Here is a 70,665-nt window from a genome sequence, read left to right as displayed (position 1 = left end):
ATATATTTTTGGCAACATTTTTACAATAAATGAAGGTATTTTTTTAGAAGATTTCAATATCTAGTACTGGACATAATCAGCCATTTGACATTTGACCAGCATAGAGTACAGTAAGCATGGTTGCCTGCAATTTGTACTTTGTACTTTTACTAATGCAGCAAAAGGCTGGACTAACGTTTTTCTCAGACGCATTCCACGGTAGCCTCAAATTAAGCCTGCAGTCCATGGGACTATCCCAGATCCTGTTCTCATTGATTATTGTAGAGCTCGGTTTTTCCCCTTCTCTATTTGGGCAATTGATTCTATTGAGCCTAAATGCTGGAGCTAACGTTTATCCATGTTGAACTTTAACTTGTCAATTGAGACCCAATATTGCCACCTATAAAAATAATACTTTAAGTCTGTCACCTCACTTCGCCTCCCTGGCAACCCTATCTTGATGTCAAAATATCCAAGAAGGTAGATTTTTTTTTTTTAAAGATTTTATTTATTTATTTGACAGAGAGAGACACAGCGAGAGAGAAACACAAGCAGGGGGAGTGGGAGAGGGAGAAGCAGGCTCCCCGCAGAGCAGGGAGCCCGATGTGGGACTCGATCCCAGGACCCTGGGATCATGACCTGAGCTGAAGGCAGTCGCTTAACCAACTGAGCCACCCAGGCGCCCGGTAGATTTTTTTTTAACCATTATGGTTTTTGTTTTCTTGGAATCAAAATGAATTCAAACATTTACATAAGCAACATGGAACCTCAATGACAATACATGAGATTTGCTTAAAAAAAAAAAAAAAAACCAAGCACCTCAAAAATAAAACTAATGGAGGAGACCTACAAAACTCCGTATTTTTATTTTTCATAATCAACACAGGGACATAGCTCTAGTATGTGAAACGTTGTTAAAAGCAAGTACTGCTGTTCAACTCTGCTTCATAGTAACAGCTACTTTTAATGAATATATGTTTTAAAAATGAGATGGATGAGGGGCACCTGGGTGGCTCAGTCGGTTAAGCGTCTGCCTTCGGCTCAGGTCATGATCCCAGGGTCCTGGGATGGAGCCCCGCATCGGGTTCCCTGCTCAGTGGGGAGTCTGCTTCTTCTCCCACTCCCCCTTGCTTGTGTGCTCTCTCTGTCTCTGTCTTTCTCTCAAATAAATAAATAAAATCTTTTAAAAAATAAGATGGATGAGAAGGGGAAGTATATACAATGGGTCATGGAAACACAAACATTTCATATGTAGGGTATTCTATTACATTTTGAGTCTTTCTAATTATACTCGCAGTGGGAATATTTTCTGGAAATGCTGAAAGTGATGTACTGTCACTTTATGTGGTAATTACTGTACCCAGAACCCCTTCACATCCCACCTCTCCCTTGAAAAATCTTTCGGGTTTTCTCAAACCACGAGGATCTTTTCCCTCCTCTGAAGTTTCTCTGCAGAACGGAATTACTCATTCTTCTCAGTCCACGGCATGTCCTTCTTGGTTTGCGTGGGGCCCCTCTTTGCTCTCTTTTCTCCCTGTCACCCTCACGCTCACCACTCCTCCCCCCGCCGCTTCCATCCCTTCTCCAGTATCCACTCTGGTGTATCTAATGTACATCCTTCCAGTCTACCAGTCCATCCTGTACGTTCAGAGAAATGTGCATCCATTAAAAAGTGTTTATAGGTCTATGTTTTAGAATTACATAAACAATATTGTGCTATAAGTTTTATTTCTTTAATCCTCCACCTTTGTTTCTGAGAGATATCCATATGCTACATGTAAATCTAGTTTTCATACTTCTGCCCGCTGCGTACCATTCTATCAAATGCACATACCAACTGTACTTATCTGTATATTTCAGGACAAGGCCTCAAGTTGCCGCCAAAGCCCTTCCATGAACTTCCATGTAAATTTTCTGTACTTACACTGTTTTCTATGCTGGCCAGAGAAACTGTCCCTAGAAGGACATGTGCAGTTTCTCCCTACAGACAGTTTCTCTGAGGTATGTACCCAGGAGGGAGATCGCTGAGTCATAGGATCATGCGTACATAATTTCAATAGAAATCGCCAGATTGCCCCCTAGGAGAGCTGTAGTCACTTACCTTCCCATACCAGTTATGCAACATTTTGTTTCAGCTCATCTTCACCAGCACTTGGTATTGTCAGACTTCACGGTTTTTGCCAATCTGGTGTGAAATACAGTCTCAGTGGGGTTCTGTTGGGCTCTTCTCTGACTGCTGGTTGGGCTGAACTTCTGTCTCCTCACATGATTATCAGCTACTCGGGATTCCTCTTCTGTTGAAATGCCTGCACATATCCATTGTCCTTTTCTTTCTGTTGTTGTTTCCATCGTTTTATTGCTGACTTGCACAATTTGCCTATACGTTCCGGCTCTTAACACCCTGAAGTTTTAGGTATTGCAAATACTTTCTAGACTGTCACCAGGCACCTGTCACTATTAACCTCACGATGTCCTTCATCGGCCCTAAGCCTCCCGATGTTTATTATTGTCAATCATCAATTTATCTCGGCATTTTGAGCTGATGAGGTTTTTACTTAAAAATTTCTCTATCGCCCAACAGCAAACAAGTATTCCCCAATGTTTTCTTCGATTAGCTTTATAGTTTTACCTGCTCATTTTGAAATTACTGCATTTTGAGGTATTTTTAATGCATCAAGATAGGGATTCAAGTTTATTTTTCTCCATTTGAGTAAGACCATCCTCTCCCAAATTTTCTAAGTAATCTATCCTTTTACTATATATGCTCATTAATCTGTCCTTATCATAGCTGCATAGTTTTATTTGGGGACTCTTCATTCTTTCCATTGGCCATCGGCAATGGTCTTGAATGAATGGGTAATGCAACAAGTTACAAAGTTCTTACAGGAAAGTTTGAAGATAGCTCCTCCTTATTCTCTTGAGCTTTTCCAGCCTCTATTCATTGTGTCTAGTGGGTGGACTTGGGGGGTAAATTTATATAAATTCTGCACATCAGCCTCATACTTGTCGTTTCTATGTCTTTCTCAAATGACTCAATTTCAAGTAGAATGGTTCTATCCCTTGGTTCTTCTTTTTCAAAGTTGCTTGGTTACTCAAGAGCCTTTGTTCTCCCATATAAAATTTAAAATCAGTTCATCAGAAGCCCAGAAATCCTTGTTGTGATTTTGATTGGATTTGTAATGAACTATATAGCAATCTGGGGAGCAGAATCCCAAATAGTACCTAGACTTATCTGTATTCAAATGCGAATGTTGCACATATGTAAAAGTATAGTTGAAACAGATAGGACTCCCTGTTTTCGCTTTGTGATTGTTCACCTTTGCCACTGGGCTAGAAACTCCACAGAAGCAGGGGACATATCTGTCTTGTTTGTATGCTTAGGTTGGTGCCCGGCACAGAAGGAACCCTCAATAAGTGCTTTTTGAATGAATGAAGGGAAGCCACAGCAATCAGAAATGGAGTAATAGCTCCTCTGATTTCCTCACGACACACATGCGCATCCGCCAGCCCCTGTGGCAGGAAGTCAAGTCATTGGCTGGAACTTGCTCTCAAGTGCTTTGATGGTGCAAATAACTGACCGGTTAGGGGCCATCCCAAGGAGTGCTTTCAATTGGTCTGCCTGGAGTTCTAACAGTTAGAAGGATGAACCCACACTGCCCCTGACCTGACTTAACCCCTCAGTTCCAGTGAATCCACGCATTCCTGAGTTTATCTTTCTGATAAACTGAGTAACCTGAGATATAGAGCCTATGGCAATGGTCTTGAATGAATGGGTAATGCAACAAGTTACAAAGTTCTTACAAGAAGGTTTGAAGATCGCTCCTCCTTATTCTCTTGAGCTTTTCCAGCCTCTATTCATTGTGTCTAGTGGGTGGACTTGGGGGGTAAATTTATATAAAGTAATAATCCATTGTTCTGTTTTTCTTTTGCTCCTACTCCTCTCACTTTATTTATTTATTTAATTTTTTTTTAGGGTGAGAACGAAGAGGATAGGGCTGGAAAGGTGGCAGATTTCTAATGAAATCACAATTCTTTCTTTCTTTCTTTCTTTCTTTTTTTTTAAGGAAAATGGTAACACTAAAACCATAAGGCAAGCCAGTAGGGGGTGTTAAAGATAAAATTACCACTCAGAAGTCAATGGAAATGCAGTTACAGACAATTATTGCCATGTTCTCTGTGTCCCTTGTAAGTGAATTGACCTTTAAAAATAAAATTGCTCTTGATTGTTTTTTAAATCTCATTTTCTGTGCTCCTGAGATGGTTTCCAACTGTTATCTATTTTTAAAATCTCTAAATGTACAGTTATAAATTAATAGTGATCAAAATTTCTTGGATTATTAACTTTCCCTTATATTTAAAAAATACTCCTGTTGCGTATCTGACCATGAATAAGCAAATCATAATATTGCCATAAAATGGAATATTATGCAGCCATTAAGTAATATTTTAAAGAACCTTAAGATATCTGGTAATGTTTATTATACCATCTTATATAAAAAAACAAGGTACAAAAACCACATCTAGAGAATGTTCTTTATTTGTGTTTTTTAATGTTTAAAATAATGATTATGGGATTATAGGTTGGTTTTATTTTCTTCCTTATGTAACTATTCTCTGTAATTTCCAAATTCTCTTTAATAAATACCACTCTTAGAACCAGGACAAAAAATGGTAAAAGTACTCAAATGTCTTTTTGATAGAATTTAATTTGTCTTGAAGGTATCTTTTGATAGGAAATAGACACAATTTTTCTATTTTAATAGTGGATTACCAAGATACCATGAAGTGCCCTCCCATAAATCACATAATTCATGACTAAGAACTAGAATCTGAAAGAGAAACCAACCTCTTGGATTTGGTCCTGGCCCCACTCATATAAGCCTGGTGAGAAATGCAGAGGACTGGTCTCTTCTCCAAGCCTCTTGGTGGCTAGCTTTCAGGGACATCCTTCCTCCCCGTACTGACTGAACCTGGAGGAGACCCAGAGAGTGAGCTGAGGCTCCCCTCCCTGGTCAGCTCTCTTCAGCCTTCTGCCAAGGGAAGGGAAGAATCCTGGAACATATCTCTGGATTATCACAATTTCCAAATAACTGGCTCTATCTGATTGAGATCACTTCAGATACAAATGCTATTGTCAGCAAAGAACAACATTTCCATGTTCCTAAATTACCGGAAGCCTAACTTCAGATACATTGTGCTCTTCTCTCCTTGAACACTTAAGAACAGAGACTGTGTCTATTCTTTTCCAAAGGCTCCTAGCCAAATTCCCAATACAGAGACATGACACTTGTCATGTAATCTTTCTAAATACTCATTAACTCATTAACCATTGGCCTTAGAACATTGTACCTTGAGGGCACTAATTCAAATTCAGGCCTGGTGGACAGTGTATGCAATGTGCAACATCTTATTACCGTGTGGGATGACTCATTCATCAACGTGGGAGCTCTAAATTTCCATTTGGAGAGTCAGTAAATCTTGTGATTTACTTTCAAGTGGATCTTTTAATTTTTTGAAGTGCCAGATGACAACTATTTCTTTCTTTCGGCCATGGCTCTTGATAAACAAAAAAAATTGATTGCCTGGGCTCACCTAGAGAGATTTTGCTTCAACTGATCCCCAGTGGAGCCCAGGCACTGGTATTTCTTTTTTCTTTTCTTTTTTTTTTTTTTAATCTCCTTTGATAATTCTAATGCTCAGCCAGGGTTGAGAACTACTAATTTGAACTCTGAATTTTTGACTCTACAACATATTTAGTATCTCTGATTTATTGGATGGCAAGTCTTTGGTCAAGAATGCAACATCCAATTATAACACAGATCCCATGGGTAAGATCAGATTTAGGACTTTCCATGTGGTTCCCAGAACTGGACTGCAGCAACAATCAAGTATTGTTGGATACTTTATATTTGTCCGGTACCCTCAAAAGAAGCACCTAGGAGAAACCTGTTTCCTTACATCTATAGCTCAAACTAGGGAGAATGACTTATTTGCAATATTGCCTCTTCCAAACCATGAACATTCTTTATTCCTGAATTTATTTAGGTCTTTTATCAGTTAGGAGTTTCTGTGAGGAGTCAGAAACCAGACCAGTCATTTGAACAGGGAAATTTTAATAGAAAAATGCGTGACCCAGTACAACCAGGAAAAAGGTGGATATCTATTTAAAAGGGTCGAGGATGACTCTAAGGGGTACCGAAAGAGCAAAAGTAGCGACTCCCTCTGGATCGTGGAAGATAGTGGGATAGTGGATAAGTAAAGATACTTGGGAATGTCAAAGGGTCCCCTTCCCCACCACCAAGGCTGAGATTCAGCCCTCCCTGGAGGAGGTGAGGGGGTGTGGCTGCCATGGGAACCTGCAGGAGTGGCCACCTCTGTGTGGAGGAGGAAGTTACCGGAGGGCAGGGGCTGAGCTGCTGACCCAGCAGGATGGGACTTCTGTGATCCATCAGTCAGTCACTCATTCCCAAGCTCAGAGAGAACATTATCAATATTTCACCAGATCTGTTTTCAGGGGCTGTGGGCCACATGTAGGGAAAATCGTGATGCAGCTCTCTGACAAAAACCCAACCCTTTGTTATCGGTGGGATATGATTTATGGTCAGAGGAAAATGCAGTTACCAAAGGAATCTCTGATCCTGTGTTGAAAGGGAAGAATTTTGTTGCTGCCGCCAGCAGCCCTCGCCCCCAAGGCACTGGCGCTTCCAGGTCCCTCCAGCCTCCCCGCAACTGGGTCTAGAATCGGTGCTTCTCCACAACCACAGTGGGGGGTCTGCACATCATGCGTGGATCCAGATGCGGCAAGACGGAGTCTTTTCTGACTCGTTTTCAGAGGGGCAGGGGCAGAGGCTGTTCTGTGTCAAGGCAGAGATGTGGCAGCAGAGAGAGAAACGAGAGTGGGTGAAGGAACAAGGAGACTTGAGACATTGTCCATTTGGCAAGAAAGGGGAGAGTAAAAAGACAATAAGGCCTCAGGGGCTGTAAACTATTTATGATTCTAGATCGATATCAAAAAAGCCCTCTCAGAAACTAGTTTTGAAGAGGAAATTGGTGAACTTAACTGCTTCAGGACAGGATATGGTGGATAAAATAATCTTGTGGCACCTTTTCCAAATGGAGGCAAGTGCCACCGTATTGGATTAAGAAAAGAGATCTGAGGCCAAGGGCACATAAGTGAGCTTGCAGGGAGTTGGAATGGGCTACTTGAGGTTGCCTTGGCACCTCAAACCCCCTGCTCTGCCTCCAATATCTGCTGAACCTTACCCCAGCTCCACACTCAGGCCCTGGCCCCTAGCTACTGGCCTCCATGTTCTCTTCAGAATTGTCCTCCTCCAGCAGCTGGCTGAGGGAAAAGTCTGAGGATGTTGGAGCCAAGATGGCCATGAAGCGTTCCTGGGCAACATCACCTGGTAGCTTGAGGAGACCCCAAACAAGTGTGACACAGGGCCCAGGGGACTGTCACTGGAGAAAGAAGAGGCTTCCCATAAAGTAATAGAGGGGGCTCTTCCTGAGCTAAGAACCCTGCAAGAGATCTTAATTTAATGTTACCTGGACACCATTTTGCAAAGAGGAAGAAGCTTCCTTGAATTCTCTGAAATTCCAAACAGTAGTGCGAGTGTGTGTGTTTTGTCTCTGTGTATGCATGCGTGTATATCTCTGTGAGTGTTTGTGTGTGTGTGTGTGTTCAGATACAGATCCCTTGAGAAAAGGATGAAAAGAGGTCGAGTTGGATTTTTAAGATGAACCTGTATGAGTAGCCAGGGCATCATGGAAAGCTCTATTTTAAAAGAGCTGTTCCTTTAAATTACATGTTTTGGATAACCCTCTTTTTTTTTCTTTTTTTTTTTTTTTTGTTTGGAAGAAAAACTTTTCTGTTCTTGGAGTTGACATTTTTTCCTAGTGGTCCTTAGGCTAAGGAAACAGCACGGTGCAGTGGCAAGTCAAGGGGCTGGGGGCTTGTTTCTTCTCTATCTTGCCTTTGCCAGGGCTGCCCCTTGCCACCAGCTCTGTCTATACATATAAATGGAAGATGCATATAAATGGAAGTTGCACTGGGCCCTGGCTGGGAGGTGCGTGCAACGCTCCGGGTTCCTTTTCTCTTGGTATGTGGGTGTCTGAGGTTGGGGAACAGGACTGAAACTTGATGGAGTCCTGGGGAACAGGAGTTGGGGAACAGGAGTGGCTAGCAAATGAGAAAGCTGCAGAGAAGGGTAGGGTGTGGCGTCCGGCCCATAGATACACCTTGGGCAGGCGGCATGCTCCTCTCTCCACTGTTGGAAGAGCTGGAAACAGCCTCCTGAATCCTCTAGGAGACCAAGGTGATTTCAGTCGCACATATTTCTATGACACGGATGTCCAAACAGGAAACCAAAGGGAACTGGCTTTTCAGTTCTTGTTTTTTTAAGGCAGTAAGCAGGTGGCTGGGGATGGACAAGACCAACATTACTGCTGTCATTCCAAAGGTCTGCAGCCTAAGAAATCCACCAGGCACTAAGGGAACCCGATAGAAAACGACGTGCACTATTTAGAAAGCGATGTGTCCGCACTGCACATGGACTCTGGGCCTGGGTTTAGAAGTCGACACAGGACCTTAGCTGACACTTCTATACCTGTCAGGAGTTGCTGATGTGAACCAGGTGGCCTGCTGCAAGCAGGATTCGATTACCCAGATGGCAACTGTTTCTTAATTCAAAGCTTTAACGTGGCCTTTTTTTTTTCTATTATGAAAAATGAGAGGGGGAGAAAATACATGGAGTCTGAGCACTTCTGGCTGATGAGATTAGAGGCATGATAGGGCAGTGGATCCCGGGCCTCTGCCACCTCCCTGCAGCTCTGGCCTGCAGCACAGTGCCTGGCGGACCCAGCTGCTTTATTCCAGGAACAGGAGTGATGGTCCCTCAGCGCTGTCTCCTCCTGGGTCTGCTCTCAGGAGGCTGTAAGAACGCTCCCTCCCTCGTTCATGATTGCATTAGCAGATGGTATCTTTTTGGGTTTTGTTCTGTTCTGTTTTGTTTTAAGTAAAAAAGAAAACTCAGACAAGGAAATTGCATTTGGAGACAATGCCTTCTTTTTTCTAAGGAGGAGACTGTGCCGTATTGGTCCCCGCAGTTCAGAATGCGGTTATTCGGGCTTCTTATTCTGACCGTGAAAATGGCCTTGCTGGGCTGGTGCCACCATGCGTTAGTGGGCTCATTTGCCTGGTCCCCACCTGCGGTCCGGGGATAACCAGATCAGACAGGTGGAGAGCTGACTGGCCCCCACCCACCCCACCCCTGCGCTCGTCACTCCGCACTCTGCTTACGGCCACGGGCTGGCTGTGCGTCAGCAGACAGGCCTGCTGTTGGGTAAAGGAGGTTGGTGGGGGAAGAGCAAAGCCAGCACCAAGTAGATGCTATGCTCAGAATCTGGGCCCCTCCTCCTCTAGATGCATTTTTGTGGATGCCTTCCACCTTCTTTAGGTCTTGTTTCTCCCAGACTGAGGAGGAATATGAAATCAGGGCAATTCCTGAGCGTTTTGAACAGTTACTATGTGGCAAGCAATGTTTTAATTATTCAAGTGTATCATGTCACTTGATGGTGGTGGCAGCCTGGTGATATAGTTACTGATAAAAAGATTCCAAAGTTTCATGTGAATAAGGAAAATGCTGTTGCTTGAAAGAGGTATCTGATTGGGGTCCTGTTGTTTGATCAACCGTCTTGAGTTCACCCTCTCTATCATCATTGCCAAGTCCCCCCCTCCACCTCCTCCCTCTTCCCCCACCTCCTCCCCAACCTTCTGCTATGTCCACTACCAGACGCTAAATATCAAATGGACAGGGTTTCCCCCAAAATATAAAGAGCTGAGATTTGTTTATACAGGAGCATCTTTTACTTGAACTATGTGGACAATTGAAGCTAAAGTTTTCACTAATTTGGTCTTTTACACTGTTCTCTTTATCCTCTCTTGTCCCAGGCTTTACATGTGGAATTGGGCGCCAGGTGACTTAACTTTTCTTTAGTCTGGGGAATTGCCTCAAGGACCGATCTATGATGGAAATGGAAGCCAACCAAGTCCTCAGCCTATGTGGAGTTTAGGTTTACAAAAACTGTTAGGAAAACGGAGTGAGATGCCCGCACCTTCCCAGCGAACTGAGCTATCTTCCAGGATCAGGTCGTCGTGCGCTAACAGATTGTTAAAATTATGTCCAAATCCCAGTTTTTCATCATATCCAACAATTTTAAAGCCTCTGTTTGGGGGAAGCAGTGGATAATGGGAATGATAATGGGAATGAAGCATGCATGTGTATGCACAAAAAAGGAAGAAAATAAAATTAGTGTGCCATCTCAAAGATATATGGGGAGATATCGATGCCTTGGGAATCTGAATTCAATAATCTAATCAGAAGAGCTTTGATAAATGGCCTGATTGTGAAGGCTTATCCCAGCGCTTTGAGACTGCCAGAGAAATCTTTCCAAAGCACAAAACTGATCATGCCACTTCCCTGCTCCAAACCCGGCACTGTCTACCCATGGCCCACAGGATAAAGTCCGGGCCCTTAGACTGGCATCCAAGTGCTCCCCAATCTGGACCCTGCTCACCTCTTCAGGCTGCTCTCCCCCTGCTCTCTCCCTCACTACCCACGCTCTAGCCATTTTAAACGACTGGCCTCCAACACACAAAGTTGATGTCCCGAAGGGTTTGCCTACGCTGCTGCGTTTGCTTACAATCACCCTCCCACATTCAACCCCTGCACCCCAACACATACCACTCGGCTTCATCAACTCCTACCCATCTTCAAGAGCCAGCCAGAGAAGCCTTCCACCTCTGCAGACAGACCTGACCACTTCTTCCTTCATGCCCCCGTGAGAGCTACGTGATTCCCCTACACAGTTACTGTACCTCTCACCATGGTACTAATATCTCTGCGTGTCTTTCTTTTATGCCAGTTGGTGAACTATTTGAGGGCAGAGAATGTGTCTTGGTCATCTTTAGACGCAAGCACCAGGCACAGTGCTAGGCTCAAAGTAGATGCCCAATAAGGGCTATTCGGGTTGGGTTTTTTTTTTTTTTTTTTTTTTTTTTGGCATGAACTAGCTCTTTCCTCCATTAAACAGTGTAAACAATGTGGCATGCCAGAGGCAGGGGCTGGAGAGGAGTCTTGGTGAGATGGGAGCAAAGACAGGAAACCTTCCTTAGGGGCTTATCTGTAGGAGTCCACACGTGGAGGTCACCCATCAACCAAAATGGCAGCCTCTAGAGTAAAACCTAAGCTGTTAAAAATGAATTGAGCTGGTTACTATTTTTGTACCTGACCTACTTTTTGGTTACTTTCTACTGCTGTAGAAAAACTCTGGGAGTCTTTGTAAATGAACCAAACCACTTTTCGATGGTTTTGTCTTCTTTCCTTTTCACTCTACTGTGAGGAAAATCTGCACGGTCCCTGAAACCCAGCTCTTGTGCCAAAGCATCTATGGAAGAGGGTTGTTCTCCGTAGAACCATCTTCCACAAATGTTTTTCCATGGAAGATTTAAAGGCCAGGAATAGCAAATCGATCCACCCCAATGGTAGCGCTCATTTCCTTAGTGCTCATGACTGTATTCTCCTGAGAACAAGATGGGTCACATAGCAGTTCTCTCCTGCTGCCTCTTCTGGGGCGGGCTTGCCCACACTGGGCTGTGAGCCTGCCGGACTCCACGTCCCTGCTGTCGGACTGCAGATGAGTCTCAGGCAATAGAATATTTTCCGCTCTAGATCCTTTCGCTGTTGCCATTTTTGTTTGCAATGCCCCAGTGGCCTTTGATTTTGTCAGGATATTGTGACATTCGATAGGGTCTGAATTGGAATGAGGGGATAGATGGGTGTGGGGAGTGGATGGAGGAGAAGAGCACATCCCGGCTCCGAATTTCAGGATTCTGTGTCAAAGCCATGGCAAACAGCTAGCATCTGACTTACAAAGACTGCTTCAGAAGAACGACTGATGTAAGGGGCAGTCTTAGGAAAGGGAGGCTGAGGGGGAGACTGAGGAGTTGACGCTGTGCGGTTGATCATAACCCCCAGGACAAGCACCAAGGAAATGCTGACTTTTCTGAATTTCCAGAAGCAAAACTTGAGGGCTTCAAAAATCATTAACAGAAGAAAATCTGTTCAAGAGAGTACTAAAGAGGGGCGCCTGGGTGGCTCAGTTGGTTGAGCGACTGCCTTCGGCTCAGGTCATGATCCTGGAGTCCCGGGATCGAGTCCCGCATCGGGCTCCCTGCTCGGCAGGGAGTCTGCTTCTCCCTCTGATCCTCCCCCTCTCATGCTCTCTGTCTCTCATTCTCTCTCTCTCAAATAAATAAATAAAATCTTAAAAAAAAAAAAAAAAAAAAGAGAGTACTAAAGAGCCTTAAAAGGAAATGAAGAGATGAGCAGAAAACGGAGGCTGGGAGGAAAAGTTGCGGGGGTGGGGGTGGGGTCAGATTTCTTTAACTGACAGATTGCGGATGGTGGTGGTGTGTCCAGAACCGGGCTTTAAAAGCAGGAGGTAATCTGTCTGCTGCTGGACAGGGGAAAGTGGATTTGCAATGGTGGGATAGACACGGTCTAGGAGGAACTTTGGGACAGTGAGGAGGGTTGGCTTTAGTGCAGTGACCGACAGTGGTAGCTAGGTGGTTTTCTGGGGGACCTAGGACATAGTGAACGATAAAGACACACGCTTACGATTGTGTCCACAACGGCTCTGGCACAAGCTGGGCCAAAGAACCTTGTCCTTCCAGATCCCTGGCTCATTGATCTCCCCCAATTTTTGCTCCCTATGGAAAATGCTAACTTGGTGTAGGCTCCAACTCATGTTCTAAAGCCCTTAATTGCAATGGTGTGTTTATTCAATTCAGCAAGTGCTTGTTCAAAGCGCTAGCATTCTTGGCTCAAAATACTGACTTGCATCATATTTTTCATACATCTGCTGACGGTTCACAATGGCTGGGCCAAGCCTCCATGGTTCTGTCAAATCCTGCTCGAGGCCATGCACACTTGGCAGCCTTGGGTCTGTGAATGCTGAGTCTGGGCCAATCAGTTTAATGTGTCCTGAGCTAGGAGCTTAAAAAGACCCGATAGGACAAGAGGCAGATAGAATAGAGAGGCAGAACTTGCCCCGCCCTCTCTTGTGGAAGTATTCTTTATCCCCTGCATGGCTCTGGGAGTTTGAAAAGGTACATAAAACTCAGCCGATCTCCTGGGACTCTCCAGCGTCAATTGCTCCCTGGGCCTCGGGTTCTTCATTAAAAAATGAGGAGAGTGTTTGATCCCTAAGGTTCCATTCAGAACCCTCTCCCAAGAGGAAGAGGAAAAGGGCCTTTCCCCCTTTAGTCACCTATGTTTTAAGGTACCTCTCTCAAATCTGAGACATCTGTCCCACCATGCCATCCCTTTGTCTTGATTCCAAAGGCCCATCCAGAGCTCCGTATTACAACCAGGCAGGTATTCTTTCCATCACTCTTTCTCATTAGGCATTTGCCACTCTTGCTTCCTTTTTCCTTTCACCTCTTAAAATTAGCCATCAACTCCTGGCAATAACCTTTACTCCTAAAAACACCCCTGCAGACTGCCCAGAAGTGCCTAGACCATAGCACTTGGGGGATGTTGTTGAGAGAAAGCATCAACTTTAGAGGGGTAATAGTGAAGCCCTTCCTTATACTCTGAAATTTTTTCGTTGAATTATGTTTCTTTCAACAAGACTGCAATGGAAAATGACACACTATCAAATACCCTGAAAATGGATTGGGATTTGCCTCTGGCGGTGGGATGGGGTGGGTCAGAATGGGGTGGGGGGGGGTAGAGGGAGTGTGTGTTGATCTACGTAGGGCATTTCTACAAAATAATGGCTCTCTGCCTTAGACGCTGTGCAGCAGACCATAGAAGAGAAGCAATTGATCTTCCCCCACTAGAACTTCCTTGGTGCTATGCTCAGAGACCAAACTTTAGAAGTAGGAGAATGGCTCCCATTCTGCAATTTTGAGCCAGACTCCCCCAGACACTAACTGAATGGCTTTGTGAGAAGGAAGTCCCTGGGGCTCCAGTTTCCCACTCTGTAAAATGCAGCTAAAACCCTTTACCCTCCAGACTTGTGAGGATCCAAGGGGCTTTTATTGGGAAAAGTGCTTTGCAAAGGCAAGGCAACATACAGATTTTAGTTAACATTTCTCATGTTTTTATGCCCTTTTCCCCCATGCTGGAATACAGCTAGAACTTTGAGGTCCTCCTGGAAGGACCTTCAGCAATCTTCCAGCGGCCAAATAAACAGCTCTAGAGACAAAGGGAAATGCGTTGGTCTATCGAGGTTATATTCTTCAATGAAAAAAAAAAAGATAATTTTACTTAGGAAGGGAGAAAAAGGAGATCAGCTGGCAGGAAAAATCTACATTGTTCAGACTTTTCCCTTCTACATTTTGTTGCTGTTCTTGCTGCACTTTTTCCATTCAGACCAGGGCCCAAGGGATGATTAATCTTAAACAACTTAAGAGATGTTTAGCAAGCAAAGGCTTTCTAGGGGTTAGCAGTCATGGAGGCTATAAGGGCTCGTGAATGAACCATTTTCTAGACCCCTGAAGCAGAGCCCTGATAACACTCTGTAACTGTCTTTGGATTAGCAGTATAGGGAACTCTGTTCTGGACTTGAGGGCTCTTTCCCCAGCAGTCTTGAATTTGAATCCAGGTTACAAATTCCTCTGCTTTTCATGGTCTGGAATGATGTCACCAAGCCTGAAGATCGCTAGAAGAGGCGCCAGGCTTTAACAATGCATTCTTGGGCAAGAGGAAGAGACTCCTGTAAGAAACAGTATCTTTTAAGAAGTAATAAAAACTACCCTATTGTTGGAACTGATAATACAGTCGCTAGTTTTTCCTTTTTCCCTTCCTTCCTCCCCTATTTCTTTCAAGTTTCGTATCTTTATTTGTTCATGTTAAATTAATACCTAGGGTTCACAGGGTCAGCTTTAACTTGATTAGGAAGTTAGTATATTCCTTGTTTCTTCTAGGAATTCCCAGAGACGCCTACTTTCTCCTGCAAATCTTGTGCTTTCCCAGAGTATATCTGACTTCCTGAAAGTATTGTTAATAATAATACTTTGCTTTCTAAATGCTGGAGGCCTTCAACCACAGCAGCTGCTACTAAGAAGCTCTAATGGGAGGGAAGTCCCACAGCACAGCCAGGCCCGGGCTCTCTGGAGGTTCCTGGGCTTATCATCACACACCAGGCCCAGAGTCCCTCACGGCATCCAAGGCCGCACAAGCAGGGGCGCTGCCCCTGCCGGGTGGGAGGCACGAAGAGCCTCCAGACAGGTCCTCGGACATCTCCCCATCAAGTCAGCCCCTTTTGCTAAAGACAGGCATTCCTTTAGGCTTGTTTCTTCCCTAAAAAGCGACTCCCCAAACCCGGCAAGCGGGTTTCTTTCACACAGTAGCGTGAATAAATTCATTGGAAGCCCTTTGAGTGGTCACTGGGGTCCTGAAGAGAAGTAGGGGGAGGGCGCTTGGGACCTTTTGCAAGGCCAGCCCAGACCCATTCTTCCTGGGGCCGAGCGGGAAGTGGATCACGCGGGTCCCACAGCAGAGGAGGCATCTGGGAGGGCACCGAGAGACTGGGGAGGCCATCTGCAGGTGGGCGCGGGGCTGGGACGGCGCAGGGAGGCGGAGTCCCTCAGGCGGGCGCGGGCTGCAATCACACCCTACCCCCCACCCCCACCCCGGCGCGTCCCTGTCTCAGAGGAGCTCCCCGATAGATACACTGGAAAGGCCCCTCCGCGGTTTCTGCCCCCGGTCGGCGGAGATTCGGGGAGCCCAGTTCCGAATGCGTGCCAGCACCCGCTGCGGACCTCGCGTGTCCTACAAAGCAGGCCGGTCACGCAGGGCGGCGGAGGAGGGGCGCGGGAGCCGCACGGCCGCAGAGTCCCCGCGGCCCAGCCAGCCGGCGCGCCCCGTAGTGGCGCGGCCGCGGCCTCCCGGGACTTGGGCACGCGCGCCCCGAGCCGCGGCGCCCTCCTGCCTGGAGCTCCGACTGGCCGCCGCCGGCCAGCCCGGGCCCTGGGGCGGGGCTTGGGGCGGGGGCGGAGCCAGGCCCGCGGCCGGTGTCAGGTTGCTCCGGTAACGGTGACGTGCCGCGGCGTGGGCGGGGCAAGCACGCAGGTTGCATATTTTAGGAAGTGAGGAGGAGGCGCGGGCTTGAGCTGCGGCGGGGTCTGGGGCGCGGAGCAGCGGCGGGAGGAGGCGGACACGTGGCAGCAGCAGCAGCGGTAGCAGCCCCAGCGGCGGCATCGGCTCGAGCCGCCGGCCGGTCTCCCTCCCTCCCGCCCCGCGGCAGCCCTAGCTCCCTCCTCTCCGCTCCCCCGGCCGCGCTAGTTCGGCCGGGAGCTGCTCTCCTCTTTCCTGATTCTTGAGCGACAGGACCCGGCGCCGCGCACAGACCTCCGCCACCATGGGGAAAGGGGTGAGTGTGCGGCGAGCCGGCGCGGGGCGCGGGGCGCGGGGCGCCGGGCGGGAGGAGGAGGAGGAAGTCGGGAGGGCTTACCGCGGCCAGCGGGAGGCGGCGGAGGAGGAAGCGGCGCGGCGTGGAACGGGCAGGCTGGGCGGCCAGGCTTAAAAGACGACGCACTCTGGAAGTGCAGGGAGCGCAGCAGTGGGGCCCGGGGGGCGGGCGGCAGCGCGGGGCGGGCCGCGGACCTCCGGGCCCCAGCGCGCTGCGGGCCGGGGCTCCTGGAGGCGGCGCTCGGGAGCCGCGGGGCCGGGAGGAGGAGGAGGGCGGACGCCGCGGGGCGGCCCCGGGAAGGAGCGGGCCGCCGCGGCATCCCCGAAGCCGGCTCCCCTCCCCTCCCTCCGCCCGCCCTCACCTCCCATCTCTCGCCTTCCCTTTTCCTTCCGCCCTCCGTGCCCAGAGGAAAGGCGTGCTCCTCCCCTTCCCCTGGGGCGCGCCGCCGGGGCCCCTCCCGGGCTGCCTTCCCACCGCGGCCGGGGTCCCGGCGCCGGCGGGGGCTTCCGACGCGGGGGCGGCCCTGAGGGGGTGAGGCTCCCACTCGCAGGCGCTGGGGCTTAGCCAGTTCCCCGCAGAGGCGGCCGCCCTCCCCTAAAGAGAGAGAGAGAGAGAGAAAAAAAACAACGGGCTTCCCTTCACTGCGGAGCCGGTCGTGCTGGCTGGTGCCAGAAAGGGTGTGTCTTCACCGCCCTAAGATGGCCTTTAAGGTATACTTTCGAGAGCTTTAATGGGACGCTTTCCCTAAACACTGGATGCGCCCTGGGGCGGCTGGAGTGGTCATTTCCCTGGTGGGGAGGGGTGTTTTTGTTTTTTGTTTTTTTTGAGGGATGAGCCTGGAAGGAGGACCGGCTGGCTCACCAGGGCCTCTGGGTACAATAAACCCGAAAAAGGACTGCAGGCGGCGGGCAGGACGCGGTGGCAGGAGCGCCGAGCCGCGGGAGAGAGCAGTTTCCGAAGGAATGGGGGGCGGGGTGGTCTCCGGGGTAGGGGAGGAGAGTGCACGGAGCGCTGGGAATGCCCGTAGGCACAGCAGAAGACCGAGTCTCAGACCCCAACGGAGCCAAAGCCAAGTCGAGAAAAGTTTATACGGGATAACCTCCCCCCAAAGTATCAATTCATGGGAGAGAATGACCAGGTCGTGAGAACACGGGGTAGGAGAGCAGCCGCTGAGTTATCTCCGGGGCTTGCACGGTGCGGGCATCCAGTAGGTCTTTGGAGGTTTTCAGGGCTCCGCAGTGTGGCGTGAGTGCTGGGGGAAGAGGCAGGGAGCGTCCTTTGGGGATTCTTAACTTTGGATTTTGAGGGCGGTAATTAGAAAGCCTTGGACCTGGTAGGGAGAGTAGGGAGAAGTGGCATGCACGACTGGTATCTTTTAAAAGCACAGAATGTGGAGGGCTGACCCAGGTTCCAGAGCCGAAGGCAAAGAGCTGAGTATACTCCTCACGATATAAAAGTGGGTTAGTGGCCTGGGCTTGTACCACTATCAAACCCTGGGTCATTCCCATAAAGAAGCCCTTTAAGTGCACCCCTTTGGTTCTCCTCCCTCAAAAGAGAAGAAAGTTGATACCCTGAGCTGGACATTCCTGCTTTTGGGAGGGGGGGGGGGTGTAGTGATCGGGAATATGTACCCGAGGCCTAGGAAGGTGAAGTGACTTGTTCAAGGTCAAATGGTTGGTTAGTGACACACCAGCCATGCCTGATTCCTGAACAGCCTGTGGTCTCCCCAGCCTGAACACTCACTCACTTGACATTGCCTTACATGCAGAACTCCAGCATTATTCTTCAGATGAAAGTGGGGTATTTGTGATTTAAAAAAAATCACATTAAAAATTAATGGATCCCAGAGATGTTTGAGTAACTGAGTTCTATCCACGTATCTGTATGTGTCTTTCATAACTGAACCCATGCACAACAGTGGTGAAGATCACACACCTGGGTTGTGAAGGTTCAACCAGGATGTCTTAGGGTTCTTAATAAAAAGCCAGTGGCTGGCAAACACAAAATTGAATTGCAGCTGGTTCACAGGATGATAGGCTGCTTATCTGCTGGGTGGCAGTTAGCGTTTTGGGGGGGGGGGGGACACTGGTAAATTGAACATTAAGGGGGGAGATGTGTGTTGGTGGTGATTCTCCTGGAGTAAAGTTACCCCTTTTGTCCCCAGTGACTTACTGTGATAGTCCAACGTTCAGAAGGATATTTTATGCTGAAATGTTGGGATTTTTCCACATGGGGATTAAAATGTGGGTGGAGTGGTGACTAAAGCCCTGCTGATAATTGGTTAACCAGGAAGCCTGTGCTCGCAGCTAATTTTTAAGGTCATTGTTAATTTCTTCCCTGCTTCTTCCCACTGCTTGGGGGCCTAGGTTTTGATGATATTTCAGGTGATTTTCTTTCTCCTTAAAAATCTAGTTTCCTAAGCTTGTGGTAAGAAAACGAAAGAACAGCTCCTGCTGAATCATTCCTGGATGAAATAGGATTTTGTCCCTTTTTTTCATATTGGGTGTTGTTGCCAGTGACTTGGCTTACAGCCACAGCCAGGCCGGCCACCCACAACTAGCTCACCAAAGGTACACAAAAAAGCTTGCTCTTTTTCTCAAGTTTACAGGAGCTGGGGGGAGGGGGGAAATGTCACCAGGTCCTTCCGTGCGCTTCCCCATTGTTTGAATATTAACTTAAGTTACCTAGAAAATAAATCCTGGCTTACGGGTGGTGATTTCAAGAGGAGCAGGGGAAGAAGACTCAGGTGAAGGTTGCACAAGGGATACGCATGTCAGCAGAAATCCTGGTCGTTCGGTAACATTATCAGCTGCCCTTTTGGAGCTCAACTTGAAAGTGTGACTAAATCTCCTCTGGCTGCTATAAAACTAGTACTTTAGACTGAAAACATCGGAAGGCAGGGTTCTCAGAGTGGAAAGTTGCCAGGGCCTGGCCAGGAGCGAGTGAAGCTGTTACAGGAGGAACTGTTGACCTGCACTGGGGCCAGACCAGAGGCCCGGGATTGCATCACACCCTTTTTGTCTCTGAAGTGTTCAGTGTGTGAGTGTGACAGTTCCCTTGCTCAGGGTTCTTTCTGTACCCTCTTCTGAGGGTGTATCCTCTTTTGGTAACTTACTGTTTGTTAATTTGTAGTGTTCTCCGCCAGTAAGTTTGTAACACTCTAGTGACTCACCTTTGGGTGGGAGGGTAGGGAAGGCGGGGGAGGTCTGCATCATAAATCTGAGAGGGCTGAGAGGAGGCTAACCCTTGCAACCCTCCCTCCCCCACCCCCACCCCCCAGGGGGATTTTTTAAAAATTTGGTAAATGTTCATCCAGGTGAGCGCTAAAACCGAAAACATACAGCTCTCTGGAAGTGTTACCCCGAAGTTGCATTTAAAAAGAAAAGGTGAACTCAGAATTATAAAGCACAATAGACTTGGTACCCAAACATGCTCCATCCCATTCTTGTTTCCTGATTATTTTAGCAACAAGTTAACAGTTAAGTGACTTTCTGTTCAAATCAGGCTGTGTTGTCTTAAAGATATCCAAACTTAAGAATGAGAAAAAGGCTTTAACTATTTGAAGGATTTTGTATGCAACAGTAAATAAAATTAGTTTGTTCATTTAAAAACAAAAAGGTAAAAAAAAAAAAAAATTGTTTCAAGCCCTGAAGCTTCAGGTTTTCAGCTGGCCCTTAGGTAGACTACGGGCCCCGAGGACCAAATGAAGTCCTCTCTGTTCTGTCCAAAGTGAGTGCGGTGCAAGCAAACACCACAGCTGTGGTCAGGCTGACCAAGGATTTGGTGCTGAGGGAAGATCCGATCTTTATCAACTATAGGTTTCCTGTTCATCAGTTAGTCCTAAGCCCTTCAAAACCAGAGAAGAATTTTTCTTTCACCTGAGAAACATATTAAGGATTGAAAATAATAGGAACTACTATTAATTACCCTCCAAAGGAAAGCCAAGTGGAAGTATCCCCCTTGACATTGCTGACCTCCTAATTTAATGGCATCTTAGAGTTTTCGTCTGCTTTCACTTTTCAAGCAAGGGACTTGACTTTTAAGTCTTTGTACAAGTCTTACCGAAAAAAAAAAAAAAAGGAGTTGGGGGGGGTTGCTTTTCAGCGCTGTGTGATGGGAGGGAGTGTGAACATTCGTGCCGCCGTGTCTTCTAGCTGCCCAGGGCTCTCTGCCAGCCAGCAGGCCAGAAGAAGAAACGCGAGTGTCAGATCAGATGGGCTCACGGTAATCAGAGTGGCTGCGTTTGGACCGCATGACGCTGGGCAGAATGTCTCCCCATGCCTGCCAGAGCTGTCCAGTTCTGGGTTGCTCTGAAAATACATGGCCAGTGAGCAATAATGGGAAGTAAAGAGAATTCGAAAGCCCACTGGCTTTTTTCTTTTTCTTTTTTTTTTTTTTACCTTCTCCTTCGTATCTATATTTTTGGAAAAGGAAACGTAACCAAGTCAGGTTTGAACTTTCTCACATTGCTATGAATTGAGTGTATGAGAGGAAGTGTATTCTTTGGCTGGAATCTCAGAGAGACCGTTCTTTGCATATGACTCACCTCATTAGTTGTGCTGAAATCTGTTGTCAGGAATCCACAAGAAGTTCTTCACATTTATTTGACTGATGTTTGGTTAGCAAATTCTATTGGTGAGAATAGAGCCCCCATCCACCCACCTACCCACCCACCCACCCTGCAGTTTTTCTCTCGGGTTTCATTTGCATTCGGAGCCGTGGGAATTGGGATCAGTACACCTCATTCCTTAGTTCCTTTGTGACTCTACAATGAATCGTATCTGAACAGTAATTATCTCTGTATCTGGTTTTATCCAAACTCTACTTAGTAACAACTGTTAGGTATTTTCTGGTAGTGATCCAAAGAGGTGATTCTTGGTGGCTCGTGCTTTGTCTTTGGGGCTTGTACTGTTTGGGGGCCCGATAGTGAAGAGTGTCAGGTGTGGGGACCAGTGGGTCTTGGTGTCAGATTTATCTTTCCAGGCTGTCATCGTGGCCAGGGCCCCCGGGCACTTTGGGCGCTATCCTTTTGTGTTTTTCTTTTATCTTCCACATGATGTTTCCATGGGGCCATATTTGTTTTATTGTTTCAGTTCAAGTGACCTGTGTCTGGGGCCTTGGGCTGCCTTTGTCCTCTTCAGCCTGCCAGCTGGTTTACTTCGTACCCTACGCCTCGGGGTACCAACTGAGGAGCCATGAGAACTGGGAATTTATTCAGTCCCCTTGCAACACTGGTGCCAGTTAGGAATCCTTCGTCTCTCAGACTGAGGACATCTTTTGAGTAGCACTAGCCAGAGGGTGGTCTGGTAAAACCAGAAGAAAAGGGGTGAGGGGGGCAATGGATGGAAGGAGCAGGCAGAAAGTTTTAACTCTTCATAACCCGGGTGCCTAATGATAGAGGTAGCGTTAACCCCAGTGAAAAAACAGGCTTGGGTTTTGTTTTGAATCACTGGAAAAACAAAGAATGTTTTCAAAAGAGGTAGTAAATCTAAAGTATATTGATTGTGTAGACATTCTAGAATTTTTTGTGTACCCTGCAGGTAGGGTGGGCTGGCAGGCTCCTTAAGAATTTCCTTACCAGCAGATTGAGTGGAAGGTTAAGCCTAGTTTGTTTGGGGCTGAGGGAGCCTGCTGGCTAGAGCTGGAGCTGGTCTTTCTGCGCCGCCTCCCCCCGCCTGCTGGCTGGGTGGGCTACAGCCCAAGTATGGAGGTGGTGAGCCGGCCTCACAAAGGGGCCCATCGCTCTGGCTTTGCTACATGACCTTCTCCAGCCTGCTGCACGTTCAGGTGAGTGACAAGGAATATGCAGACATGGTGGTCCCGTGGGTCAGCTCCTCTGCAGAAGAAAGCGATTCGTTCCTTAACTGCCCTAAATGCTGCTCCAGGCCGCAGAGTGCTGCGGTATTAAGACAGCGCGTGTCCTCCCTCAACCTCAGCTGTCTCGGGGCCCTCAGATCCCTGGCTAGAAAATTCCTCGCACGTAAACTAAACCACTTAGTCATTTAGGCGCAACTGGAGGCTGTAATGAACTGGGCTTGGTCATTTCTGGTATTTTCTGTTAAGTTTTACCTGATGAGATGAATACTCCAGATGGGTTGTTTTTTTAAGGTTGAAAGGAGTTTTCATAGTAAGTGAGGAATGGCAGTAATTTATATGTTAATTAAAACCCAGTTATAGTAATAACCGTGGCGCAGTGCTTTGCAGAGTACCTTTACATACACAGTTGTGTTTGAGAATGATTTAATAATACATGATCCCAGGAAGATGGGAAAAGCCCCTCTCCCCCCTTTTTCCCCCCTTTTGAAGGAAGGTATAGCCTCCTTCTGGCCCCTCTTGCTAGTCCCAAACCTTTTGCTTGTGTGTGGGTTTTAAGAACGGCGTGGGGTTTTAGGTGTTTTGTTTTCAGACTTGACGGCAGCCCCTTGATGAATCAGACAATCAGAATGCCTTCTAGACTCTTCCGGTCGTCACACCAAATGCTTTTGCCATCGTAGGGACAGGCAGCCGCGGCTGACTGTTCAGGGTCCCGCAGCCAGCCAGGATGGCTGGGGGCTTACCTGAAGCACATCAGCATTCCCGTCCGAAGGGCATGGACATCGGAGCTTCCCAGTACCCCAGAGGCTTCTTCAGCAGTTCTAGAAGTCTGAACCATGCCGAGCTCCCCGCTGCCTCTAGGGCCATCTGTTACTGTGGTGGGAATGGGTCCCCCCTTTAGGTGGTTAATTACTGACAGAGAGGAAGGGGCACGGTCCGGGGGTTGGTCCATGTTTTTAAATGAGTGAACCTCATTACTTGTGTTAACCTTGGTTTCTCCTGTCAAGAGTTTTCTCTCCCCATCTCTCTGGGCACCTTTCCCTCTGCCCAGATCCAACGGTGGCAAAACTCCTTACTTAGGGTGTCTTTGAGAGGATGGAATCCCTGGGAAGCACAGGATGAAGTAATGACCCATTTTCAGCTGTGTCACACTGGGCAAGCCCCTGCCCTCCTTGTGACCTCCCACTTCCTAAATTAGCAATGGAAAAAAAAAAAAACACACAAACCAGAACCGAACTTACTTCATCATTTTCACCAGTCAGTGTCCCATTAGTGAAGGGCCTCACGGGAACCTTGAGCTCAGAGACCTCGGGGTGTCCAAGGGGCGCCACTGCAGGGAGCATGGTGAGTGTGGGAGAAGGGATCCAAGTTTTCTAACTGAAGAAGTAGGAATGTGTGCCCAGTGCTCAGAGGAATGGGAAGGTTCCTGTAGTCAATTGGGGAAACCATGTTTCTCTTGTTTTTCCAAATGTTTTTAAAAAAAATAATAAAGAAAATGCTGTCTCACCCATCTTAAAACGGATGATCTGTAGTGCTATTACTACATTATCTTGTATTGTAACTCTCCCTTACTCACTTCTAAGGGAAACCATGTTTCTCTTGTTTTTCCCAAATGTGTGCCCAGTGCCTATCCCTCCCTACACTCCCTCAACCCCGAACACACACACACACACACACACACAATTTTTTTCTGCTTCGAATTTTTGATGATCGAGACCTATAGGGACTTAAGGAATATTTAGTTCCTGTCACAGTAAGTGAATATTAAGTCACAGTTTTACTTGTAGGGAAGAACTGAATTGTAAAAGCCATCTGGTCTTCTGGACAAACATTGCCTATTGAAAAAATTAAAATCTTGAAGGAGAAAAAATTCCACATGTTAATACTTCCCATGTCTCTTTCACAAATGTCCTCATATAAAACTATGCCTTACGTAGCATGAATTGATGAGGAAAGGAGGGTGGGGGCTATAAGGAAATCAAACTCCCAGCCAACTTAACCACTGATAACTGTGAGGCTGGAGGCAAGATACTTTTCTGTAAATGGGGATACAACTTTGGAACCTGTCCAGGGCCTAGCTCTCTTATCATTCTCTCCCCCTTTTTTGGAGTGGAAAATACCGAAAGTCTGAGAATAAAGCATATAGGTGGTGAGGCAGAGAGATTTTTAAATCTGATTTTCATATCTTTAAATTAAACTTGCATTAATGATACCTTGCTTAAAAGAGAAATTGTGAACTGTATTTTAAAAAAATCAATACAAACTGACCACATAGTCTTCTAGAGATCCCCTAGTCAGTGCCTTTAAAATGATTTTTAAGTGATGTGCTTTCCCATTAAAGATGTGAAAGAAATCCCACTTCAGACTGTGGTTCTTGTCTGGTGGAAGCCCTGTCCTTCCTTTTTGTTTTATTTGTGTGTTTGCTTTCAGTGTGTGATTATTTTCCATTTTAACACTAGCACCAAGGGCTCTATGCAAAGAGGCACTTAGAAATGTGGTTGCTCCACAGTGGAGAGAATTTCAAGAATGTGGACTATCTTTAGACCTGCTTCATTCTTAACAGATAAGATAGAAACAAAAGAACTCCACTCTGTTGGGAGAAGTTAGTCAAGGAACACTGCAGAAGTAACCACAGGAGTTGAACAACATGAATAATATAAATGTCTCTGCTTGTGGGCAACGCCAGCTCATTTGGGGCAGGATTTCTCTTTAGAGTCTTAAGAGGGTGTTTTCAAATTCAACTGAATATTGTATTTATTTGCAACCATCTTAGCTGTGACTGAAATACACCCATCTCCTTTTTTTTTTAAATCTGATTTTTAGCACAGTAAAATTTTGATCTGGACACAGGTTCTCAACTGCTTTAATAACCTGGCAGTGTACTTCTGAAAGTTAGAAGTGAGTAAGGGAGAGCTACAATACAAGATAATGTAGTAATAGCACTACAGATCATCCGTTTTAAGAAAAATGCTACTCTCCTTCCCCTGACCCTCTCAGGTGGTAGTGGTTGTGGGAGGCAGTTTGTGGGGCGGTGGGGGTGTCTGGAGTAGAGGTTTCTTCGCCACCGACCAAGCTCTGGAGCACCAAGTTCAGGCTTTGTGTAGATAAGTGCAAGCATTTTCAACAGTGGAGGGGGGCGGGGCATGCGGAACAATCTAAATTTAAACTATAGAATCAACATTTTCTCTAAAAATTGTTCCAGTTTTCAAGAGGTGTAGGTGGATCCTGTGAATTGTGTGATAATGCACATGCTTTTCCTACACTCTGCTTATGTCAAAACATTTCCAGTGACTTTTCCTTTGAGGGGTTTATTTTCAGGCTGTAGACTGGGGAGAGGACTTTTTTTTTGTCTTTTATTTAAATGATTTTAAGTATTCTTAGGCTAGCTGTTTTTATATAAGAAAAGATGAAACAGGTCACTGTTCTTATGTAAGCCCTAAAAATACTTAAATTTGATCCTTAATGGCTTCTTTGCAAAGCTAAGAATTTAAACATAATAATAGAAGTAATTTGCACCTAAGGGTTTTGTGTAATTGGTTCTCCCAGAAAACGCTACATGGAGGTAGGCACAACTATTCTCTCCACGCCAGCGAAGAAGAAGTTGAAGCTTTAAGAGTCCGTGACTTACCCAAGGACACATAGCTGACAAGTGGTAGAGTGCAGGGGTCTAACTCAGACTTGTCTGGTTCAAAATGCAAAGGCATCCGCGCTCTGCTCTCAGTTACTGATGTAAAGATGATTTCATTCTCTCCGTGGGGAAGATGGAAGGTGGCGGTATAGAGATTTTGACAGCACAACCCTTTCCCTATTCACCCCAAATGGAAGTGACTAGTGGGACCCTTCTGTGGTTGCCGTGACTTCTCCCCTGGTCTCAATGCCTTCGGGTGCACATGGCGTGTCTTGGGCTCATGATAGTTGCAATAGTCGTTGCTTTTGTTTAGTTTGTGGTGTATGCACATGCATTCCCATGCATGTCCACGATTGCTGTCCTGTTGACTATTCGAAATGTTGCCTATCCTAAAAACTGCTAACATCCCCTGCTCCAGAATCTCCTGTGTGTTCATAATACACAACCTCACCTCTCCCACATTCTCCTGTAGGTTGGACGTGATAAATATGAACCTGCAGCCGTTTCAGAGCATGGCGACAAAAAGAAGGCCAAGAAAGAGCGGGATATGGATGAACTGAAGAAAGAAGTTTCTATGGTAGGTATTAGGAGGCAGGTTGCTTTCTGTTCTCCTTATAAGTTAATTGTATCCTATCTGTTGGGTGTTGGAGTCTCCCCTCCCCACCCCCAGTCCTTCAGTCAGAGACCTGCTTTATTTTAAAAGTAAAACAGTCATTGTGGTTGTTTTTACAGACCTTACCAAACCCTAGAGATCAGTCTGGAAAATTTTCATTTTCCAGGCTGTTGGCAGGTTGGGAAAGTTATCCCCTGCCCCACCGCCCGGCATAATAACCAAAGGTCCGTAGAAGGAACTGTGGTTGATATCAGGGGCCTTCACTTTTCTCTGCTTCTGGATTATACCAAATACAAGGGGAGCCTCAAGCCCCTCCAGCTGTGGAGGCTTCCACAGACACGGCCTACCTAGAACCTGCTGGTCATCAGAGAAGGCAAACAAGGTTTCGCTCGAGCTCTGAGCCTGCTGGGCTTTCCTGAAGTCCCGGCAGGCGGCAAGGGGGCCTCATCCCACAGCTTTCACCAACCTCCGGGGAGGGACTCTCAGCACAGGGCTGGGTGGTTGCCGAGCCAGCTACCGCCTTCTGCACGGAAGGAAAGCCTGTTTGCTGAGCCTAGTTAGTACTAGCGACGAGGGACATTATGCTTTCTCCTCATCTTGTTTCATGGTACAGTGTTTAATTCTTCTCTGTTTGTTTCCCTTAGGATGACCATAAACTTAGCCTTGACGAACTTCATCGCAAATATGGAACAGACTTGAGTCGAGTATGTTGTCATTTCACACCTGTACAGAATCCAAATCCTGTTTCCCTAGGGCATCTCCCCCGTGGCGCAGACCTCAGAGGAAGAGAACGATGACAGGCACCGTCTGAGTAGACGGTGTCGCATGTGAACCTTGGGCTTTTGGGTGCTTCTTTAGTATTTTGTTGGCCCCTGACACTTTGAAAGTAGACGTTATTTTCCCCATTTTATAATAGGTGAGATCCAATAAGGGAAGCACGAGGATTTAAAATGGAATGGCTCCATAGCCATGCTCATTCCCTTACTTTTCGATTATAAATCTTTGTCTTTTATTCTTCTACGTTCATGAAATGGAGTTGAATATTTCAGTGAGTTGAATCTTCAACATTTCAGTTTTTGCACTTTTGCCATCCAGCTCCATTGCTCCAGAACCTTGATTAGTCTAGCATTTATTTGACACTTGTTTTTTTACACCACTTGAAGAAATCTTTCCGTAAAGCATGTGTTGTGTATTCTTGTTACCTGGAGGATTTGGGTATTAAATTTGCCACACAAACAATATAAAAGTAAACCGTCGGGTGAGGGTGCAGTTTGTTACTTCTGTGCAAAAAGTGAAAACTCTGGGGACTGACGTGAGTGCCAGCCAACATGTAGCCATTATTTCAATAAATGCTCAAGAAGTGGTAAGCAGCGTTGCTGGTATGGATGCCCTGGGCTCCGAGGGGAGGCCTGAGTCAGATGGAGCTGACACTCCCCGTTGGGCGGCCTGAGCACATGCTCTCCCTTGTAGTAATACCTAGAAGAGGGTTGTCTTGAGAATGCACGTAGCTCCTGTAAAGCACCGGACTCTCCCTGGCGAGCAGAGAGTCCTCAGATGGTGGGTGTCAGGTACTCTGCCCTGGGGTTACATCAGGAACTTGAGGGGGGTCCAAACCGGGTCCTCATTTCCCCTTCACTGCCTGGCTTTCTTCTCCCTGTTCCTCATACTCCCTAGGTAACTCAAATATTTAAAATAACGTGAATACGAACTACATATTAACGGATACTTTGGGCAAAAATTGGTTTTGTCTCTCCCCCCCGCACCCCCTCGGGTATTTTGATAATATGAAAGTAATCACATTTTTCCCTTGTGATGGGAGCCTTGTATCTACTGTGTGCCATCCATGTATCTTGGTTTTAAGGCCCATTTAGAGAAGCACCAGGCTTTAGTACAGTGGATTTTTTTCCCTAATTCTTTGAAGTTGGCAGGTTCCTGGGGGTGGGCTGGAATGTGCACCTATGGGAACCCTCTCAGCCAGACTGTCCTTTGAGTTACCATCCACAGGATAGACTTGTATACTGAAAACTTGGCTATTAAACCATTCACAGGTTGGATTCCTGCAGAGAAGTTTTTCTTCCTTTTTTGATGTTTATAGAGGGTTTCTTTCTTCTCCTCCCTGACAGATTCAATATGCAAAAGAACTCAAAGCTCTTAATTTGCAAAACTGAATCGATGAGTTAACATTGCTATCTTTTTGGTAAAAATGCAATGTGGCCTGAGTCCCTTACCTAAACTTAGACTGGATTCAGATCTGTCCATGCATCGATTTAAAACGAATTTCAGTCTGGTGTGGGCTCCTCAGAAAGTTTGGGCAGCTATGTGCCCAGACCAGGAGAGGGTCCTCATCAGAACGTGCCAGGTTTTATAGGCTCGCTAGCTTGGGGCATTTTGTTTCCGCCTAAACCCGTTAATAGGGCCTTCCAGCTATCAGGTGGGTATATTCGCTTGTATGTTCTGGGGGCAGTATGTCTTACTTACATTCCTTTGCTTCTCAGGGCTTAACAACTGCTCGAGCTGCTGAGATCCTGGCTCGAGATGGCCCCAATGCTCTCACCCCGCCTCCCACCACTCCCGAATGGGTCAAGTTCTGTCGGCAACTGTTTGGGGGTTTCTCGATGTTACTGTGGATTGGAGCGATTCTTTGTTTCTTAGCTTACGGCATCCAGGCTGCCACGGAAGAGGAACCTCAAAATGATAACGTGAGTTCTGTAGCTCCTAATTTAGATTACTAAGTATGTGTAAGGTATCCCGCTGGTCTTTGCCACCCACTTGTTTTCCACTGGTTACCACTGGTTAGCTGATGGTTTTATTTTTTTTTTTTTTAAGATTTATTCATGAGAGAGAGAGAGGCAGAAGGAGAAGCAGTCTCCCCAAGGAGCAGGGAGCCCAATGTGGGGCTCAATCCCAGGACCCCAGGATCATGACCTGAACCAAAGCCAGACGCTTAACCAAATGAGCCACCCAGGAGCCCTAGTTGATGGTTTTAAACAGGAGGGAAAGGGGCACCTGGGTGGCTCAGTTGGTTGAGCGTCCAGCTCTTGATTTCCGCTCGGGTCATGATCTCAAGGTCTTGAGATCGAGCCCTGCCTTGGGCTCCATGCTCAACCAGGAGTCTGCTTGGGATTCTCTCTCTCCCTCTCTCAAATAAGTCTTTAAAAGTAAACACGAGGGAAAGCAGTGTTAGCAACTGTTGCCTTCAAGGCCCCATCCATCTTCCTTCTTCGTTTTGGGTTTCTCTCTCCATCTCCCACCTTCTAGATGCTCTTCCAAGCTGGATGTCCACCCAGCATGTCGCGGTGAACAGGCAGCTCTGCAGGTCCTGGCCCGGGGCCAGCCGCCACCCAGACGGCAGAGCACAGCTTCTCATGTTGGCCCATAAGGCACATCCAGAAATGTCTGGTAGCCACTCTTCAGAAGTCACAAGTTGTTTTGAAAATATCTTTGTTTTAATAAAGTGGGAGAAACTGATTGATGTGGAACACTTCCAAAAGTCTATCAAGGTGTAGTGACCAAGTGTCTCTGGGACCCCATTTGTGACCCTCCTGTACACAGTCTCTCGGAAGATAAATACGAAGACGCGAGTTCTGTATTTATTTCTGAAGCCTTGGCCTGTTAAAACTTTGGTTTTTGTTCAGTCAAAAATTAACTGAATGTTCCCAACTCCTTACTGTGAGCCTGCGGCTCTAACTTGTTTGTTCCTTCCAGCTGTATCTTGGGGTGGTACTGTCAGCTGTTGTCATCATAACTGGTTGTTTCTCCTACTATCAAGAAGCTAAAAGTTCCAAGATCATGGAATCCTTCAAAAACATGGTTCCCCAGGTACCTATTGCTTTGCCTTTCTCCATTGAGAGCTCCGGGGATGTGAGCTAGTGTGAAGCTAAGGTTTCCGAGTGGATGGGAACAAGAGGGCCACCTCACAGTAACTCCCAACAAGCTTTTGTTAACTTGTGTAAATAGATTAATAATCTCCTTGTCATGCCCTCGGGTAATTCACATTAGAGATCCCTTTGGAATTTGGTCTTCTCGTTTGAACACTACCCGGTCCTTGTTGGCAGCTGCTTTTCTCTGATTGAATGGTGTATAAACTGTTTTCTGCTCCTCAAGCAAGCCCTTGTGATTCGAAATGGTGAAAAACTGAGCATCAATGCAGAGGAAGTTGTGGTCGGGGATCTGGTGGAAGTGAAAGGAGGAGACCGAATCCCTGCTGACCTCAGGATCATCTCTGCCAATGGCTGCAAGGTGGGTTCAGTGGGTCCCCCCACCCCCACTGCCGGGGCTCAGGTGGAGAGCGCAGGGCGGCCCGGTGTGCGCTCACACAGCCCTTTTGCTTGTCTCATGGACAGGTGGACAACTCCTCACTCACTGGTGAATCAGAGCCCCAGACTAGGTCTCCAGACTTCACAAATGAAAACCCCCTGGAAACGAGGAACATTGCCTTCTTTTCAACCAACTGTGTGGAAGGTAGACCATTTTAACATGCTGTTTATCTTGGGCATTAACAACAACAAAACCAGAGACTTACCATTTCTGTCCTGGTTTTATTGGCTCCTTATCTATCTACTATAGTCCAGCACAGCAGCTGCCGTTCACTCGCTGGCAGGAAGGCTCTGGAAGCCTGGGGGCGGGCTGTCGGTCTGTCCTCTCCTCCCACCTCCAGCACACCTCTTCTGTTGGCCGTGCCCACCTGGCCATGGCCTCTGGAGCTGCTGTCCTGCTCCTGGATAGAAAGCCCTTCACCAGAGTCTCCGTGGTGTAAAACCGTGTTTACCCCACCAAAGAGCTGGCCCTTGAAAACGTGTAGTATGGTCTCGTTTTGAGCCATGCCAGGTAACTGCAAAATCTGTGACTTCTCTGATGAGACGTGGTGCGACCCCCCCCTTAAGGTACGGCTCGTGGCATTGTCGTGTACACCGGGGACCGGACGGTGATGGGGAGAATCGCCACGCTTGCTTCTGGGCTGGAAGGAGGCCAGACTCCCATCGCTGCCGAAATTGAGCATTTTATCCATATCATCACGGGTGTGGCCGTGTTCCTGGGGGTGTCCTTCTTCATCCTGTCTCTGATCCTGGAGTACACCTGGCTCGAGGCCGTCATCTTTCTTATCGGCATCATTGTCGCCAACGTGCCGGAAGGCCTGCTGGCCACTGTCACGGTTAGTGACTGGGGGACTGGGGGACGACAGTGCTCGCTCTTAGATCAGCCTGCACGTGTGACTCCGCCCCCCCGCCCACCCTCCCAGCCTCCCACCCCCCCACCCCCCAGCCCCCCAGCGGCCGCCCCGGACTCAGGGTTGATCGCACGCGCTTGTGTGCGGTTTCTGTTCCAAGCCGTGTGGTAGGGTTAGGGAGCGAGGAGGCTTGGCGTGTTTTTTTTTTTTTTACGTGGAAGATAGAAACCCCAAAGCCTAAAGAGGCCTAAATCTTGATCTGATCTTATCACATGCTCCACAGTAGTGTAACAAAGGAGAAGAATTGGAGGGGGGTGCTGAGCAGGAGAACTACAATATGGTAAATCCTGGCTGTTTTCACTTTTCTTAATCTTTTGCTTTATGGGAGGAGGGAAGGCCCTCTGTACATGTTCCCATCAGGGTTCAGACTTCAGAGGATGGCCAGAGAGGTTTAATTTTAGACCAGCATCTTCCACACTAGGATGGAGCTGGAGTCTGTATAGAACCCCATCCTGGCTGAGATTGAAATAATCTGGTTCCCAATGGTTTTTAGGTATGTCTGACCCTTACTGCCAAACGCATGGCAAGGAAAAACTGCTTAGTGAAGAACTTAGAAGCCGTGGAGACCTTGGGGTCCACGTCCACCATCTGCTCGGATAAAACTGGAACTCTGACTCAGAACCGGATGACAGTGGCCCACATGTGGTTCGACAATCAAATCCATGAAGCCGACACAACGGAGAATCAGAGTGGTGAGGCCCGGGCCCACCCCACACTGTAGCCTTACCTGCTCATGGGGCTTCCTTTTTTTTTTTTTTTTTTTTTTTTTAAAGCTGGTTTTGGTTTTTGTTTTTATCATCTGGTGAGGAGTTAAGGGAATGGGTTTTAGATTTCTCTCGATTTTGCCCTCAGACCTGATTAGTTTCATTAGTCAGGAAATGAGATGTATTGTTTCACTTTTCATGGGACATTAATATAAAGGAAATGCATTATTTTCCTATCTTTTTTTTTCTTGCCTCCGTCAGGTGTCTCATTTGACAAGAGTTCAGCCACCTGGCTCTCTCTGTCCAGAATTGCGGGTCTCTGTAATAGGGCGGTGTTTCAGGCGAACCAGGAAAACCTACCTATCCTTAAGGTATGCTCAGGAGTTCCTGTTAGCTGTTAGGCCGTCATGTGGGGTTCTAAGTACCCCACAAGAACCACCACCCGAGCGTTCTCTTTGAAGACCATGTGTCCTCTGCGTCCTGTTAGGGAACCACTCCCTGTAGGACACCCTCCGTGTGACGTGTTGCCTAGGGATCCCAAAGCACTTAGGGTTACCCTGTGGTCTGCATAGGTTCGAGAAGAGGGACTCTACGGTAAAAACTGACCAGAGGTGGGAAGCAATCTTCACCGTGAGAAACCGAATGCATAAAACCTGCTTTTGCCACTCTGAGTGTATGATAACCCGCTAACCTAGCAGACAGTGAGGGCTGCTTTTGTGACTCGATAATCGTATTTGCATATTAGGATACAGTAGATTCCAGTAAATCCCTTAAGCCATTTATTTTCTTAAAATAGCTCAGCTATTTCTCTTATCTTATTTGTCTCCGCTTGCTTACTAATGATGCAAAAATAAGCTCAGCCTCATGGAATTCATGTGAAATGTGAAATGACTGAGGTTTCACTGTGCTGCCCGGTGGAGACAGTCTCGGAAAGGTCATAGCCGCACGGGGTTGTTTAGGATGCAGAAGACGTGTGTGAGGAGGCCCTCTGGGCTCGCTTGTTCTCAGCAAGGCTGCCGGGGGTGGTTCTGAGTAGAAACTGGGCCATCAAAGAGAAAGAAGGCTTACTTAGATGGAACTGAGGGGGCTTCTCCTATGAAGATGGGACCCCTGTATCCTTTGAAGGAGGTGTTCTTGGCATTGAATTAATGTTGATTGGAGGAGGATGTTGTTTATCCTGGGATAAAACTTGAGATGCCTGCTTTCATGTATTTCCTTACCTCAAAGTGGAAATCTTCTAGGCTTTCAGCATAGGACTCAATAGGTATCAGATCTTTCCCCATTGAAAAGTACCAGAAAGGGAGCATGGGCTGTATTTCTGAGTATTTCAGGGGGTGGGGCCGTGTCAATGGCATTATTACTGCCCTTCCCCCCCCCCCCAAGGCATGCAGCTCTATTCTGCTTTAATAACTGGTCTTTGTTTAAAATGATCCCACTAATTTCACATTTCTTCCCAAACCTAGCCATCTTTCTTATTAAACAGGGCTACTGGATTTGCGAGCATTAATTTTCTATCTGTCTGTGCAGTCCTAAAGCAGTCAGAGTTCTCAGGTGCTCATATAAAAGTTGGCTACGGCTGAAAATGTTCTTAGTGTGTCCCAGTATATCACACCAAAGAGAAGTATGTGTTACCTCAAGTGTGGGCTTTAACTTAAAACGTTAGCTGATTATATGACTGTTGGAGCTAATAATAGCTTTCAGTTCACATCACTCAGGCCCAGATAATTTTGCACAATTATGTTTAAAGCCCTCTATTTTGCCCTTGACACAGTTTGCCCCCAGTCCTGGGAACCGAGAGATTTTCTTTTAAATTGTAGGTGCTGTAAATATTTGGATTCTTACTTGGTATTTTCAGATTCGTAACCAAAAATACATCCTTGGGAATAATGTTGGCTTTGAGACTTTGCAACAGGGGAAGATTTAAAAAAAAAAAAATTAGGCTAAAGTAGGTTAGAAGAGTGTGTTGTGCTCCTCCCAAGGGTGGGTGACCCCTTCAGGCGCCCCTCTTCTACCAAAAGCTGGAATTAGGGTGGGGAAGGAGGGCAGACAGGAGGAGGCGGCTGGGGTGTGTGTCTGAGCAGAGGGAGGCCAGTCGCTGCACGGTGCTGCTTCCCCTGGCCTGCCCTGTCCTCCACTTCTGACCAGGTCGGAGGACATCCGGGTGACTTTCCTGGTGCTCAGTGGTGCCCGGGGGAAGCGTTTCAGGCTGACCCACAGATGTTGTCCCTGCTTTGCAGCGGGCAGTTGCAGGCGACGCCTCGGAGTCCGCGCTCTTGAAATGTATCGAGGTGTGTTGTGGCTCAGTGAAGGAGATGAGAGAGCGATACGCCAAGATCGTGGAGATCCCCTTCAACTCCACCAACAAGTACCAGGTGGCCTAGTGGTGGCGAGGGGCAGGCGGGGAGGAATGGAAGCCAGAAGGAGAGCGGTTTTCCCATTTGAAATGTTACAAGCTTAAGTGCTTTCAAAAAATGCATTCTCCCAACTTTATGCAAGCTCTTAGATTTTGCCCTGGACTAGGTATAGAAAATCCTAAGTCGTTTGAGTGTTGGGGCCCTCTGGAATTCTTACTTCCGGTTTGGAGTGGGGGTGCGGCGACGGGGCGAGGTGTCCACGCATGTGCCCATCCCTTTGTTCCCAGTTTGCCTTCAGGAAAGGTTTACGTATGAACACGTGCCAGGGATTTAGAACGACATCACTGTGCTGGTTTTTTGGGTAGCATTCAAAGTATGCTGCAAGCCGTGGGACACGAGAGTTCAGAAATAGGAGACCTTGGTGGTTGTCTTGACACATACTAAGTAGTGAGCGAGCTGTGCTCCCCGCTCCGACCGCCACACGCAGCCACCGGCGTTCATGTCCACCGTCCTTTACAGCTGTCCATCCACAAGAACCTCAACACGTCTGAGCCCCGACACCTGTTGGTGATGAAGGGTGCCCCAGAAAGGATCTTGGACCGCTGCAGCTCCATCCTCCTGCACGGCAAGGAGCAGCCCCTGGATGAGGAGCTGAAGGATGCCTTTCAGAACGCCTACCTGGAGCTGGGCGGCCTTGGAGAGCGAGTGCTAGGTACGTGGACAGCCAGCAGCACGGCTGTCAGTCTGGTACACATCTGCACAGTGTTCTGACCTCCCTGAAGCCTTTCCAGAGGATTCCTCCTCCTCCTTGATCTGTTCCCCTATTTTGAAAATAGGAAGGGCTGGAGAGATGTTTGGTGTGTTGGGGCCTCTGAGCAACAAAATCCTATTGGTTTGCTTCTGATTCGTACTTAGACCTTTGGTCTCATGCTGGTCAGTTCTGTTTGCCTGAAAAAAAAAAAATAGGGAAGAGCTTTATTATCAAACCTTTGTTGCTAGGACTATGACCTATAAACTTAATGAAATTAAAATTAATTCCCAGAGTAAAACCATTTCCTGACTGGCACAACAGTTGTGAATTTACACCGGAGGTTATGCGTCAGCTCACAAATGACATTGGCAGTAAACTTGCCATCTAGGGAGCTACCTGTCCTTGGTATGTCAGCCAGGGCAGATGTGAAGTACGTGATGCTCACTGTATAACGTAATTGAGAAAGCAGCCTTGGCTCTATTTTGGAGGCAGACAGATAAAAAGCCATCATTGGTGTAATTCTTCCTGTTCCGCTTAGCTGAGTAACTCAGAACTGATTGCCCGGGCCCATGCTCTGGTTTATACCCGCTCCCTCATCTGATTTGAGGTGACTCTCTCATGTCTCTCTCGACTGAAAAATCAACGGTCAAGTGTCGTTTCCCCATGTCTCCGGGCCCAAAGTAGAAGCATTCTCTCTTCCATGAACCCACAAGCCACCTCCTGCCACTTTAAGGAACATTGTAACCTTCATACCACCTTGCAACAACCCCTGGAATGTCATGATCCTGTAGTAATGATACTATGTGATAAGCGCCTTGGGCAGAACGTGTCTGCTTTGTACTTACCCTCAAAATAGCTTGCAGGCTGGCCCTCACTGGTGGGCAGTCATGTATTTTGGTTAGATGAAGAGTGAGCAGAGATGGGGGCTCAATTTTTCTAAGGAAAGAAGCAGAGACAAATAATTATGTGATTTGCCAACTCTAAGCACCTGAGTGGGCAGGTCGCGAACCCTGAAGCCCCAGTGCTCAGAAGTCCTGTCCTCATTCTGTCTTCTCCATGCTGGACGGGGCGCTTCCTTTAAGGCTTGGTGATGGACTCTTGTCATCTGCATGGTTTTTCTGACCCCATAGCATCTGTACATGTTAAATAAAACCTCATGGTTTTAAAACTAGACCTTGAAACAATATTCCAAACTCAACCTGGAGCCAGAGGGAGGCCGTCTGAATGACCAGTGGCTTCTTTCCTGGGCCACCTCCATCGGTGAGGTCCTCACAGACCACCCCCCCACCACCACCCCCCCTCGCAGGTTTCTGCCACCTCTTTCTGCCCGACGAACAGTTTCCTGAAGGGTTCCAGTTTGACACGGATGAGGTGAATTTCCCTGTTGAAAACCTCTGCTTTGTGGGGCTTATCTCCATGATTGACCCTCCGCGGGCCGCCGTCCCTGATGCCGTGGGCAAGTGTCGCAGCGCTGGTATTAAGGTAGGTTTGCAGTGTGCCTCGGGGCACCCTGCTTAGTCACGTGGCCCCATGGGAGTCACGTGGGGGTGCTTAGTCACGTGGCCCCACGGCAGCCACATGGGGCCAGCTCAGTTTTCTCACCAGGAGGATGAGTTTCTTATCTCCAAAGCTTTGGTTACCACCAGAAAAGGCCAAATGGTATTAAGATGTTGGTGTACACAGCAGATGAGAGATTCAAAAGAAAAAACAGATTTGGGGGGAAAGAAATGGAAGCTTAAAAATCACTGAAAAGAGCAAAAAGACTTGGTGTAAGGTTTTACATTTGAAATACATTCTCAGTTGATCTACTTCATGCTGGGAATAGCTGGTCTTCTCTGTTTTCAGTTAACTGGGTTTTTAATGAATGTTTGGTGTCCTCTGTATCTGTCTTTTTAAGTCACGGAACATTTTTCAAGTGCACTGATAACGGGGCGGTTTGTTTAGCCTGCCTTGGTGCTGGCTGTCAGATTTGTTTCCACTCTCTCGTGCTCGTTGGTAATACCACCCCGAAAAGCTTTGTAAAAATGATTCCCCAGACACTTTGACTATATTCTTAAGTGTGGTCTTCTGAATATAATCATCGGGTCAGAAAAGCAGTAACAAGGTTTTGAATTCTTTTTACATATTTATGCTCTCTCCCAAATTGGGCCACTTTGGGGATGCTGACCAGCCATGTGTGGCACCTTTGCCCTGTAGTCCGATCAGCATCACATTTTTACCTTTTTTTTTTTTTTTTTGCCGGTTTTAGTAAATTTGAGTTTTCTTACATGACTATGTAAAAGGAAAAACAGATGTTACGTATCTTATATGATCATATGCCAAGATAAGATCTGGATGTTGCTTTGTGTTTTCCATAAACAGGTGTATGTTTGTATTTTTGGTTAATGTTTATGAGTTTTAGGTTTGCATTCCCGTCCTTTTGATAGTCCAAGATGAAGCATCCTTAATATTTATTCTTGCCTACTTAGGCAGCTGCATTCAGTATTGCCCTGTTTCTTATTGCAGGTCATCATGGTCACTGGAGACCATCCAATCACAGCCAAAGCCATTGCCAAAGGTGTGGGCATCATCTCAGAAGGCAACGAGACTGTGGAAGACATCGCTGCCCGCCTCAACATCCCAGTGAGCCAGGTGAACCCCAGGTAAGGCAGGAAGCTCAGCCTGGTCTACCTTAAATGTACAAATGGTGGTTGTTGGGAATCATCAGCTTGGTTGCATGATGGTTTGCTTCTAGGCTTGCTCTGAATAGGGAAGGCCCCTACAGTTCCAGAAGGCAATCTGGTCCTTCCAGGAGAGGCTTTCAGTGAGAGCAAGTCATTATAGCTAACACTTAGGTGGTGCTTACATATTCTCAGCACTTAAGCGGTAACCTACGAAGACAGGTGTTAGTCCCACTTTGCAGAGCAGGGAAGCTGAAGCTTCATCATACGGTATACTCTGCACTCGAGCCTCTGATTTCATGGTATTAATCACAGAGCATATGACCTAACACCTAGCACCAAGTCTGTTTCCAGGGCCACACTAACTTGTCCAGGTAGTTCAGGCCAGAAAGGAATTTGGGCAGTAAAGTACAGAAGGTAACAGAGACAAAGCAGTATCGTGCTGGTGTGTTGTTAAAGTATGGGGCCCCCTCACCCAGCTTGGGGCTATGAGAGGGTTTGATCTACTGTCTAGAACTTGGTTATACCATTTCAGTGTGTCCTCTGTAAAGATCGGGAAAGGAAGGTGAAGGCAGGCTGCCCCGCAGGTGGTTGTGCGTCTTGAACCAGATCTAATATGTATGAACATGCTTTGTAACCTGTGGACCCCTGCCCAGATAACAGCTCTTACGTGATGGGGAAGATCCCCTCTGGCCGTGGGCTGCTGTACAAAGCGTTCTGCATAGTTGAACATCCCCTCCCCCCTTGGTGAGGAGCATCATGCAGGGGAAGCAATGGGGGATCTTTCTTCCCACCCTGATCCTAGAGATGCCAAGGCCTGCGTGGTACATGGAAGTGACCTGAAGGACATGACCGCTGAGCAGCTGGATGACATTCTGAAGTACCACACGGAGATCGTGTTTGCCAGGACCTCTCCTCAGCAGAAGCTTATCATCGTGGAAGGCTGCCAGAGACAGGTTAGCGGGCAGCCAGGGCTGGCTCTTTCGGGCACTGCTGACCTCTGTGGTCGCAGCTCCAGGGCCGGAACCACAGCCCGACATCTCTTAGACTCACTGCCTGTGTGCTGGTAAAAAGCTCCAGGCATGGCTCCAGAGAAAAGGGGAACCGGATAACGGCTCAGCAGAGCTACACAGTGGACCACACGCATCTTCACCGTGGCCCAGAGTCTGAGGCTCCACACTTGGCTTGGAATAGCAGTCCAGGCTCCTCATGTCTACACGGGGGATGTGAGTAGCCAGGAGACTCTCATCCCATACCTCGAAAAGACCTTAAAGGAATCGGTTTTCCAGAGGTACACTCACCGAAGTCCTGGCTTTGAGGAGCTCTTGTTAGTAAGGGGAGGGGATACATTTGTCATCACTCCTCAATCTGTGGTCAGCTTGTGGCTGGGTGGCTTCTTGGCTGAGCCAGTTCTGCGCCCGCTGAGAGTCTAGGAAAGGGGCAGGGTCTGTAGCGAGGAGAGGCAAGTTGAGGCGTGTGCCCCGTGTGCCTCCTGCCCTGGACCGTGTGGCTCTTAACAGACCCACTCCCTTCTTCTGGCAGGGGGCTATCGTAGCTGTAACTGGCGATGGTGTGAACGACTCTCCAGCCTTGAAGAAGGCAGACATTGGGGTTGCTATGGGGATTGCTGGCTCCGACGTGTCTAAGCAAGCTGCAGACATGATTCTTCTGGATGACAACTTTGCGTCAATTGTAACTGGAGTAGAAGAAGGTGAGCGAGCACTATGTTTAAAGTGTTCACCAGAAACTCATCCCGGTACTGCCCATCTCTTTAAGCTCTATAGTAAAAAGCCAAAACAGAACCAACCTCTTGCTTTTCCCAGGTCGTCTGATCTTTGATAACTTGAAGAAATCCATTGCCTACACCCTGACCAGTAACATTCCAGAGATCACCCCCTTCCTGATATTTATTATTGCAAACATTCCACTACCCCTGGGGACTGTCACCATCCTCTGCATTGACCTGGGCACGGACATGGTAAGTAAGTGACTGGCACGGCAGCTTTGGGCCCCCCTCGCTCACCCGTCGCTGCGTCGCCCAGTCAGGCTGGGCGTAAGTGATACTCACCGTGCGTCACGGCCTCAGCTCCCAGGAAGCTGTGTTCCCGGTCCTCTGGGCAGCCGACACCACTTATCAGATAGCAACATTATTATTATTTTTTTTAAATAGGCCTGGTAACAGCATCTCATGGTATGAAAACCAGTTTTAAAGGGGAGGGGGCAAGGACTTTATAACATGCTGCCAGTTTCTTGGTATCTGACAACTTTTACGCTCTTCTCTCTTGCTTCTCTTCCCCAGGTTCCTGCCATCTCCCTGGCTTACGAGCAAGCTGAGAGCGACATCATGAAGAGACAGCCCAGAAACCCCAAAACGGACAAGCTTGTGAACGAGCGGCTGATAAGCATGGCCTACGGGCAGATTGGTGAGCCACCGAGGCCCCTGGCACTTAGCGGGAAGCATCTGTTTGGGGGGGGAGGGAGGCTCAGCCAGGCTTGGTTTCTCAGGCTTCAGATCTAGCAGGAGGCAGAGCATAGGGTGAGATGCAGGGGAATTTTGTACAAGATTCTCCTGAGCAGAGAAGAAATCTTTTGCTGTCTGCCCAGTTACTTCCTTGTGGAGACTGGAGTTCTTGAGACGGGGCTTGGCTGCCTAAGAATGGGGGCTGCCCCTTGGAACGCCAGGCACAGTTCCTTCAGAGGCAGTGTCCCCTGGGGATATAGAGTGTCGGGCACTAATTTGGATAGAGTTAGGCTTTGAAGAAACCACATGAGCTTGAAGGTTTGGCTGGCGGGTCACCACCCAGTGATAGCCCTGCACCCTCACTCTCCCCACCCCCAGGGCTTGATTCCCACTCTACCAGTGGAGCTTGACCAGCTAACAGATGGTCTCTAGGTAGTGGGCATTGAACATGCCCTGGGATCCTAAATGCTCTGCCTAGTGGCATTCAGGAGAACCCAGTGAGGCCACCAGGAGCAGCCCAGGCCTTTGGATTAATGGGTTGCATCACTGTGAACACTTGGGTAGAATGGAACAGATGAGTACATTGTGGAAATATGGCAGACTGGTTAACAGTTGCTGACAAGGAGCTGGCTAAGGGCCAGGAGGACCTGACTCTTAAGAAGGAGGCTTAGGGCCAGAGCATAGGATGAAATCCTGCCCTGAGGAACTCAGGGTGGTGTGGTGGGATCAGATGCGGGGGGGCGAGGGGAGGGGGTTGGAAGGTGCCACAGTCACTATTTGGAATGTGTGAAAACTGAGATGGGAAAGAAGTCACATTGTAGCAGAGATTTAAAAAAATAGGGAAGCATTTTTCCCCTAAAAAGGCTCTGCCCTGATAGAGACACGTGATCATATGATAGCAGTGGGCGTTTCAGAGCAAGGCCTACGTGTCTTCCCCTTTTAAAGAAAGCTCTAAAAAGTGACTCAAAAAAGAGAAGAGGGTGCCGTGTGAGGGCTCTGCCCCTGGGGTCCTCCCATTCTCCCAATCCTCTCTCAGCCAGTGCTGAAGACCGCCCCAGAGGACCCCCCGGGGCCTGCTGTGGCAGTCGGATGAAGGGTGTGCAGAGATGCCCTGGAACCAGGTGAGAACTGTTCATGCACACTTGCAGGTATGATCCAGGCCCTGGGAGGCTTCTTCACATACTTTGTGATTCTGGCTGAGAACGGCTTCCTCCCAACCCACCTGCTGGGCATCCGAGTGGACTGGGATGACCGCTGGATCAACGATGTGGAGGACAGCTACGGGCAGCAGTGGGTGAGCGAGGGCCTGACCAGTGGGGCGCTCCTCAGACCCCTGAGGACGGTGGCTACTCAGCTGCCGGCCACGCAGGCCAAGTGCTGGGCTCATCTCTCTGCCTTCCGTGTTCCAGACCTACGAACAGAGGAAAATCGTGGAGTTCACGTGCCACACAGCCTTCTTTGTCAGCATCGTGGTGGTGCAGTGGGCTGATCTGGTCATCTGTAAGACCAGGAGGAACTCTGTCTTCCAACAGGGGATGAAGTGAGTAGAGGACAGTTGGGGCCCTCAGACCAGGGCTCCTGGTCTCTCAGCTCTTTGCAAAATCCTGGCCCCCGGCACATGGCAGTTTCTGGAATCTCCCCTTTGGCACAGATTTAGGAAGCAAAATGTTGTTTTTGTTTTTTTTTTCAATCTGCCCTCAAGTTCCTAAGTACAACTAACACTAACACGTAAAGACATTGATCTGCCGTTGAACACATAGCATTAAAAGATAAACTCCTGTTTGTGTTCTTAAGCTTTTTCTCCCCTTGATTTTAGGAACAAGATCTTAATATTTGGCCTCTTTGAAGAGACGGCCCTTGCTGCTTTCCTTTCCTACTGCCCTGGAATGGGTGTTGCCCTGAGGATGTACCCCCTCAAGTAAGTCACTCCTCATCCAGCTCCATAAAGCATGAAATAGAAGTGGACCTTCTCTTGTGACATGCGCTAGTAGCTATTATTTTTAGGGATTAAGGGTGGCATGTACAAGAATTTCTCTGGTCTGGAAATCAGGAAGGACTGACCAGGGTGCTTAGGATTTGGCTAAGATCAGGCCAGACAGGCTCTGGTACCTTGGGGTGGCTCACCAGCCAACTGCGGTGAGTGTTTGGGTGCCATGTTCGGGTCCCCCATGGCAACAGTCGGTCGTCATTAGTAGCCTGGGGCTTAGGGGACCGGGTTCAAATCTTGATTTACTTACCTAGCCCTTGTGTGTCCCATCACAGGCCCCCACCTCTGTGGGCCTCTGAATCCTCTGCTCCCGAAGGAGGTGGGAGAAGCAGGCTTGAGGTGGGTCATGGGTAGAATAGACCAAAGGAAGCCCACCACTAACTTTGCTCAGAACCAGCGGGCCTTTTTAAACACAGTGAAGGACTTTGTGGTAAACCCTGTATGTGAAAAATGCAGGTTTATCAGAAGTGCAAATTCCAGTAGCCTGACCCCGTCCCTGAAGTAGCCAATCCCTGTGGGCCTCACTGGCATCTTGTTGGGTCTGTACAGACATTCCCTCTGTGGAAGGGTAGCCTGGCATCTAGGGGTCTGTCCGCTATTGCCCGAGCTGTCTTTTCAGCTTTCTCTTGTAGCCATCCAAGCTTGTCAGATGAATTCCATACTTTCTCTTCCAGCGTATGTCCTTGGTAAGGCTGCTCCCTCCCACCCCATCAGGCCAGAGAGTCCTTCAGGGCCAATTTCCCCGGAGCTTGCCCTGTGTGATCTCGCCCTCCTGGACATGCGCAGTCACACCCCTTTTTTGCTATTACTTGTCATTTCTGCTCCCCACTAGGTTGTAATCTTTAAGGCATGGGCTATAGGATCTTTTTTGACTTTGTATCCCCGGCACCTTATACAGAGCTGGTGTACACCAGGGGCAAGCCTTGTCCAAGTTGAATTTTATCAGCTTGAGCCAGTTTGTCAAGAGGAGGGTAGGAGAACCCAGCTCTCTAAAAGGCTGAGATGGAGTCACCCTGAAATGGAGTAGTGCCTCAGGCCATGTTTTATTCTGACTGGAGAGCTTGTTCCTGAACAGGTTCTACCCAATTTGGAAGGTGGCTTAGTTACTCTGTGTGGCCGAGTCAAAGGAGGTCCTCTTTTAGCTGTGGAGGAGGACGCCTAGCACCAGGAAGAAGAGGAGAGTGCCAGGCCTCTGTCCTGGGACAGCCTCCCTCACACATTGACCGCAGAAGTTGGTCGTCAGGGAAGCACAGGTTTGTGACGAGGCTGCGCCAGGCGCCTATCCCCAGGCTGGGGACTGTGGCAGCAGCCCGCCAGGCTCCCAAAGGCCTCTGCTGTCTCTTAGGGCTCGGCTGTTTTCATTCCCCAGCACTGGGATTCAACACACAGCTGACTGTATGCAAGGGATAGAGAGACTGGTTTTGAGCCACACTGGCGGTTCTTGATCAGCAGATGCCAGGACGTAGAACTTGAGAAAGGGAAGAAAGAAAATGTCCCTTTGCTGTGGGATGGTCAACCAAAAAATCTCAACTCCCCCCTGCAAACCAAATTAAAAAAAGCAGACTGAAGGTGGGAAGGGGATTCCTTCAGAAAGTCTGCAGTCTGCCTTCCTCTGCCCCTCTAGGCCCTGGGCATAGGGAGCAGCATTCTGTTCTCAGGACCCTGCTGTGTGGTCCATGCTAAAGGCTCAGTGGTTAGTCATGACCGTATTTGGCTCCTCCTTCCAGGCTCTTCCACTGTCGCTGATGATACAGTTTCTCTTTCCTTTGAATTGTGTTCACGTCTAAATTGGTACCTGCTTCTCTTTTCCAGACCTACCTGGTGGTTCTGTGCCTTCCCCTACTCTCTCCTCATCTTCGTGTACGACGAAGTCCGAAAACTCATCATCAGGCGACGCCCTGGTGGTAAGTACAGACCTTTTAGCTTCAGCAGGGGTGTGGGGGAGGCCATGGTTCTGTGGCTTGTTTCCTCTGATCAGTCTGGTTGGCTAAGGCCCCTGGACTGCCTGCAGCCACCATCCCATCCCCAGAGGGTTTCAGAACCAATCCTATTTTAGACTCCACTAAAACCCAATATGATACGGTGGAAAGTTGGTCAGAAATCAGAGCCATCTTCCCAGTTAACATGTCCTTTCTAAAAACACTTGAATAGAAACAGTTGAGGTCCAGTACTGAATTTGGGTGACCTCCCCCCGTCCCGGGCTTTGTCACCCCCCCACCCCCCCGGGGTCGCTCCTTGTCACTGTCGTTCCCCCTGTGTACTAGAGCCAGGAGGCCTCACTGCCGTGTGTCTGTCTCTCTTTGCTGCCTCCAGGCTGGGTAGAGAAAGAAACCTACTACTAGACCCCGTGTCCTGCACGCCGTGGAGCATCACGCCACACACTTCGCACCCACCCCCCACCCCCTCTTTGTGTACTTCAGTCTTGGAATTCGGAACTCTACCCTGGTAGGAAAGCACCGAAGCATGTGGGGGAAGCAAGACGTCCCGGAATGAAGCATGTAGCTCTATGGGGGGGAGGGGGGAGGGCTGCCTGACAAACATCGTCTATGGGAATGACCGCGGGGATGGTTTTTATGTGCCTTTTTGTTTTTGTAAAAAGGAAAACTTGGAAAGACTGAAAGAATACATTTTATATCTGGATTTTTACAAATAAAGATGGCTATTATAATGGAATCGGTCTCGTGCCCTCATCCCTTTTGAGACCCGGATGTGTGAGTGCGGGTCCCAGCGCGCAGCCAGGTACCGGCAGCTGCACAGGCGCCGACCGGGGACTGGCGAGCAGGGCGACCCCCAGACCCCCGGAACCAGAGCTAACCGGCCGTCTGGCTTCATCGGCTCGCTAGGCGACTGGGAGTCCCAGTGTTCAGAGGAAACTGTGTGCCCAGGCCCTCTGATTCGGAGATGGACTTACCTGACGCATTCTCCCGTGGGCCACCTCGGGGGGGAGCTGTTAACTCCACCTGCCACCGATCCTCTGCTGCTTGGCGGAAAGACACGTCCTGTGAAAGATTAAGTCGCTTGGTGGAGTAACACTCTTGCCAGCCTGGTCCCAGCCCGCAGCCCACCTGCCATCTCTCGCGTCCCCACCACGACAGCCTCGAGCGTCGTGAGGCCCGGGTGCGCGTGAGCGGCAGAAACCCACGTATGCACCATCTCGTGGCCAGTGTGGGTCTCACAAAGCGCTTCCCTTTCACAGAGCTTGGTCCTAATGCAGCGGCAAATGGCTCCATTTCAGAAAGTGCTTATGTGCTAGAAGGCACTTAAGAAAAAAAGGTAAGGAGATCTCACTTCAGGGTCAAGTCTGAGAAGGCCTGCTTTCAGAGTGAGCGTGAAATGCCCTCCTCGCGTCCTGGCTCCGGACTGCAGCCTGAGGGCTGTGAACAAGCACGCACCGAGGCTGTCCTTGCTTCCAGCAGCTAACGATCCAGGGTCCTTACTGCTGGCACCAGAGAGCGTGGTCTGTGGGTGATCAGAGAACGAGTTCAAGTACTTTTTCTCCTCTGGAAGTTTAATTCATTGCTCATGCCCCTCGCCTGCCACTCACTTCCAAGCTGTGCAGGCGGGACTGGAAGGGAGACGGGTAATTCCCACATACTGGCTGTCACTGTCCCTACCTCCTCCAGCCGGAGAGCTGGTTGGTCTGCCCTTAGTCTAATCCCGCCATTCTTCCTTTCTCGGGTCTCGGGGCACTTTCCCCCAGGATGAGCTCTGCACCTGTAAGCCAGTCATCTTTAAAGAGAGCCATCTGCTCAGCCTGATATAAGGAAACCAGGAGGAAGCTGAAGAGAAAGTTGTCAGGATTCCTGGACCACGAGACAGGTGGTAACTGGCTGTTGGAGGACATGCTGGGCTTCACTGCTGTCATGGTGGCCTGAGGCCCCTGCCATGTGCTTAAACCCACACAGCCCTGGCAGATTGGCCGCCCCCGCCCCTACTCCCCGCGGGTCTGCTTTCTGGCACCGCCGGAGAACTGACCAGTGAACACACACACCACTATGATGACGGTCAGTGGCCTGACGACGGTCGACACCGGGGGTGACCCCAGGTGGCCTCCAGGCCAGGGCTTCTTACTGCTCTAAGCAGCCCTAGGCTTCGAGACCCCCAGAGGGAGGGTGGAGCAGGACCTGGGGAGGCTCTGAACCTCCCGTCCCCTTCCCACCGGAACACTTCTACCTTCTGACAATCCTCTGAATAAAGTTTTAGAGCCAAAAGTTTGCTCTAGAGGAAGCAGCTAAGTGATGGGTAAAACTGGTACCCAAACCAGGCCAGATCTAAGCTTTCTAAAGGCAAGACTAAATGACTGGGCTCATTCCTACTTCGCACTCGGATTCTCCCTTAAGCCCCGTCCGTAGTAGCTAAGATAGGCTCCAGAAAAATGACAGAAACAGCTCCTGAATAGTGACCCCAGATACTGTCCACCCCTACAAATCTGCAATGGAGCCATCCCATCCCGACCAGCCTTTTCCCTTGACTTGCTCACCTCCTAATCATCCCTCTGCCACCTCCTGGCTCCCATTAAAACCAGTCCACTGAAATTGTCCTGCTTGAGGTCACCACTGACCTGCTTGTTCGATCCAGCAGCCCATCCCAGTCCTTACTTGGCCTCCACAGCACTGATGCTCCCATCACACACTTCCTGAAACCGGACCCCCTGTCTTTCCACCATCATCATCATCATCCCTGCCCAATCCTTAGCTTTCAGCCTCCTCTTCACCTGCTCCTTGGCTGTTCATTTCCTCAGGGAGGTCCCCATTCCCTTCCCCTGCCTGCCTCATATTCCTGGGGTTTCATAACATGACATCACCCACATGATGCTTTCCAACCCCTCAGTCTGGTCCTCTCTCCTGAGCCCCCAGACTCTTGAATCCACTTGCCTATTGGACATCTGTATCTGTTCAGAAAGCATTAACACGCTAGTCTTAACCCCAAAGATAAACCCAAGTTTGAGGTCTCTCAAAATGAACCCGCTCTAGGCAATGACATCTACCACCCTGTTGCCCAAATCAGAAAGCCGGAAGTCCCATGAAGTTTCTGTCTCCCTTACTTGCTCTGGCCCCCACCACCATGCCATCAATCACCACTCACTGTCCATTCCAGTGTGGCTGAGAACAGGCTTTGTGTCTTAGGCTAGACGTAGTCACTTAACTAACTGGCCATGGGCATAGATTTTTGCTTCTCTGTGCATCCTTTACTCTAGAATAAGGATGACATTTCAGAATTGTTGAAATGACTGCAATTGTATGTAAAGAGACCAGCACGATAAATCCCTTTCTCCCAGCACCGCCTTTCACTCTTGGCCGGTCCCCTTACTCTCAGCCTTCCTCTAACCCAGTGCAGCTCTAAGTGTTGTCTCTGGACCAGAATCACCCAGGAACCTGATGGAAATGCACCTTCTCATACAGACAGACTCCGAAACTGGAGGTGGGATGCAGCAATCTGTTTTAATAAACCCTCTAGATGATTCTGATGCATGCCAAAATCTGAGAACCATGGCTCTGTCCCACTTTCCAAGCTCCACTTGGCTGCCTCTCCCACCATCCATGTCTTCACCCTTGACTCTAGCACATATGCGCACATCTTTGCTCTTCCATTCAGGCTCCTGGGAAGTCCTTCCTGTGCTACACACTGCTGTCCCGCCATCCTGCAAATCCCCTCGGCAACCCCTCTCCCAGCCTCCCGCCACCCCCACCCCCACCCCTCGGGTTGGCCCAACCTCCATTCTGGCAAATCGACTCAATTTTCTGGATACCGCTCAGGCCTAATTCCTTCTTGGGAAAGGCTCAGTGGGCCCTTGTTTTTTGCACACCTAGCACTTATGCCTGTTTTTTTAGTGTGTTCCCTGGTGAACTACAAGTTCATGAGCATGTATTCCAGGCCATACCCTCCCCAACATCTGGCACATTCAGTACTTGTTGAATGAATGAATGCTCATTACCAGACTTTTTCTTTTTCCTATATTTTTAACATCTCGCCCTGACCTTGAATCTCAGTTTCTTAAATCAGGGCTGACACTTCACCCAAGAGGAATCCATGCCCAGGTCTACCAGCAATCTGTGAGTTAGGGCCTCTGCCTAACTTTAAAACTGGAAATTAGAGAGGATTCAGAAGGAGCCATGCATGGAATTAGGATGTCAAGAAGTTCAGTGACCAGTGATGGTAGGAGGCAAAGAGATCTACAAGAGACACCAAGAGGAACACAGGTCCTTGGACATGCCTGGGTCTCAGCTTTTGAATCCCTGTCTTGGGCCTCAAATGATCTCATAAACTCTCCCCAGCTCTCACCCCAACTAGGTTGTTATCTCCTATTAGATAATTGATTAGTACTCCACTCTTTCACAGAACTCACAATGCTGTTATTCAATTATGTAATTATTAATTTCATATCCACTTTCCCCTGCTAACCTGTAAGTTCTGTCAGGTCCAGGAGCCTGTCTTTTCTGTTTTATCATAACCTCATGCTCAGCGCCTTAAAAAGAGAAGTTGGCATTCAGCATTCCCTATTTAAGGAGAAAGGCAGGTTTCAGTTCAAGATGGTGTCACAGGAAGATCCTGAACTCACCTCCTTCCACAGACATATGAAATCTACAGCTGCGTATGGAACAGTTTCCTCTGGAAAAAAACCCTAAAAACTAGATTGATGCCTACACATCAGGCAAACAAGAAAAAACCCACACTGAAGCAGGTATGCGAGGCTGAAACACAATCTTGCCATTAACTCCACCCCTGGCATGAGTGCCCGCAACTGAAGGGAACTCAAAACCCGGAGCTTTTCCCTGAGAAGCAAAGGTCTTGTACTCTACATTGGGCACTCCAGCTTTTAAGACCTCACCTGAGCCACAAGCCCCCAAAACATTCAGCACTGAAAACCAATGGGGTTTCTGTCCATGAGACCCTTAGGGCTATACAGCAAACTGAAAAACTGCTCTTAAAAAGCCTGTGCACAGACTTACTCGACCCAGGGACGAGCACAGAAGCAGCCATTGAGAAGCACCCGGCCTTTCGGTGCAGGAGGCTTATCTGCTGATCTTAAAGCATCAGCCTGAGGGGCCAATATCTAATTCAGCACACAGTTAAGGCCCTACGATCATCCTTTCCAGAGACCTCAGCAGGCAGGTGCTACCTTCTTGCTTTCCCTCTGTCACACTGCAGAGTGCCAGTATCTCCTGGGGAGGAGTTTGTCCATGTGTCTGGAGCCCCAGCTTTTACGGCTGTCACCCAGGGGATGGCCCTCGATCACCGAGCACTCGGGTGACCAGCAGGGTGGGTATTCCTGGATCCCATGGGACGATAATTCAGGGGATGGTTCTTGGCTGGCTGTCACCACCAGGGCACTGCAGAGACAGCAGACTGAAAGACACACCAAGTCTCTCTGTGACAGACCTACTTCCTTGTTCAGGAGTTTCAGCCTGAGGGGCAGACTTCTGGCTTAGTACATATCTAGGGCCCTACTAAGATGCACTGTGGGAATGGAGGCCGGTAGACACCATCTTTGTACTGTCCCTCTGCCTTGCTCCAGGCTGCCAGTATCTCCCAGAAAGGAACTCATACATTTGTCTGGCACCCTGATGTCTGGGGCTACTATCGAGAGGACACCTCAAGATTACCTGGCTCTGGTGTCCAGGAGGACTTAAGCTTGCAGTCCCACAGAACTGTATGTATTTGCATTCTTTAAAAGTTGCTGCCTAAGGGTCTAGCTTCCAATCAGCCTGAACGTAGGTGCTGATTGAGCTCCTCCCCTTTCGGACACTGGCAGATCTTGGCCCACCCTCAATTACTGCGAGCCACCAAAAATAATGCTGGGACAATCACAAAGGTTTGGGATAACCAAAAGCTCGGGCAGGGTTGAACTCTAAGGTTTATTTCCTCCATGAGGCTGCTCCTTAAAGATGGGAAGAGGGGTTGTTTTATCTAATGCATAGAAACCAACACAGGAAGCCAAGGAAAATGAAGAAAACAGAATATGTTCCAAATGAAAGAACAAGATAAAACCTTGAAAAAGTATTTCATGAAACAGAAAAAAATTATTTATTTGATAAAAAGTTCAAAATAATGGTCAAAAGGGCTCATCAAACTCAGGAAAAGAATGAACACAGTGAGAACTTCACAAAGGAGACAGAAAATATAAGAAAGCACCAAATATAAAAATATAAATCTCACTGGTAAAGGTAAATATATAGTACAATTTAGAATAATCTAATGTAAAGATGGTGGATCAATCAATTTAAAGATAGCATGGAGGTTAAAAGACCAATGGTTAACAGACACACAAGATAAACAGATGTAGAACGTGACATTAAAAACCTAAAACGTGGGGGTGGGGAGGGGAGTAAAAATGTAGAGCCTTCGAATGCATTCAAACTTAAGCTGTTATCAACTTAAAATATACTGTTATAAATACCAATTGTTATACGTAAGCCTCATGGCTGCCACAAAGCAAACTTATAGAAGATACACCAAAGTGGGGAAACGAACCAAGAGAGACTATGCACTCTGAGAAACAAACTGAGGGTTTTAGAGGGGAGGTGGGTGGGGAGAGGGTTAGCCCCGTGATGGGTATTAAGGAGGGCATGTATTGCATGGAGCGCTGGGTGTTATACGCAAACAATGAACCATGGAACACTACATCAAAAACTAATGATGTAGGGGCGCCTGGGTGGCTCAGTTGGTTAAGTGACTGCCTTTGGCTCGGGTCGTGATCCTGGAGTTCCGGGATCGAGTCCCGCATCGGGCTCCCTGCTCGGCGGGGAGTCTGCTTCTCCCTCTGACCCTCCCCCATCTCATGCTCTCTCTCTCTTTCTCTCTAATAAATAAATAAAATCTTTAAAAAAAAAAACAAAAACTAATGATGTAACGTATGGTGACTACCATAACATAATAAAATTAAATTAAAAAAAAAAAGATAGACCAAGGCAAGAAATCGAAGCATACCACTAAAGAGACTCATCAGATCACAAAAGAAAACAGCAAAAACAAAACAGCCAGAAAACAATTAACAAAATGGCAGTAAGTATATACCTACCAATAATTACTTTAAATGTAAATGGACTAGCCTCTCCAATTGGAAGACAGAGTGGCTGAAACAATTAAAAAAAAAAAAAAGACCCATCTATTGCTGCCTACAAGAGACTCATTTCAAACAAAAGGACACAGATAGACCTAAAGTGAAAGGATGGGAAGATATCTGATATTCCATGCAAATGGAAACCAAAAGAAAGCTGGTGTGCTATATTCATAGCTGACTTTGAAACAAAGACTGTAGTAAGAGACAAAGAAGGGCATTATATAATGGTAAGGGGTCAATCCAACAAGATGACTTAACAGTTGTAAATATTTATGCACCCAGTGTTGGAGCACCTTAAATATATAAAGCAAATACTAACAGACCTAAAGGGAGACACAGACAGTCATTTAGTAACAGTATAGGGAAATTCAATAAGGAAACATCAGCCCTATATGGCACATTATGTATCTGTTAAATTCATATGATCTAGACAATATACCATCCAAAAGCAGCAGAATACATATTCTTCTCAAGTGCACATGGAACATTCTCCAGGACAGATCATATGTTAGGCCACAAAACAAGTCTTAATAAATTAAAGATTGAAGTCACATCAAGCATCTTTTCTGACCAAAATGGTATGAAACTAGAAATTAAGTAGAAGAAGAAAGCGGGAAATATCACAAATATGTGGAGATTAAACAACATGCTACTTAAAACATCAAAAAAAGATATCAGGAGAAATCAAAAAGTACCTTGCACTTATCACAATGAGCACTGAGTAATGTACAGAATGGCTGAATCATTATATTGTACATCTGAAACTAATAAAGCACTGTATGTCAACTATAGTGGAATTAAGATTAAAAACTTAATAAATGAAAAAAGTTACCTTGAGACAAATAAGAATGGAAATACAACATACCAAAACTTATGTTGCATAAGCAGTTCTAAGAAGGAAGTTCATAGCGATAAATACCTACCTCAAGAAACAAACAAAAAATTTCAAACAACCTAACTTTACACTAACTCCAGGGACAAAATTCAAAGTTAGTAGAAGGAAGGAAATGACAAAGATCAGAGCAGAAATAAAAAAGACAATATAAAAGATCAATGAAACCAACAGCTGGTTCTTTGAAACGATAAACAAAATTGACAAAACTTTACCTATACTCACCAAGAAGAGAGAGAGAGAGGTCTCAAATAAAATCTGAAATGAAAGAAGGGACATTACAACTGATACCACAGAAATAGATGAGATCCTAAGAGATTACTATGAACAATTATATGCCAATAAATTTGACAATGTAGAAGAAATGGATAAATTCCTAGAAACACACAAACTACCAAGATTGAATCATGAAGAAATAGAAAAGTGGAACAGACCAATTACTAGTAAGGAGATTGAATCAGTTATCAAAAATCTCCCAAATAACAAAGTCCAGGACCCAATGGCTTCACTGATGAACTCTATCAAACATTGAAAGAAGAATTAACATTAATCCTTCTTACACTTTTCCAAAAAATAGAAAGGGAGGGAACACTTCCAAATGTATTTTATGAGGCCAGCAATACCCTGATAACTAAACCAGACAGGGATGCCACAAGAAAGATTTACAAGTCGATATTCCTGATTAACACAGATGTAAAAATCCTCAACAAAATATTAGCAAACAATAAATTAATATATATTACATACATTAAATATGATATATTACATTAAATACATTAAAGGATCAAACACCATGATCAAATGGGATTTATTCCAGGGATACAAAGCTGGTTTAACACCTACTGATCAGTCAACACATACACCACATTAACAAAATAAAAGATAAAAATCATATGACCATCTCAATAGATGCAGAAAGGCATTTGACAAAATTCAACACCCATTTATGATTTAAAAAAAAAAAAAACTCTCAACAAAGTGGATACAGAGATAATGTACCTCACCATAATAAAGGCCATATATGACAAGCCCACAGCGAACATCACACTCAGTGGTGAAAAGCTGAAAGTTTCTGCTCTAAGATCAGGAACAAGATAAGGATTCCCACTCTCACCACTTTTATTCAACATAGTATTGGAAGTCCTGGCCAGGGCAATTAGGTAAGAAAAAGAAACAAGACTGGTTCCGGTTCAAGATGGTGACATAGAAGACCCAGAAGTCACCTCCTCCACAGACACACCATATCTACACCTACTTACAGAGCAAATCCCCCTGAAGAAGAACTGAGGGATGACCAAGCAGCTTCTGCACAACAATAGAGAGACCATATAGAGAAATGGCAAGAGAGATGGAGACATGGTAACAAAAGGAACTTCTAGCCCCAGCACCATGAATTATAGTAGGAGGGATAACACTGAGGGACCATGAGCAGATTTGTCTACTTTGGGGCACAGAAAAAAGCCATTGTTTAAAAGTGCAACTAGAATATAAAGAAACTAGCCAAGAACCCCACAAAATGGCAGGGCTGCTGCAGGAACTCTCTCTGGGTCAGAGGGGCTAGCAAACACCACAGGGTATATTCCCCTTCCACCTTGATAACATGGAAAGGAGCAGGATCCGGGCATCTTAGCTGGCCTGCCACTTTTTTTTTTTTAAGATTTTATTTATTTGACAGAGAGAAAAAGAACAAGAGAGCACAAGCAGGGGGAGCAGCAGAGGCAGAGGGAGAAGCAGGCTTCCCGCTGAGCAGGGAGCCCGATGCGGGGCTTGATCCCAGGACCCTGAGTCCATGACTTGAGCTGAAGGCAGATGCCTAACGACTGAGCCACCCAGGCACCCCAGGCTTGCCACTTTAGTGAGCCCCAGCCCCCAGCCCACACAAGCCCCAGGTGTCCCACCAAGGTGTTCCCAGTGCAGCACACACCAGGATATCCCTGGTCAGTGCTCACTACAGCCCCAGCTGTCTCCTCCAGGTGACACAGGGACAAAGCACCCTGGAACACTCTAAGCCTGCACCACTTCAGCTCCAGATGACTCGCCAGAGCACCCCCAGCACAGAGTGCCTCAATAAATCTTGGCTCCCACCTGCCTCAGATCCAACTGTCTTACCAGTGTGCCCCTGTGTGGAGTGCCCTAGGGCCCCCTAGCTTGCACTCACTTCAGCTCCAGCTATTCTACCAGGGTGCCCTCTGCACAGAGAGCCCTGAAACTTCCCTGGCCCACGCCTACTTCAGCTCTAGCCATCCCACCAGGGCAACTCCAGCATGGAGTGCCCAGGACCCTCAGCCCATGCCAGCCACATCTCCAACCAGCCGCCCAGCCGAAGTCACCAGGCACACCCAGTTTATACAGGGGATGACCACACACAGGAGCATTACCTCAAATTTAGAAGAAGTAGCTGTTCCACCTAATTCATAGAAACAAACACAGAAAATCAAGCAAAATGAGGAGACAGAGGACTATGCTCCAAATGAAAGAACAAGACAAAACCTCAGAAAAAGAACTAAATGAAACGGAGATAACCAATCTATCTCATAAAGTTCAAAGTAATAGTCATAAAGATGCTCACCAGACTGGAGAAAAGAGTGGATGAACTCAGAACATCAAGAAAGAGATAAAGAATATAAAAAAGAACCAAACAGAGTTGAAGAATACAACAACTGAAATGAAAAATACTTTAGAAGGAAGCAATGGTAGATTATACGATGCAAGCCCTGGGGCTAGAATGTACAGCATGGTGACTATAGTTAATAATACTGTATTGCGTAGAAATGGAAGGAAAACTTCCAAACTCATTTTATGAGGTCAGCATTACCTTGACCCCAAAACCAGACAAAGACCCCATCAAAAAGGAGAATTACAGACCAATATCCCTGATGAACATGGATGCAAAAATTCTCACCAAAATACTAGCCAATAGGATCCAACAGTACATTAAAAGGATTATTCACCACTACCAAGTGGGATTTATCCCTGGGCTGCAAGGTTGGTTCAACATCTGCAAATCAATCAACGTGATATAATACATTAACAAAAGAAAGAACAAGAATCATATGATCCTCACAATAGATGCAGAAAAAGCATCTGACAAAGTACAGCATCCTTTCTTGATCAAAACTCTTCAGAGTATAGGCATAGAGGGTACATACCTCAATATCATAAAAGCCATCTATGAAAAACCTACAGCGAATATCATTCTCAATGGGGAAAAACTGAGAGCTTTCCCCCTAAGGTCAGGAACGCGGCAGGGATGTCCACTATCACCACTGCTATTCAACATAGTATTGGAAGTCCTAGCCACAGCAATCAGACAACAAAAAGAAATAAAAGGCATCCAAATCGGCAAAGAAGAAGTCAAACTCTCACTCTTTGCAGATGATATGATACTTTATGTGGAAAACCCCAAAGACTCCACCCCAAAACTGCTAGAACTCATACAGGAATTCAGTAAAGTGGCAGGATATAAAATCAATGCACAGAAGTCAGTGGCATTCCTATACACCAACAACAAGACAGAAGAAAGAGAAATTAAGGAGTTGATCCCATTTACAATTGCACCCAAAACCATAAGATACCTAGGAATAAATCTAATCAAAGAGGCAAAGGATCTGTACTCAGAAAACTATAAAATACTCATGAAAGAAATTGAGGAAGACACAAAGAAATGGGAAAACGTTCCATGCTCATGGATTGGAAGAACAAATACTGTGAAGATGTCAACGCTACCTAGAGCAATCTACACATTCAAAGCAATCCCCATCAAAATACCATCCACCTTTTTCAAAGAAATGGAACAAATAATCCTAAAATTTGTATGGAACCAGAAAAGATCCCGAATAGCCAGAGGAATGTTGAAAAAGAAGAGCAAAGCTGGCAGCATCACAATTCTGGACTTCAAGCTCTATTACAAAGCTGTCATCATCAAGACAGTATGGTACTGGCACAAAAACAGACACATAGATCAGTGGAACAGAATAGAGAGCCCAGAAATGGACCCTCAACTCTATGCTCAACTAATCTTCCACAAAGCAGGAAAGAATGTCCAATGGAAAAAAGACAGTCTCTTCAACAAATGGTATTGGGAAAATTGGATAGCCACATGCAGAAGAATGAAACTGGACCATTTCCTTACACCACACACAAAAATAGACTCCAAATGGTTGAAAGACCACAATGTGAGACAGGAGTCCATCAAAATCCTAAAGGAGAACACAGGCAGCAACCTCTTCGACCTCAGCTGAAGCAACTTCTTCCTAGAAACATCACCAAAGGCAAGGGAAGCAAGGGCAAAAATGAACTATTGGGACTTCATCAAGATAAAAAGCTTTTGCAAAGCAAAGGAAACAGTCAACAAAACCAAAAGACAACCGACAGAATGGGAGAAGATATTTGCAAATGACATATCAGATAAAGGGCTAGTATCCAAAATCTATAAAGAACTCATCAAACTCAACACCCAAAGAACAAAGAATCCAATCAAGAAATGGGCAGAAGACATGAACAGACATTTTTCCAAAGAAGACATCCAAATGGCCAACAGACACATGAAAAAGTGCTCAATATCGCTCGGCATCAGGGAAATCCAAATCAAAACCTCAATGAGATACCACCTCACACCAGTCAGAATGGCTAAAATTAACAAGTCAGGAAATGACAGATGTTGGCGGGGATGCGAAGAAAGGGGAACCCTCCTACACTGTTGGTGGGAATGCAAGCTGGTGCAGCCACTCTGGAAAACAGCATGGAGATTCCTCAAAAAGTTGAAAATAGAGCTACCATATGATCCAGCAATTGCACTACTGGGTATTTACCCCAAAGATACAAAAGTAGGGATCCGAAAGGGTACGTGCACCCCGATGTTTATAGCAGCAATGTCCACAATAGCCAAACTGTGGAAAGAGCCAAGATGTCCATCAACAGATGAATGGATAAAGAAGATGTGGTATATATATACAATGGAATATTATGCAGCCATCAAAAGGAATGAGATCTTGCCATTTGCAACGACGTGGATGGAACTGGAGGGTGTTATGCTGAGCGAAATAAGTCAAACAGAGAAAGACATGTATCATATGACCTCACTGATATGAGGAATTCTTAATCTCAGGAAACAAACTGAGGGTTGCTGGAGTGGGGGGTGGGGTGGGAGGGTTGGGGTGATTGGGTGATGGACACTGGGGAGGGTATGTGCTCTGGTAAGCGCTGTGAATTGTGCAAGACTGTTGACTCTCAGATCTGTACCTCTGAGACAAATAATGCAATATATCTTAAGAAAAAAAAAAAGAAGCTAGCAGGAGGGGAAGAATGAAGGGGGGGAAATCGGAGGGGGAGACGAACCATGAGAGACGATGGACTCTGAAAAACAAACTGAGGGTTCTAGAGGGGATGGGGGTGGGAGGATGGGTTAGCCTGGTGATGGGTATTGAGGAGGGCACGTTCTGCATGGAGCACTGGGTGTTATGCACAAACAATGAATCATGGAACACTACATCTAAAACTAATGATGTAATGTATGGGGATTAACATAACAATAAAAAAATTAAAAAAAAATAATACTGTATTGCGTATTTGAAAGAGGATCAGAGAATAAATCTTAAAAGTTCTCATCAGAAAAAGATGTGTAACTATGTATGGTGACAGAGGTCAACTAGACTTCTTGTGATCATTTTGAAATATATACAAATGCTGTACACTTTAAACTAGTATGGATTTCAATTATACCTCAATAAAAAATGACAATAAAATCATTTGACGTATGAAAACATAAAGAGAAGGGAAACGAGGCACAGGGACTTGTCCACAACCTCACGTGGCTTCCGAAGGCAAGGCTCTGCTGGTGGGCTCTGGTTTCCTGCCCTCCTGGAGGCCGACCCGCTGTGTGCAGAGCTTCAGAGGCTTGTAGGGTGGAGAGCCTCCTGGCTGGGCTCAGGCTTGCTTGTTTCATGCACGGGGTTCCATTTCCACTCCCCGTGCCCCTCACCCTGTGTGCCTAGAGAGCAGTGGTCTCAGCAGTGGTTGGGGAAGCCCGCTTTCTCAGTTTAATAGGAAGGCAATCTGGGCAAGGCATTTACGTTCTCCGAGCCTCTCTGTCTACAAGACGGAGGAGACGGCTATACCTCCCTTACGGGGTGCTGTGAAGAATAAGGTGAAGCAAAATGTGGAAAGGACTTGGCACAGCACCAGCTCTTCATAAGGCTTCATTAACGGGTGACCTACTGCCTACCCCCGTCCCTATGCACACCCCACCGCAGCTGTGCTCCATGCGTCCCCGAAGATAAACCTAGGGGAGGCTGCTCGGTGTTCCCCAGTCACAGAAACAGCGACTTATGCCACACGATGTCCTAAACCACAACCATTTACAAACGAGAAAAGTGAGCCTCAGACAAGTGGGGTGACTTGCCTGAAGTCACACAGCTAGTAAGTGCCAGAAGTGGGTGAGTCTGCCTCAGACCCAGACAGTTGAGCTCAGAGTCCAGGCTCCTAAGACTTTGCAGCTGGTACTTGTAAGCAAGTGCTAGGCAAGCATCGGCATTAGTGGAAGGCTGGTGCTGGGGCCGAGGACCAGAGAAGGGCAGCGGTTTTATGAAAAAGAACAGGGAAGGGTAGAGTTGGTGTTAAAACATAAGATCACAGAAGTTTCTTGGAAATTAAGCACATGCCACTGAACAGTTACTCAAAGGGATTTGCCCCCGGGCACTGCTGGGTGACCAAGCTGCAGCTTGCATAACTGGGAAGTGTGAGGGCAGGCGGTTCTCATCCCAGGCCAGCTCTGCGGTGGCAGATCTGCTTCCCAGGCAGTGGCAGGGCTGTGAACTGGAGAGTGGCAAGTCTCTTACCTCCTGCAGCCTCGGCGTTAATGCTGGCTCTTCAGTGGCCAGTGGTTCCAAAGCTGTCCTTCCTGGCCCTGCCTTCTATAGGGAGCAAGGATGCCCTCCCTTCCCGCAGGCAGCACTGCCTTGATGTAATCTGTGCGTTGGAAAGCAGAACTATTTAAAGAAGTAGTTCAGTAACGTAAAGAATCTTCCTGTAGTATAGATCATTGCTCCATTTAAAACCGGTTGCAAGGTCTTAAAGTTTTCCTAAAATGACAGACATCGGAGGACGTTCATGCCAACTAAACATCGTCCCAGAAACATAGTTTCATCCTTTGCTACAATGAGAGCCTGCTGTGTGTGGGTTCCTCCTCTTCCCAAAGAACAGAGAGCAGAACCCTGAAAGCCAGCTAGCCCTTCGCCAGCACACTCAGCTCTTCACGCGTGCGCTGGGAGAGAAGCCCAGGGTCTTTGCAGGTCATTTGCCCCAGTGCCCTGAGCTCTGGTGCCAACGGGACAGTACCTTCTAAGGGAAAGGGAACAGACATTTGTGGATCCTGTACTATGTGCCTACAGCACTGTCTTTGCAGCTTAATGCTTATTTCATTTAGTCCTACGAAGTAGATAGAGGTAGAAATTATTCCCACTTTACAGAGGGGAAACTGAGACTCAGAGAGGTTAGTAACTTGTAAAAGGTGGTGGAGGAAGGGTTTGAGCACAGATCCATAAGCCTTGGTTTTTCCACCACATCAAGCTGCCTCCCTCTAGGGACTCAAACATACCCTATGTTGCCACTGGTAGTTTTTCATCTCAACATACCCTCAAGCCAGGAGCTCCCACACACACACAGACTCACCGATATTTGTGGGTCCACACACACGGGCATCCCTCTGGGTACAACTGTTCCAAAGCAGCAGTTAGAGGACGGTATGGCAGCAACTCGCTAGTTGTTCAACACAGACTGTGCCCCCTTTCCACCGAGTGCCCAGTAAGACCACATTTCCTGGCCTCCCCTGTGAGATGCAGCCATGCAAAGAGATGTGAGCTGACTGCTACACGGATCACCTCCCGGCCTGGCCCATAAGCCATTCCCCAAAAGTTCTCATTCTCTTTCTATATCCATCTGCTGAATGAAAAAAGACATAGTAAGGCCTTTAAAGCAGACAAGTAAGGCCCTCATCCTTGGCTGCACACTGAAATCACCCAGAAACCTTCCTATCTATCTCCACGCCTGGGCTGCCTCCCAGACCAATTAGATAGGGATGTCAGGACGTGGAACCCTGCTAAAGCTCTCCAGATGATTCCAATGTGGTTCTCAACACGTGTGCCCTGTCCAGCAGCATCACTTGGGGAGTTGTAAGAAAATGCCCATTCCCAGGCCCCCCAGCTGCTGAATCAGGGCCCTGGGGTATTGTCTCTCCAGCTCTCTAGCTGAGAGCCGCTGCTCTGAAGGAAGGTAAGCTGCAAGACAGAAGGAGCTTGGGTCCCGAGCTGCCTGGAAGAGGGCCACATAGGAGAGCTGTATCAGAATTACCCATGTTGGGAGAGTGAGGAATAAACTTCTGTTAAGCCACTGGCTCAGTAGGTGTTTATGTGGCTGAAGAGAGAATATGGAAGATCAGAAGGTGGGTCTAAGCAGTGGTGTGTGAGAGCTAGCTCCTACCAGCTCGTCTGATTGTTCAATTTTCAGGTCCTCTGCAAGCCAGCCAAAGTCGCACAGATAGCTTGAAATTGGCCAAGGTTGGAATATGTACAACACAGAAGTTATCAAACACTGAAACCAGGCTTGCTTTCCCAGAGCTGGTTGTTAAACACTAACCAGGACCAAGTATCAGAGAGTGGGAAGGCAGCATGGTACAATGGTCCTGGACTGTGATGAACCATCAGAGATGATGCCTCCAACACATGGAACTCCCTAGGCCCTGCCAGCATTCAGGCTTCTCCTGACAATGCCCTGTCTTTGCCAAGTCCTTGTATTCAGCGATTCTGGAAGCTGAGGGAGGACTGGAGGAAGCAAAAGGGGTGAATGGTCAAAACTATCTTGCAGGTAAAGAGCAATTTACAGGCTTAAAGCAGGGTTTCTCATTGGCACTGTTGACGTTTGGGGCTGGATAATTCTTTGTTTGGCGGGGGGAAGGGCTGTCCTGTCCATTGTAGCATGTTTAGCAGCACCCTTTGCCTCTACCCATTAGGTGCCATTAATTACCCCTTCTCTCTCCGGACGTTGCCAAATGACCATTGGTGCCAAACCCACCCCCCGGTGATAACCACTGACTAAGAACAATTAGAAGGAAGACACACCGTCCGTCAGGGAGGGCTGGATCTCAGCCTCCAGTTTCAGCCCTGCACAATTTAGAAAAAGTGCTCTTGGATTCAATCACATGCTGCCTCCTGCAGCGGTCTGTAGCAAACTCTCCTCCTATGCTCCACGTCTCCCTGATCACACCATTTCCTTCTCAACCATGCCTTTGACACCAGGGCCTGTACCACCACCTTCGGCTCTTGGTTTGGGAGTACCTGCTGGGGCTCTCGAAGCGCTTCAGGCTAAGTTAGCTCCTCCTCTCAACATCAGGCACTGCGATCCCTCCCTCGGGACAGTAGAGTACAGTGATGGAGAATACCAGTTCTCATGGCAGAAGGTCTGACTGGACCCTGGCTTTGCCCTGCTTTAGCTGCGTGACTCTGAGCACGTTTCTTAACCTCTCTGAGCCTCCATTTCCTTGTTGATCACAGAGGGAAAGTACGATTTCCGACCTCGCAGAGTTGTGAGAATAAAATGAGATCACGCCCAGCAAGCCTTGGCTCTTGTTAAACTGATTTTACAGAGCGCAGCCTACGTGGTAGAGCCTGTGCCACATCCTGGGGGTGGACCATTGAGTAGAACACAAGTCCCAGGCCCTGTTACACACACCTGCTGGGGAAGATGGCGTAGTTCTGCTGCAGAGTCGATGCCAGAATAGGAGAGTCCCAGTGCGGCAGACACCCACAGGAGGAGCCTAACCAAGCTTTGGGGGTTAGGAGGAGGCTCCTGGAGAAAATAAAGGTGGGCATTGAGCAGATCTCACTGGCCTACAAATGCTGTGTCCTTCCCTGTCCCACACCATGTCCTTCCCCAGCCCATGCTCCAAGGGAGGCAGACAGCCATCCTGAGTCTTCTCAGCCTTTCCGACGGAACACCAAAGATTTTCTCTATTTTCTTTTCCCTTTTATTTGCCATAACCACCTTCCATTGCATTCTTCTGCACTACGGGTACTATTTTAAGGTGCAGCTTTTTATTTGAATGTGTTCTTGCAACACACGCACTGCCCTTAGAGTGTTGTCTTAAGCTTTTGTCATGAAAAATCTCTGAGGTAGACAAAAGTAGAGACAATACAGCAAAGCTCTATGTAGCCATCACCAGGCCTGAACAACTACCAACATTCATCAGTTTTGTTTCCTCTAATCTCCCTTCCCCAGGCTCACTTTTTTCTTTCAGGAGTATTTTAACACAAATTCCAGACATCATGTCATTTCACCCAGAAATACTCCAGTACATGTCTCCAACAACAAAAAATGACCTTTAAAAAATTCATAACCAAGTAGATTCTTTTTTTAAAAAAACCACTTCGTGTTTAAGATCCATCCATGTTGCCATGGGTACTTCTAATCTATCATCCCGTGATGCATAGGGACTTGTTCGTGTACCCACCACATCTGACCTTTTCTTTCTCAGTGATGGACAGCAGAATTGTGGACAAGTCCCCTCCACCACAGATGAAGCGTCAGGGAACATCGTCATTTCCCTGGGAGCAGAATCGCTGGTCATGTAGTATACACATTTACATCACTTGACAAGAAGACCAGACTGCCCTCCAGAATGGCTGTATCTGTCCACACCCCCAACAACTGGAATTGTGGGTTGCCAACAACTGGAATTACCCAGCTTTCTAACTGTTAATCTAATGGGTGTACAACCTCATTTAAATACATATTTCTTTGGTGATTAATAATGACTGGGTATCTTGTCACGTTTGTTAGCTTTTAGGGTTAACTCTTCTATGAAAATTGCCTATCTTTTGCCTATTTTTCTCCTGGGATTGCTCTCTTTTTCCTGACTTGGAGGAATTTCTTGTGTATTCTAGCCATCAGTCACGTGTCAGTTTTAGTGAAAGCATCTTCTCCCATTCTGCCTTCTAGTGCATGGTCAGAACCCTCTTTCTGATCAGATATGCCCCCTTCCCTCCCAGTTTCAGATCCAGGGGGCATCCTGCTCAGGCTTATCTATTCATGGGAGTCTTACCCTCCTTGCCGGTGATGGGTCTAAGCCCAGAGTTGTGACTGATTCTCCACTGACAGAGAGAAGGCAGCCAAAGGGCTTCCAGGAAGGATGTCCTCACTCTTCAGAGACACAAGGACAGCCAGACATGGAGCTTCTGCGACCATCTTGCTACCAGCCTGAGGCTAAAACCCACCATGAAGGCTTGGCATCCTTGGTCACATGGTGGAGCCTGTATCAATGACCCTGGGGCCTGCTCCATCTCTAAACTTCCTTTTAAGTGATGTAATAAACACCCTTCTTGTCTCAACTAGATTGAGCAAGAGTTTCTGATGTTGTAGTAAGAAGGATATGGACAGAGATAGCTTCTAAACCAGAGGCTTTCCTTTTTTTTTTTTTTACTACCATCCACCAGTAAGAATTAATTTCATATATATAACTGAAATAACACAGACCTTTATTATGTCTGATGTGCTTGGATAGCCTACTCTATTGTTCTTTTTTTTTTAAATGCAGGGTGTGAGCCACTACGTTGATGACACAAGCTACTAATGGTCATGACCCAGAGTCTGAAAAATGCTGCTCTAGGTCTCAGCCCTCAGAACTGAAGCCTGAAAGAAAAATAAGCTCTAGTCAAGCAAGACAGGGGGAAGGGAGGGTGGTGAGGAGAGTTCTCTACAAGGGAAGGGGCCAATCAGATACCTCCCTCCCCCAAAGATGACCACAGAATGAGCCTCTGATAAGCTCTTGCTGACTGGCTGTCCCTTCCCACAGCTCTCCTCTCCCAACCATGCCTTTCTGGAGCCATATTCTGTGAACAGATGAGGCTAGAGCTCTTATCTCACCTCTGCCTGGCCCTCAAGATGCTCGGGCCCCAAAGCCTGCTAATTAGAGATGGCTGGGAGGATTACCAGGGCCCTGGTCTGGCAGCTGTGCCCAGCTCTAAATTCAATAGCCAGTGGCCCACAGAGTAAGGGCTCACCTTGATAAACCCCCAAGACAAAGCAGGGAGACAGACAGGGCTTGTTCTCAACAGAGCGCTCACTCTCTGAATACAGTTTTTGTTTGAGCCCCGAGGCTGGGAACATTCCATGGCCTGGCGAACTCCCTGTCTTCTCAAGGTCAGTCCTTCCTCAGCATTCCTCTTTGGAAACATCTCCCACGGCTGGCCCTGCTCCTGCCCCCTGGCTTTGGGGGCAGTTATATAACTCTTAGGAAGACCTAGAAATGCAAGCATATGGTGTCCTCGATTCCCGGCACTAACAGGCAGCTTCACATTTTTCGCTGGTGCTGAGAGACTGGCTTCACACACAGGCAAGCACACACGTACACATCCCTGACTCATAACCACAGTTTGGCTGCAAAATTTTTATTAATTAAATCCAACATCTGAAGCCACATAAAGGTGAAAGCATAGGACGTTTTGTCCCAAGAACTTGTGGGGAAGGGCAAGTGCATTCCTTAGAACAGGTGGATGGAAAGGCCTCTGAGGCAGGACCCAAGGAGGCCCTATCATCATGCAACCGCCACTGCAGAGCCAAGGTCCTTGCACCCCTGGATTTCGCTCTGAGGGTCTGGCCTGGCAGCAAGTGGCTTGCAGCTGAATTCCCTAAGTCAAGTCTGCTAAGCCCAGCGCTGAACTCACAAATTCAGCCCACATTTATTATGTGCTTGCAATGAATAAAAGGTTAGTGAAGGAAGCCTGGTTGGGAGTGGGGAGGGGAGGAGAACCTAGAAAACGTGCTCTGAAAAATGCTTCATTACAGGCCCTGAAAATTAAGATTCAGAAAGCATTTTATTTAAAGCAGAAAATACGGGTGGATATCTAGAGCAGTGGAGCTGCTAAGAGCACACGGTTTAGAGTCAAGATCAGCCCAGATTCACATTCTGGCTCTGCTACTTTCTAGCTGTGACCTTCAACATGCCTCTCAAACTTTTGAGTCTTGGCTTTCCAAAATGTAAAGTGGACAGAACGCTGTGAGGTTGGCTGCCCGGATTAAGTGAGATTACAGAGCATTTAGTACAATGGGTGTAAAGAGAAAAGGCTAAACGCAGCTGGTACAACTCACTTTCAGTGCAAGCTGAAACACACCTTCATTTGAACGACGGAATAAAGCCATGTCAACTGGCTTTTCTGTAGCGCTGTAGAGGGTCTGGTTAACCGGAGAGCGGGGGGCGCACGGACCTAGGCAGGCCCCTGACCTGGCCATTTTGCAAGAAGCTACCTCGGAGCGCCTCACTCACCTGGAGGTTGCAGGGCCTTCACCTGCTGGCTGTTAGGGTTACTGCTAGGAGTGTGTGCTGCACTCGCTTTGCTCGGTCGGGACGAGCCGTACTTGTGCTCGTGGCCTCAGAGCCCGGGTGTGGGATCATGCAAATGCCTTCTCCCTGCCCACCTGCCCTCGGAAGCAGCAGGCGCTAAGGGGGTGTGTTTCCGACGGCGCAGCTGCTCGAGCGTCGTAGTTGAGAAGGCATGGCTACCGCTTCCCAAGTCCTAGTTAAGGGCAGGTTCTTTGGGGTTACTTTCTCACTTAATTCCCACCATACAGCTAAGAAGGCCTCCTCGGGCTGGCTGCCCACGCCGGGACTGCGCACCGTGATAAGCACTCTATCACTGCACACGGACACCTCATTCAGGCCTCCCGCGCCCCCTGGGCAGGAGCCCGTCTTACAGGTGAGGCTCTCGGGACGCTCGCGAGCGTCTCGCGTTGATGCCACCGCGCAGCTCGCGCCGCGCACGAGAACGCGCGGCTTCGGCTCCGCGCTACGGCGGCCGCCGAGGGTCCTGCCGCAGAGCCAGGCGCTTCGCGGCGGGTCCTCGGGCTGCTGCGGCGGCGGGAAGCCTAGCCAGGCCTTCAGATCAATGCAAGCCTCCGGATTCAGGGAAAGCCAGGGATCTTCCGGGTGGAGGGAGCAGTCTCTGCTCCGGGCACTCGGGTCCGCCACCAGGCCGTGGTCTCCGGTCCTAAAGCTAAAGAGTCTCGGGCCCGGGCCCGGTAGTCTTGCTGGGATCGCGCAGGTGCCGAGAGTTCAGGCCACCTGCATGCACGGTGCTTAATAAAACCCCAGCGCCTTCCCGAAGTATTACAGAGCCGCCACACGTTTTGAAAATCCTGAGGATGATAAAATGATTTTAAGAACTCCTCTAGTTTCACCACCAAGCAAATCACTGTTGCTATTTGCATATATTTGGTTTCATTCCTTTTGTATGTATACGGCTTTATTTTTACAGAGCTGTGATAAAATGCACATACAAATGTGAATGCAGGGTCATTTTCACTTTTATAACACAAATATGTCCTTCATGTCATTACAGACTCCCTATCATTTCTAATGACAGGCTATTTTTTCATTGGGTATATATGCTAGTATTTACCAGAGCATTTTCAAATGTTCAACATTCAAGTGGTTCCTGGGAAATTGAATGAAAGGAAACTTCATTAAAGTGGAGTGGGGAGGGGCCCCCCTGGGTTGCTCAGTCCGTTAAGCGTGTGCCTTTGGCTCAGGTCATGATCCCAGGGTGCTGGGATTGGGCTACTCACTGTCCTGCTCAGCCGGGACCCTGCTTCTCTCTCTGCCTGCCACTCCCCCTTCTAGCTTCCCCTTCTGCCCTCCCCACTCCACTTTATTATTATTTTTTAAGATTTTTATTTATTTGTCAGTGAGAGAGAGAGAGAGAGAGAGAGAGCACAGCGGGGAGAGCTGGGACCATTCAGGTCAATTACAGGAAGACTTGTCAATTATAAACTCCCACAGAAGAATCCTCTGCAGTAAAGAGTCATCAATTACAGGTTCCAACAGGGAAAGGTGTAGGTTGCATCTCCCACAAGAGTTGGACTACCCTGAAACTCAGCCAATGAGACACTGTCATCACCCTGGACTTGGGCTTTCCTCCAGTGGGCTTTCCTTCAAAACAACCCCTCCCAACCTCCTCCTTCTTCTCCATAAAATAATTGTTCTTTTGCTTTGTTGGGCTTGCCTATGGTTTTGTCACAGCATGCATGTCCTGAATTGCAATTCTCTCTTATTCCTGAACAAGTCCATTTTTGCTGGTAAAATAACTGACTTTTAAAGTTAACATTCCCAAAGTTGCCTCATTATAAATGATTCCAGATAAACATTCTTGTGTACAAAGTCCTCTCAGTATTTAGACCAGTTTCTTTAGGTTAAATGCACAGGAGTAGAATTACTAGGTCAAAGGGTATGAACGTTTGTAAAGGCTCTCAGTATTATTGCCAAATGGCTTTACATGGGAGCCTTTGGCACTTGGAATGCTACCACTTACATTCCAGGATTTTCTTTCAGGAAAACTTCTAAAATGTACTTCCATTGAGATGTCGTTACCCTTTCTGAGAGCATCTACACTTAACCCAGCACCAGAGCTTGAAATCAAAAAGCCTAATGGTGGGCCTTCAGGCATCCAAAGCAAGTTTGGCAAATTCTTTGGGGGTAGGAGAGTTTTTCTGGTGACCTTGAGTGGGTGACCTCCTATCCCGCCTATGCCTAAGGTTAATCTTGACTCCCAGCCACTGCAGAGAGTTCCAATGGAGGCCAAGTGTCACAAGGCCTATAGGAGAGACAGTTCACTCTAGGAGAAGTGAAATAATTCAAAAATCCACACACTATCAATAACCATATCCCTCCTCTTACAGATGACAAGGTAACAAAGAGTAATAACCTGCGATCCTGGGATAATGCTCCCAAACAGCCACCATGTGCACCAGCTGCCAAGGCACATTAATATCGCTGAGTTGACTCTGCTGTCAGTGTGTGGGTTTCTGGAGTGAGAAATCAAGCCAAAGCCCAGGCCAGCTTCTTGTTTACTCTGTATAAATCTACTCACTGTCCAGAATCTTCAGACCAATTATCGCCACCACTTGTTCTATCTGTCATTTCCAGCAGAGCTGGAGGTGACTAGCAGACAAGCTGGCCCTCGGTGGGCAGGGAGCCTAAGGTTCTTGCAGGGATAAGGGTGCAGAAAGGCAATTGAGAAACATCCCTTCTGAATCGACTCTGTGCCTGGCTGGGCAAATCCCTACATCTCTTCCTACATACACTCTCCCTATTCCGGGACCCTCCCCTACACCCAAGCCTTGGAGAGTCTCTTCCAGTTCACTGATAACCATCCCACACTAGAGTCCTCAGTCCAATTGTAGGGGGCATTGTCATGCACCACCCCAATTCCCCTCCAGAAGTAATGGACTTCTTCCCAGCTGCTGCGGATAGCCCTAGGCTATCAGTCCCTCTGGGTATTGAGAGGCCTCACCAAGGTCACAACCCCTTTTCCGGGGCATCCAATGACTGGTCAGCATGAGTATAAAAGCTGGTCACCCCAGTTTCAAAGCTCCCTAGAAGATTAGCTGAGGCCTTTGTTGAGACTGCTTTGCAAACCAACTTCTCTCTCTGCCCAAAACATCTTTCTCACTTCCCTTCCCTTCCAAAGGTGTTGATCCCAAAAGCACTCCGGAATAAATGACCTGCATAGAAATCTCTGTCATCTGGGGGAATCCAACCTGTGACCTCAATCCCATGTGAAATACTCGCTTGCTACTCTCTAGGTCCCTTGTGTAATAAACATTATCAAGCAATAATAGGGGATAAGCCATAACTCAAAATAGGCGGATTTATGGCTCTGTGGTTACTTTTGTATCACTTCTCTTTTCTGATTCTCACAAGACCTGTCCCACTATCACACCTATGTCCAGGTGTCATAGACAGAATAATGGCCCCCAAGGAGGTCTATATCCTAATACCTGGAAACTGTGATTATATAATTACAGGGCAAAGAGGAATTAAGGTTTTTATTCAGATGATCGAAAAATAGGAAGATTATACTGGATTATCCTAATGGAATCAATGTCATCACAAGGATCCTTAAAAGTGGAAGGAAGAGACAGAGGAAGAGAATCAGAGTGGTGTGACTATGGAAGAGGACCAGAGAAATGTAATGTGAAAGGTACTCATTTCTCCCACTGTTGACTTTGGAAATGAAGAAAGGGGCTACAAGCCAAGGAATACAGGTGGCCCCCAGAAACTGGAAAAGGTAAGGAAACAGTTCTCCCCTACAGTGTCCAGAAAGAGATATAGTCCTACCAACACCTTAATTTTAACCCAGAAAGACCCATGTCAGATTTCTAGCCTACAAAACTATAAAATAATACATTTATATAGTCTTAAGCCATTCAGTTTATAGTAATATAGTCAACAGCAGCCATTAAGGAAACTCATATACTAGGCAACTCCCTTCCTTAATGATCGCAAAGGGTCACTTACAAGGGAGGGAGATCTCGATAGGAATAATGAAGAGGAAACCACTGGTCGAAATTCTCACACAAATTACCCTTGGTTCTAGGTATAGACTGAGTGTGTCCCCCTAAAATTCTTATGTTAAAAGTCTAACTCCCAGTGTGACGGTGTTAGGAGTTGGGGTCTTTGGGAGATAATTTGGCCATCGGGGTGGAGACCTCATGAATAAGATTAGTGTCCTTTAAAAAGGGACTCTAGAGAGCTCTCTCACCCTCTTTGTGCCATGTGAGGATAGAAGTTGGTCTGTGACCTGGAACGGGATCCTCACCGGAACCCAACCATGCCGGCACCTCGATCTAGGTGGATTCATTCTCCAGAAATGTAGAAATAAATTTCTGTTCTTTATAAGCCACCCAGTTTATGGTACTTGGTTACAGCAGCCTGAATGGGCTGAGACAGCTCTCTTGTCTTGATGCTGTTATCTAAGGACAAATATTCTAGTATTTCTCCATAACCTACATTTTGGAGTGGGGACATAATAAATCTGAGGATTTTAGCTGTAGAAGAGGGTGTAGGGTTTGTCTCTGGCAATGACTTTCAAGCTTTCTTTTAGCGGAGAAGCTTTTTCTTTTTTTAATAGGAAATCACAGGCATCTAATAGCCAAGGCAGGTTAAAGTAGAGCTGTTCAGATTGAAGCCCAAGGGCTGTGTATCCCTCATCTGAGGGGCTCCAGCACT

General features: G+C 47.4%; 1 protein-coding gene and 1 long non-coding RNA gene across 18 annotated transcripts; one reads left to right on the top strand and one right to left on the bottom strand.

The window, feature by feature from the left end:
* The first annotated feature begins 16,148 nt into the window (after positions 1-16,148).
* Positions 16,149-45,333, top strand: ATP1A1 (ATPase Na+/K+ transporting subunit alpha 1). Of its 10 annotated transcripts, none has more exons than XM_064588577.1 (23): positions 16,150-16,422; positions 26,376-26,480; positions 27,161-27,220; positions 29,012-29,215; positions 30,222-30,335; positions 30,516-30,755; positions 30,860-30,977; positions 31,400-31,668; positions 32,237-32,435; positions 32,709-32,818; positions 34,685-34,819; positions 35,321-35,513; positions 36,859-37,034; positions 38,058-38,194; positions 39,018-39,168; positions 39,755-39,923; positions 40,036-40,190; positions 40,512-40,635; positions 41,822-41,967; positions 42,083-42,213; positions 42,490-42,591; positions 44,473-44,564; positions 44,974-45,333. In XM_064588577.1, exons 1-23 carry the CDS (start codon positions 16,411-16,413, stop codon positions 45,000-45,002), a joined length of 3,171 nt encoding a protein of 1,056 aa, XP_064444647.1. In that variant the 5' UTR covers positions 16,150-16,410; the 3' UTR covers positions 45,003-45,333. The 10 variants fall into 10 exon arrangements, 9 of the variants coding, with proteins under 9 accessions (XP_064444650.1, XP_064444651.1, XP_064444647.1 ...); XM_045896872.3 differs by having other exon boundaries at positions 16,151-16,422; positions 30,621-30,755; XM_045896873.3 differs by lacking the exon at positions 16,150-16,422 and adding an exon at positions 17,007-17,171 and having other exon boundaries at positions 30,621-30,755.
* Positions 35,513-66,404, bottom strand: LOC123859223 (uncharacterized). 8 transcript variants are annotated; one of them, XR_010410771.1, is made up of 10 exons: positions 65,926-66,404; positions 62,337-62,453; positions 59,450-59,579; positions 58,418-58,602; positions 49,063-49,126; positions 45,949-46,119; positions 42,911-45,659; positions 39,514-42,084; positions 36,398-36,488; positions 35,513-35,749 (listed from the first exon to the last, which is right to left on the bottom strand). It is a non-coding gene; the product is annotated as an uncharacterized LOC123859223 (long non-coding RNA). The 8 variants fall into 8 exon arrangements; XR_010410772.1 differs by lacking the exon at positions 58,418-58,602 and having other exon boundaries at positions 49,063-49,157; XR_010410770.1 differs by lacking the exon at positions 58,418-58,602.
* Positions 66,405-70,665: the final 4,261 nt, after the last annotated feature.

This window comes from Mirounga angustirostris, unplaced genomic scaffold, assembly GCF_029215605.1.
Source record: "Mirounga angustirostris isolate CCGP_5_RB_7025 unplaced genomic scaffold, mMirAng1.0.hap1 SCAF_4, whole genome shotgun sequence".
Lineage (NCBI taxonomy): Eukaryota > Metazoa > Chordata > Mammalia > Carnivora > Phocidae > Mirounga > Mirounga angustirostris.
The sequence above is the reverse complement of the archived record's forward strand: the minus strand, read 5'-3'. Positions and strand labels throughout refer to the sequence as shown.

Coding starts and splice junctions, on each gene's coding strand:
- ATP1A1 (XM_064588577.1), top strand. Junction 35,514..36,858: donor CCTTGGAGAGCGAGTGCTAG/GTACGTGGACAG, acceptor CCCCCCTCGCAG/GTTTCTGCCACCTCTTTCTG. Junction 38,195..39,017: donor GTGAGCCAGGTGAACCCCAG/GTAAGGCAGGAA, acceptor CCCTGATCCTAG/AGATGCCAAGGCCTGCGTGG.